We start from the raw sequence: 72,089 nt of genomic DNA, 5'->3' as shown, positions 1-72,089 counted from the left end.
CCTTTTGCCTGCGCAATGCTGCAGCACTCCTGAATGCACAGGTATGCCACGTATTCACTGGAATATGTTGCATCTCCATGCTTCACCCTGCGCTGTTGCACTAACTGCAGGCATGCGCTGGCCCTGGACCCTTGGACCCTGGTGCATGGATGCGTGCGTCATGGGATATTATCTGTGTGCATGAATGGGCACCTTCCTGCCCATGAACAATCAATACAGGCATTATCCACTTGAAATGAGTGCTATAGACTGCAGCACGGATAGAAAGCGGGAGAAGACAAGCCGAAAATACAAAGGGGCAAATTTACAAGCCCCTTACGCCAGATTTGTGCCGCTGTTGCGTCACTTTGTGACTCCAGTGCGTAAAGCCATAGAACAACAAATGTGAGCCCTCATAGACAGAGTAAATCAATTGGAGCATAGGGCTGAGGACACGGAGGGACGCACCGGCAGTGATAACATCCGTGTTGTGTGTCTTCCAGAAGGGTTGGAAGGAGATGGCATGGTGTCTTTCCTAGGAACTTGCTTTCGTAGTGTGGTGTCTCCTGAGGGCCTGTCGGAGTTCTACACTCTGGAGAGCACACAGCAGGTGCCAGCGAGGGCATAGGCTCTGGGGAGGACTCAGCGACCGGTGGTGGCTCCTGCAAAGGGTGTGATATGGGGCCCGTTCATTGTGGACAATATTAGGGTCACCCTTTTTCTGGCCTACACTTTTGCAGTACAAATGAGGCTGGCCTCCTATGTTTAGGTATACAAGAGCATTACAGGACAAAGTACTCCAGTACTCTCTGATGTTCCCGGCACGGGTGCATATCATCCTGGAGGGGAACACTCACTACTTTGACTCTCCTGGAGATTCCTGGAACTGTTTATAGGTGTGCAAGGGTGGAAAGCCGCATGAGTGTGCACTTGCTTGCCCCTGACCGGGTCCTCGCAGCCCCACACACAAATTGAATTGCCAATCCGGAGGTAGAACCCAGAGGAAGCCATCATCATCTAAAACTGAGAAGGAGCAAGTCGAGGCTCTACAAGCTGAGGCTCTGCAAGCAGTGGCATCATTGGCGCCACCCCAACAGTGGAAGAGGAATATTCTTGGTGATCTGACGGCAACAAAACAGACACGTCCCATAGCCATAGCGTGAAGATGCCAGTTGTACCGCATAATACAACAGGTGATATAATTCAAATGAGTATGGTAAGCTAGAATGCTTTGGGTCCCCGGAGGGGTGCTAGACTCAGAATGCCAGTCATTGTTTCTGGACTAATTATCTTGTTTACATGGCTGATGCACTTTGCTTGACGTACGTCTCTTAGGTTAGCCGTGCTCCTATGCCTCTGGGACTCACAGTGGATTTTGGGGATATAGATTTCGTTTGGATGGAAGCTGTTTTGATAGTAACTGTCCTGGGGATGGGCAGTTGGCGGGTTTTGTTAGTTAAGTGTATATTTCTGGCCTGATATGTCACTGGTGAATTTCGTAGTGAAGCGTTGTCTATCAATCAATCATTTGCAAAGCGCACTAATCAACCGTGAGGGTCTCAAGGTGCTGAGGGCTGGCGGGTGCAGCTCCTGCTCAAACATCCAGGTCTTGAGACTTCTCATGAAGGTCAGCAGGTCCTGGGTCTGTCATCGATGGGTGGGGAGGACGTACCATGTCTTGGCTGCGAGGTAGAAAAATGATCTGCGGCCGGTGGTTGTCCTGTGGATGTGTGGACCGGTGGCTAGTGCAAGCTCAGCGGAGCGTTGCTGGCGTTTTGGGGTGTAAAAGGTGAGTTGTTTGATGAGGTATGCTGGACTGGCGTTGTGGAGTGCTTTATGAGCGTGGGTGGTGAGCTTGTCGGTGATCCTCTTGTTGACTTGGAGCCAGTGCAGGTCTCTTAGCTGGCATGTGATGTGGGTGTGGTGGGGGATGTAGAGGATTCCGTTGGGGATCCATCTTTAAATCTTGCAAACCATGCAGAGGGTATTGAAGCAGGAAGAGGAGACAGCGTTGACTTGCTGGGTCATTGAAAGAGATGAGTCCTGCATTAACCCCCGGTTGTATGCATGATTGGTGGGTGTCGTTGCGGCTCCCAGAGCAGCCGGCCGCCAAGAGTCGTCCCAGGCAGAGGGGGTGGGGCCAAGGATGTGGACCTCCATCTTGTTGGAGATTAGCTTCAGTAAACTGTTCCTCATCCAGTCGGTGATGGCCTTCATTCCTTCATGTATGTTGTTTTTGGCAGTGGCGGGGTACTTGGTGAGTGAGATGATTAGCTGGGTGTTGTCAGCGTAGGCGACAATCTTGAGGTTGTGTGGTCAGACAATGTTGGCCAGCTGTGCCATGTAGACGTTGAAGATGGTTAGGCTGAGGGATGATCCTTGGGGTACGCCGCATGTGATCTTGGTGGATTCTGATCAGTACGGGGGAAGGCGTACCCTCTGGGTTCTATCAGTGAGGAAGGAGGAGGTCCAGTTTTGGGGTTTGTCGCGGATCTCTGCGTTGTGGAGGTGTGTACATAGGGTGTGGTGACAGACGGTGTTGAAGGTGGACAAGAGATCCAGGGTGATGAGGACCACGGTTTTTCCGTTGGCCAGCAGGGTCCTAATGTTGTTGGTGGCAGCGATGAGGGTGGTTTTGGTGCTGTGATTGCTGCGGGATCCGTTTTGGGATGGCTCCAGGATGTTGTTCTCCTCAAGGAAGTGGGTCCGTTGTTTGTAGACGGTCTTGAAGAATGACTTTTGCTGGGAGCGGGAGCAGGGAGATGGGCTTTAAAATCTTGAGGTCATTTGGGTCCGCTGTGTGTTTCTTGAGTAAGGCATTGATCTTGTTGTGCTTCCATCTTTCTGTGAAGGTAGCGGTTTTGAAGGAGCTGTTGATGATCTTCGGGAGATGGTGTGCGATGATGCGGTTTGCTTTGTTGAAGATGTGGTGAGGCAGGGTTTGAAGGCTGAGCCAGAGTGGATGGTGTTCATGGTTTAAATGTTGTCGTTGTTGGTGATGTGGGTCCAGGTCAGCAGGATGTTGGTGAGGCAGGGGGGTGAGTCTGCGGTGTTGGTGGCGGGGGTATTCTGGGAGTTAACGCTGTTGTGTATGTCGGCAATCTTGCGGTGAAGTTAGGTGGCTAGGGAGTTGCACATGTTTTGCGAGGGTTGGAATGTCATTGGAGTAGGAGTGTTCCTTCAAGGTGGCGATGAGCTCTTTGCTGTTGTGTGCGTTGTTGTCTTTGCGTTCCTTGATGGAGGTCCTTTAGGTGGATCACATAAGTTGGTGGTGCTTGCAGCTGGCATTCTTGAGTACTGCATGGTTTTTACGATGTCTGTTAGTGTCACCACTTTTTGTCAAGTCTACTGCAAGTCCGCTTGGATTCCTGGAGGTCAGTGGTGAACCAGCTTGCCTTTCTGTCGATGCGTCTGTTGGAGGGTTTTTTGATTGGGGTGAGGGTGTGGACGCAGACATAGAGCCACTGTCTGAGCTTGCGTGCGGCTGTGTTGGTGTAGGTGGTGTCAGTTGGTGGGTCTAGAGCGAAGGTGGTGGTGAGCTGATCTTTGGTGACCTAGTTTCAGCTGCGTTAGTGTATCCGTTGCGGGTGGTGGTGCGTGGTGGGTTTCTGGAAGGTGAAGTGGATGCAGTGGTGGTCGGTCCAGTGGAGTTTGGTGGTGTGGCTGAATGTGATGTGGTTGCTGGTGGAAAAGATGAGTTTGAGTGTGTGTCCGGCAGAGTGTGTGGGAGTCGTGACAAGCTGTTTGAGTATGAGGTTAGCGAGTTTTTTGTTGAGGGCGCTGGAGTTGCTGTCATTGGTGTTCTCGAGGTGGAAGTTGAGGTCTCCTATGAGGATGAAGTCAGTGGAAGCATGGGCGTGTGTGTTGGAGATGGAGTCTCTGTACTGTGGTGATGGTCCGGGGGTCTGTAAACGGAAGTTCCACTGAGGGTGGTGCTTGAGTCAAGCTAGATCGGAAAGTGCAGGTTTGTTTCAGCGCTGGGGGTGTGTTCGGTGCTGGCTGACAATCTGAGGGTATTCCTGTGTATGATGGCAATGCCTCCTCCTGTTCTGTTGGAGTGGTCCCTGCGGGTGATCTGTTAGCTGCCCGGGATCTCTATGGCAATGTTGTTGGCTGAGGAGGGATTCATCCAGGTTTCCATTAGGATTGCGACATCCACGGCGGTTGAGTCGGGTAGGTCCCAGAGTTCGATGGCGTGCTTGTGGACGGGGCCTGGCAGGAGGGTCAGTACGTGCAGGTTTTCAGTGGCTGGTGGAGCTGCAGCCATGGCAGGAGAAGGGTCCATGATTGAGCTTCGGTGTGGCCTGAAAGCAGTTGGTTGAACGCCTGGATTGAGTTCTTGGAGGAAGTTGGCATCATAGTGTCGTCAGGTGGCATGGCTCTTGCGTGGGCCACTGGTTCTGGCACTGTGCGTGGTCCAGGCGTGGACGTGCGTAGATAGGCTTACCTTAGGTGCACATGCTGTGCACATCCGTTGCCAGACCGCGCAGCGGCTGCAATTATGTAGGGGAGGGAGGGCGTGAACGTACATCTGGGACACGGGAGTGGAGGCGGTAACGGTGGGAAATCAGCATGTAAGAAGTGGGAGGACAGGGTGACTTGAGGATAATACACAGAATACAGGCAACAGATTACATGTACAGGCAAAATAACAATAACAATGACAAGGCCCAATGCACCAAAATTAGTAATTAGGCACAGGACACCAAGGACAAAACTGAGATGGCAAGCATCAGGGAAAGTCAGAGATGGCAAGAGTCAGAAGACAAAGACACTACTAGGTGTCACAGAGCGGGCTTGAACCCTGCCTGGGTTGGGCTGGTGGTATCTGTGTCAGAGCAGGACACCATGTAGCTGCTGGCGTGAGAGCGTACCTCAGACTGGGTCAGAGGTCTACTTGCCATGGGTACTGCTAAAGATTTATAACTGTCTTTCATGTGACGTGAGGGGAATGCAATGTATGTGGAGGCGTCATCATGTACATGCCTATTTACCCATTGAGGGGTCCAGCTTGCACTACTTCAGGAGACCCACTTACATGACCATGAGGGTAGGGCATTACAGCTGCGAGGGCGTGCCCAACTTTTTCATACTACTTATTTAGCATTTGCCCGGGGGGTACAGATTTGTGTGCGGGCGTGAGTGCCATTTAATTTCATAAACCAACTCATAGACACTGAAGGCAGATATGTTGTAGATATGGTGTAACTGGATGGGCGGAATGTAGTCCGTGTAAGCATTTATGCACCTAAGTGAGGGCTGCCTGCCTTCTTTTCACATCTGTTCAGGAGGTTGGCGCACTTTCTTACAGGATCAGTGTTGATCAGGGGTGATTTGAATTGTGTTCTAAATGTGGTTCCAGATCCTTCACATCCCCTGCTTCCTGAAGACACCCACTCCCCAAACAGCGAAATCAAAATGTAATAGGCATGTCAGATGGTGGGTGGTGGATACCCGGAGGGCCCAGCACCCTGAGGACTGGTATTATTCCTTTTTACTTGCTTAGCATGAACTCCACGTCCAGCTCGATGCATTTTTGTGCTCTCCTGATGTGCATGCCAGGGTAAAGAGTAGCAAACACCTCAGAAGGAAACTGTCCGATCATGACGACCCTCTTGATATATGTATAGTGGACTCGCGCACAAGCTGGGATACACACTTGGCGCATGCGCCCTGAACCCTTTGGGGATCCAGTGTATCGCAATATAGTGCATGCGGACATAAATCAAAACGTACTAGATGATGAGAGCACAGCGACATCTGCTTTAGTGGAGTGGGATGACTCCTCAAAACAGTTTGTAGAGGTTGCAGCATGTCGTGGAGGGTGGGACCCAAAGTGCTTTTGAAGGTAGTGCAAGAAGCTGATCAACAACTGCATAAATTTTAAGACACCGTCTGTAAGGACCAGATGGAAAGGGTGCGGTCATGGAGGGAAAGGAAGCGGTGGCAGCACAAGTAGAACGATTGCACAGCTTTGAAAATTAAACGTACATCACACACACCTATGCCAAAAGAGAGGAATCTGGTGAACCTTTGGCATGTTTGCCCAGCCCAAATAAGCAAGATTACATGGTTCTGGAGCCCAGGGATCAGCAAGGGGCAGCTTAAATTACTCAACAGGGTATGAATGAGTTTTTGTTATTCAGCCTTATACCAAACCCAAAATTGGCCCTGTCAGAGAACATATTGGCCGGGTGTATGGTAGCAGCTCTGATGTCACTTTTTGGCAGGTATCAGGCATACATACTGGGGTGATACATTGAGCTGCAAGGGGTGCGGGGGGGAATAAAGCATATGGCGAGGAATAAGAGGCCAGGAACCAACAGCCTCCCAATGCAGTTCAAACTCACCTACACTGACCAATTGTCACCTAATTTTCGAGCGATTTATAAGGACGCTAATCGACAGGGCCAGCTCCCGGTCCCAACACAAGACGCAGTAATCGTCACACTCCTTGAAGCTGGGAAACCACCTTGTGTTAAATCTGCATACCGCTCATTGTCCATGCAGAACACTGATTAACAGACCCTGAGCCATATTTGTCCACCCGCCTACTCCCCTATATGTCTACTTTAGTCAATGAGGGTCAGTCCGGGTTCATCCCGATCATGAATCCGGCTATGAATGTTCATCAGCTATTGCAGAGACTCTAAGCAGATTCTTACCGAGAGTCCGAGGCCGCTATTTTTTAATTGGACATTGAAGATGTATTTGGTAGCCTTAAATTGCCCTATTAGTACCATGTGGTCAGCCTGGGAGCAAACTCTGTGAAATGTACGTGCTTGTTATATATACACGCCACTGTACGTTTTCAAACTTGTGGCTTGATATCTGATACTTGTGATATCACCAGGGGCACAAGACAGGGATGCCCCTTTAGTTAGCCTTAGCGGTAGGACATATTGCCACAGGTCTGCATTACCAGTGCTTAAGCATGCAAGGGAAAATCATCGTATTGGCCTGTATGCAGATGATCACTGACGTTTTGGCTAATAAAGGGGAAGCGTTGCAAGGGGCGAAAGAACTGCTCCATGACCTTGGCATGGTGGGTGCCTTTGTGTCGATATTTTGGAATCCTGCTCATTTCCAACAGTAGAGGCGTGGGTGGGTCCGCAGACCACAGCTGGGGTGCCAGTGTAATATGTATACCTGATGTATTTATGAACACAGATTTCTCACGCACAGAGTGAGTTGCTGGGGGAAACATTTGCATTGCAATTACAGGACTGAAGTGTAATTTAGATTTTGTGGGGACGCTTCCATTGTCATTTGCTGGGCGAGTGGCCTTACTTTGAATGTTGGCCCAGCCAGGAATTTGGATTTATTTCGTGACCCTCCCACTATGGCTACCTGCGCAATGTTTGAAACAACTCAAGTCCATGTTTATAGGATTCCTGTGCGGGGTGGGTAGACAGTGTGTGGCCTTGACTGCTCTGATGTATGCACGCTCAGCGGGGGGATGGGCCGTTGCTTTTTTCAACACATATCATCTAGGTTTTAAATGGTTCACGCAGAACATTGGTGATTCTTTGCCGGGCACTGTGGAACAGGGGAAGAGGGTCCTGGCCTTCAAATACTCTCTCAAATTGTACTGTACCTCCATATTTCAACAGGCAGCCTCCCAGGGGAACTCAAGACAGCATTGGCGGGGTTGGATGAGGAGCTTGACAGGGACAAAGATTGATGTCCCATATGCACGTGACATCCCATTATCCATGTGTGAGGTATCAGTTCGCTGTGGGACCAGGGGCGACTGTCTGTTTGGCAGGCAAAGGGTCTGACTGATATCGTGGATCGGTATGAGGATGGCATGCTCCTTCCCTTTGCTGACCTACATGAGCGATCTGGGCTATCAGGGGGCAACTTTTAGTTGCACACAACACTTGCTATGGCTCTTTGTCGACACTGGAAGGAGGGCCTCATGGCAAACAAAACAGGCCTGGGTTGTCAATACATAGTAACAGTGGTGGGAACCTTCAATGCGGTTACATGCCTATACAGCCGCATGGCGCAAGAGATGCTGTCGCCCCTGACAGAACTGAGGCTTGAATGGGAACTAGCCAGGGGTGAGGAGATAATGGATGTGACATGTGACAATATTGTAGGGTGGGCATGGAAGGGCACTAGGGACACACACTTTCAGTTGGTGCACTTTGACATCTTGCATTGAGCTTACCTCACACCGGCAAGACGTCATAAATAATATTTTTCATGCAGGCTCAGTGTCCACGTTGCTGGGGGGAGGGAGCGGAATTCCCCCTCATGTTCTGGGGCTTGCCTACAATTGACTGCATATTGGATTGCAGTATTGACCTTATTTGACATACTTAATGACAGAGACTTGGCGTCGGATATGGGACCTTGCATACTACATTGGTTCCCCAAACACAGCTCAGAATGAGATCACTAGTACATTTATTGATATGGGACTCCTGTTGGCTGAGCACTAAGTCACTTTACATTGAAAATCACAAAGGTGTCCCACCACAAGTATATGTAAGCCAGAATTCATCAAATGTGCTGAATGTGAGTTGGTGGTTTCTTTGCAATAGGCGAGGAGAGTGGGAACTGAGAAGGCGCTAGATGTGTCTAAAGCATGGGACACATTAGTGTTGCTCTTGAAGATTCTGGACAGTGATAGCGATGAGTATCCCGTAGGTAATGCTCCAAGTGGGGAGGACTAGGCACACTCTCCCGGGAACTGCACCAGTGCAAAGTGAACATGGCCTATGAGCAGCGTAACCTCCCAGCCATGGTGAAGTTCCCATTGCATTTTTCTCAATACCCTACTAGCAAGGCTTCAGCACTACAAACTCATACTGTGAAACTTCATAAGAGCTGAGAGTGACATGTCTGAGTGGAGGGATGGGAGGGGAGTAGTTGTGGGGGATTAGATTAGAATTGATCGCAGAGTATATTTGGAACAGATGCTTGTGTATTGCAACACACTATCGGACTTTCCTTTATCTGTGCTACTCATTTTGGATTTCGGGAGGAATGAATTTTGAAAGAGCAGGAAGCTTATCACCCAATGGTTTTAATGTGTTTCCACTGTTCCTTCAGTACTATGTTGGTATGCAGGCAATATTACACGGATGTATGTATTTGGAATTGTTCAATTCAATCGATTTTGTCTTAAAATAATAATGAGTAAAATGATGGATGTTGCTGTGGGTGTTCTCACACGACACGAATGGCACAAGACACAATTTCAAATTTGGTGTGATTCGTAAATATGGAGATGCGTCTGAATGCTACACCACCATAGGGCTGGTGTAGCGTGGCGCAACAAGGGGAAATCTTTCTGTTCTCCTTGTAATTTATCTTTCAATGCATGCTGCATTCTACAGTACACATTTGAAGATGCTAATGCCTGTGATGATCAATTTGGGGCAACATTGTGCCACTTTGCACACATTGACAATCTCACCATGACACAGGCATCTGTTTTTGCACGTGCACAGGGGAGAGCACAGGCATGCTACATGTCATTGTAAATATGTGGCATTCCTGCGCTTTGGTAGTGCGACAGCATGCCACTGCCTAAGGGCTTGCATTGCTGCACTGCAGCACTTCCTTGTGACTCTTACCCATAACGTTTTGCTTTATTGCACACTTTCAAACATTGTGCATTGCACATCTGGGCAAATTACAATGTGTGGGTACAGATGACGTTTAGTCTGTGCAAAGGAGAGTCAGTAGCCTGGCATTGTGGTCCAACACATTTTTTTTGATACACAGTTTTGATGTTGTTGGGCCTGCATTGTCACTCATTATGCTTGACATGCCCCTGAACAGGTACGTTTGTCAAATGGTGCACCAATACATGCTTACGGTGTGCAATTGATATGTGCACTTGTATACACATGGTTGCCCATTGTAATAGGATTATTTTGCTATTTACATGCATTTCTTACTGCACCTTTCAATAGTTAATTTGAGTTAGATGCCATGTGTGCATATGTCGTCAGTGTGACTTGGTGATCAACAAAGTTTTATGTGTGATATTTCCATGCATTCCTAGCTGGTGTCCCTTGGGATTTTAAGTTATGCTGCTATTTGTGTATGCAGCTTTGTACTGTATGTTATATGGTTATGGTGTATATGTTGCAATGCATTTTCACATTGATGTATTGCATCATTTGGACCTAAGGGCATGTAATGTGGCTGTAATGTGGCATAGTGGAAGCTATTGTTGCTGAGTATACTTGTATATACATTAATTTGTGCTTACCTACAAGGAGCCCATTGCCATATTGTCCATTTTCGAAACGTTCATTGATGATGCTGTTTCAGAATATATATGAGTCATGCACACTCCCATGGTATTTGGCAAGTACATTGACAAATTGTCCCCGATGGTCCACAATGGCCTGGACATTGATAGAGTGTGTGTGCTTTCGGCTGCGGTATAAGTGTAACGTAGCTGCAGGTGGTACAAGCTGAACATGCGTGCAGTCCATTGCTCCAAGCACATGGGGGAATCCAGCAATGGCATAGAAGCCTTGCTTAATGTCCATCTTCTGCTGGTGTGTGTTTGGGAAATGGATGTGCTGTGGTGTGAGCCGAATGATGACATCCAAGACCGAAGGGAGGAAGGCGGAGAAAGATGCCTGTGAGACCCCTGCCACTTGTGCAGCTGTTAGTTGGAAGGATCCAGAGGCCAACATGTGTAATACCGCCAGTAGCTTTGTCAGTGGTGGGATGTTGGTGTACCTTTCAGTTGGTGTCTGTATCTGTGGTGTGATCTGCCGCAGCAGGTTCACAATGGACGCTTTCCTGAGGCGATACATTTTGATAACTTGTTCGTCTTAGAGTCCAATGAGGGTGGTCCTTGGACGGAAAATGCGCTCCTTTCTCCTGTGCTGCCTTTGTGGTAATGGTGGAGGGTGAGGTTGTGGGATTTGTTTTGGGGGTGGTTGTCGTCTTCTTTGTACAACTCCCAGCTGCAGGATTAGTAGGTCCATGTTGCTTGCTCTGCTTCAAAACTGCTCTGCTGCACTTTATTTCAAGTTCTGGTGTACTTGCGTCATATCCTGCGCGTGGGTTTATGAGGCGCAGGCTTGCTGGCGTATTTTCCTATTTGCGTGACGCATTACGTAGATGCGTCGATGCGGGGAAATGACATAAATATGCCTGCGTTGTAAATGCGTTGCTTTTTGGTTGGGAACGCCTACCTTGCATATCCTAATACTTACGCGACGCAGCTGATTCTCACGCAGCTCCATTTTGTCGCATCTCCGATTACATGACGTATCTCCATGGATGCGTCACCTTGCAAATTTTGCGTAAAAAAACCCCCACAGATGCGTCACGTAAAGTGACGCATCGGTGGCGCAATGGGCTTGTAAATCTGGCCTTCAATTTTTAAATTGAGAAAACCCTTGGTATATGAAGATGGGTCATATTATACAATGCAGGCACTGAATAATAGTTTTGTCCTGAGAAAGCTAGGCCTTGGAGACCATGGGAAAAGTTGTGTAGTGCGTTAAGAAAGGTAAGCTGGACCTTGCAAGGCTATCAGTTAAATCATTTTGTATCAAAGAGCTTTAGTGTTCATTGATGTTGTCATTGGGGCAATTAACTGGCAGAAAGAGATGATTTGCCTTATTGAAGATAACGGCATGTTTGTAGATTTTTAGCTCCTTGGTGCTTTAAAAAGTAAGCTGTTATGATAGGACACCCAAGGCTGTGGTGCAATGTTATAAAGTAGCTCAGTGTTAGAAATGGGGGTCTCTAGTTGGCAAAGGTAGGTACCTTTGATCAAGTAGGGGGCCTTGCTTCTATTCAGGGTAAGTGGGATACACTTCTGAATATCCCCTGCTCACCCCCTTGGTAGCTTGGCACGAGCAGGCAGGCTTATCCCAGAGGCAGTGTGTAAAGCATTTGTGAACACATACAGTAATACAGTGAAAACACTGCAAATGGACACCACACCAGTTTAGAAAAATAAGTAATCTTTACTAGACTTAGCACAAGACCAAATGACAAAAATCCACAATACTGTAATAAAAATATGACTTACAAATGGCAGAAATAGCTTAGTTCAATGTAGATGGTAAATGCGATACTTTACTCTCAAAGTACCTTGGATGCGTCAGGCAATACAAACAAAAGGTTTGCAGGGAAGGTGATGCATCGCTTCCTTGCTTCGGGGGAGGTGATGCATCGGTTCCTTGCTTCTTTGCAGGGGAAGTGATGTGTCATTTCATTACCGGAGAGGAGGTGATGCGTCGGTTTCTTACTGCGTTCCGGTTACGATGCAACAAGATGGCACCGCGATGCGACGATCCAGTGTGATCGACAAAATGGTGTCTTTGATGCGATGCAACAACGTGGATGCGATGTGTGCATACCCGACGGCCGTGCGGCAAAATTGATGACCTTTGGAGCCGCGACAGGCCCTGTGACAAGCTTCTCCGGTGATGCAACGGCAACCTCTGCGGCGGCAGCACGCTTCTCCGGTGATGTGACACGCTGCCTCTGCAATGCGACAGCGAACAGCTGCGACGGCGACACGCTTCTTCAGCGATGCAATGGCAACTGCTGTGGCTTCGACGCACTTCTTCCTCGTTGCGTCACGCTTCCAACTCCCAGTGACACGCAGTCTTCAGAGGGCCCAAAACAACAGCAGGCACCTCATAGCAGGTAGAATTCCCAGCAAGGAAATTCAGGAGGAGCTGGTGGTGAAGTCTTTGTGTCCCTGAGACTTTAGAGCAGGAGGCAAGCTCAGCTTCAAGCCCTTGGAGATCTTCCTCAAGATAGTAAAAGCTCACACAAAGTTCCTTTTCTCCTTTCCTTAGCAATAAAGTAACCACTGCAGGCCAACCCTAGACAGCAACAGCACTGGGGCAGTAATCTTCCTTCAGCTTCTCTGGTTCTTCTCCTTGGCAAAGGGTTCATCTTTATTCCCAGAAGTGATCTAAAGTTCTGGGGCCTGGGCCCCAATATTTATACTGCAAACTTCTTTGTCCTCTGAAGGCAGAGGGGGCCCGATTCACAGAACTAACTTAAGACAAAATCCTAAACTTACTACCATTTTGGTATTCACAGAAGGCACTTACTCATTTTGGTATTCACAGAAGGCACTTACTCATTTCGGTATTCACAGAAGTTAGGAGTCCTAACTTTAGGACTCCTAAATGCCTTCTGTGAATACCGAAAGTATTAAAATTAGGATTTTTCTCAGGTTAGTAGTAGTATAGTTAGGACTCCTAACTTTAGGACTCCTAAATGCCTTCTGTGAATACGTAAAGTCTTAAAATTTGTATTTTTCTCAGTTTAGTACTAGTAAAGTTAGGAGCCCCAACTTTAGGACTCCTAAACTGAGAAAAATCCTAACTTTAAGACTTTCGGTATTCACAGAAGGCATTTAGGATTCCTAAAGTTAGGACTCCTAACTTCTGTGAATACTGAAGTGAGTAAGTGTCTTCTGTGAATACCAAAATGAGTAAGTGCCTTCTGTGAATACGAAAATGGTAGTAAGTTTAGGATTTTCTCTTAAGTTAGTTCTGTGAATCGGGCCCAGGGTGTCTGTGCCCAGCCAAAACCAGTTCTGTCCTCCCCAGCTTCCGGGCAGGAGGTGGAGACAGCATTGTTTTAAGCCGACCTGGTCCAGGTAGCTGAAAGGAAAATTCCTCCCCCTACTCTCTATTCTATGAGGGCTCAGGTCAGTGAAAGGAAATCTCCTCCCCCTACTCTCTTTTTAATGCAGGTCCTATTCAGCCCAGCCCTGACCCATCAGAATGCTGGGGCCAAGGCCCTCTCCAGCCCCCTGTCACTCACAAACCAGACATGGAATACACAACCCTAGCAGAGGCATGCTGGTTGGTTAACACTCAGCATTCCACATTATGGTAAATTTCAGCCTGTCTGGAATTCTCCGGTTCTGCCTGGGTGCCTAGCTGATGCTCTCAGTAAGCCATTGGAAGATGTGGGTTTTGAGATGATGGGAGACTTAACAAAGACGTAGGTATGTTGTCCAAGGAAACCATGGACCATAAATCTGAGGAACATCTATCAAAATATAATTATCTCTATGTTTTGGCATGGGAGGCATTATTTCTTATCTGGAGAATGATGGGTTGCATTAGCCATACTTGAAGAAGCAATGGATTTTGGGATATTGAGCTGTGAAGAAAATACCTATAGGCCTGACAACAATCGGTGGCCACCAAGCACATGAGCAAGGTGACTCACCTCAGTTACAATATGCATACAGCTCTCGCTCTGGTCAAAAACAAGGAGGCCTGGGCCGGAATGCAGCAGAGGTAACAATAAAAAGAGGGAAAGAGAATACCATAATTAATAGAGTATGCTTTTTGGAAAAGAGAAAGTGGAATACAGTGCACACCCATAAATACCACAATAAAAGGATGCATTTCAAGATGAAGAATCTGAAAAACATTCAGCAGCAAATGATTTTCCAAAAAGATTACAAGCAATGTGATACTGAAACAAATAAATATGAAGCTGAGGTGGTGAAGTGATTTTACAGGTTTCCAAAGCTAGATTTTGTTTTTTAATAAAAAATAAAATTTAAATAATGACCTCCTTACCATAGGCATTTTCTCCCATGGTGTGAGGGTCATTTAAAAGCTTTTACTTTCACTTACTGACACATTCTTTATGATTATAGGTGAAAGTAAAAAGTAGAAATTCAACCATTCACTTTAAATTGGGTAGGCTGTCAAATGGCCGACCCTCTGACAGCCCTGACTCCATCGGGTGGTCCGAGGAGTATGTCAGATCTCAGATGGAGCAGTTTCCATCTATGGGTCCGATTACGATGCTGTAGGAAACGCCTCCGGCCCTCGGTCGGAGCCGTTTCCACAGCATCGTAATCGTCTGTTTAGATTCCTTTCCAACTGACCCATTTGGATGGAGTCGGTCATAGGGAATCCAGACAGGATTTTTGAATGACTTACAATGGGCTTGGAGAGTCCGTCTGCCAATTCGGAAAGCCTCCCGTAATCCCAAGGACTGCTCCTTCCAGGATTACAATGTTAGATTCCAACAGCCTTTCTGTGCCAACCTTTCTGACACAGAAAGGCTGTGGGAAGTCAACTTTGGGGGGCCCCAGCAGAGCCCCCATGAGTGCAAGGCCCCCTGTTGATCCCTGCACCCCATGGCAGGCACCTTGAGTAGTCTGTCACGGGGTGCTGGGATGAACTGCACCTCTTCACTTTACACTGAGAGCATGCATTCCGGTCTGAATGCATGCTCCCATTGTAAAGAATAGGAGTGCAACCGAACAGTGTTCAGTCACATCCTAATTGCTGGGTTGGAATCGCCGACAGGAGGTCGGTCGGTTCCAGTACCCAAACAATACGACATCGTAATCAGGCCCTAAGACGTACTGAAGATGTGCTACTGCCTAACTCTTAATGAGGCTGGCAGACCTTCAGTTTAGTAGAGAGAGTACTCCGTCACCTTTGCAACAGAGAACCCTCTCCACCAAGCTCTAAATCATCCCCAAAATGATTTTTGTCAATTGTGGTTGTATTTAATATTTGTACTATTTGTTACATTAGGTAAAGAATGATCTATTACACAATGTGCGGCCTCCTGTAATGAAATAAATTCCATGGGTTTCTAAAAGAGCCATATACTAACAGGTTTAATGAATTCGAGAATGTTCCCTGGCTTTAATGCAATAAGTATTGGGAGAGTAAAACATGCCTCCCATGACTTGCTGAAGCTTCCAACTATCGTTTCCCAGAGGCGAAATAGCGCTAGTTGCACAGCCTACAAAATATCTAGAAATTAAAGCTGCAATGGACTACATACTAATAAAGTGGGATTGAAATTCAATTATGAAGGTAAAATTAAACTTTGAGAGATCATTCATCTTAATCATTTCTGTCAGTAAAAGGTGGAGTGTAATAAGAAGAAATGTCTGTTGATTTTAGTCCATGTCCTCAGATCCATTTTAATTAGTGCCTTGTATAAATATTTGAACATGTACATTTACTTATAAGGGATATTGAAGCTGAAAGGGCAATGTCACTGCTTTGCAAAATACTATCTTAATTTTAAAGCTGAAGCTCATACAATTGTTGCACAACCACAACCGTGCCGTATCATGGTTCGTTACAGTTTGTTAAATTGCTTTATCAATAGTTCTTGCATGTACTGCTCAACCTAAATTCATCTAAGCATGCAGAAGGAAGCAGTATATCAGTTTTCAACGAGGGAAGTAGCTTCCATTGGTGCAGCGGGTGCAGTGGCACTGGGGCCCAGAAGCCTGGGGTCCACTGGACTCTGATTATTGCTGTCTTTAACAGTTCAAGCAGCAGTTAGGGGGTCAATGTCCTTCATTGCACTGGACCTCATGACACTGGCTATGCCACTGCTTTCAACACTGGCTCATCCCAGTACAACATCCTAAAACAAGTACCCCTGGAGTGCTCTCATGAACAGTATCATGGAATAGGAACTTTGAACATACAGCAGAAGATTATTTAACAAGCATTGTACAAAAAGAATCATTCATCTACCTGTTAATAAAATTAGATATCAACACATCTAACATGCATTCAGATGATTGCTTGGTTCTTGATGGACGATATCAAACATGCTATTATTCAAGCATGCCTAGTACTGTATTCGCCCATTGCAGGTGACTGCCTTATGGTGCATCCACAAATGGCCTTACAAAATGGAAAATGAGTGTCTGACAGGCAAAATGCCAGTTTGCCTGCAGCACCAAAGTTTCTTGCACTGGTCTTGATCTAAAGCAGTACTGGGACTGCAACTCTCCCACTCATTAGGACTACTGTCTCCAGTCCCCAAATTTCCACCTACAAATCACAGATTTTATTTGTTAGTCTAATCAGTTCAATGGAAATAGGATTACAAAACACAAAATGCATTTGGCTATGACTGAAAACAATATCCATAATGACGTGGAGGGAGGTCGTCATCCTATAAAACAGCATACATCTGAAGATGAGCTACAGAATGCGTAATGCTTTGTAAAGCATGGAAAAGGGAGTTTGCTCTTTATATCACATGATACCACAGAAAAAGTGATTGGTCGCTATACCGCCTGCCATGCTCCTCAGGCCCTAGCCGTTCCCACAAATGCCACCTCTATAGTTCCATGCACGTTTTGGATGAAATTCCATCTTCAGTCCATATAATGAGCTATTTAAAGATGCCATTATGGCCAGACTGCACCCTATCACAAAACATTTTGAGGAAACTCCACACTTACTCTCGACTATGTAATTATCAGTGGAGTCCACGCCATACCTTCCAACGTCCTCTCAAAGAATATTATGTGTGGTGAATGAGGCAACAGTGCTGTTTATTGTACTATATTGTCCTCAAGCAAACCTGTGACACCAGACGTCGATCTATATAAATGCATAGTCCAGGCGGCAGCACTGTATGGATCAGATCCCTGGGGCATTGACAACACTAAACAACTAACAATTGGGGAAAACAAGTTTGCTAGGAGACTACTGGGACTGCCCTCATCAACACCACTTATTACAATATTCCATGATTTAAACATGAGCCGTATAGGGCAAATTACAACTCCACGACCGCTGCTTTATTGGATACGTTTGTGGATAACACCAGAATTAGTGGCATATAGAGAAGGTGCATGAGAACTGTTGGCTATTGACACATGTCTCACCTTCCCTTGGTTAAGATTCATAAAGAAATGGCTCATAGAGTTAGGTCTCAGTTCATATTGGACAGAGCCGTATAGTTTAACATCTAGTTGCAAAGATATACTAAAGAGAACCTATGGGCATCACACACTGAATACACTCCACTGTGACCCAAGACTAGGAATGTTAACAACTGAATTCCTTATCATTAAACCAAATCCGAGTCACAAAGAATTTCTTGACAATGTACAACCGCACCTAGCAAGAACTCTGTATCTAAAGTTAAGATATACCATCTTACAGACTAAGAGCCATTCAGCAAATTGGGAGGTTAAGGGAGACCGTTCCTGCACTTTATGTACTACACGTACATTAGGGTCCACAGAAGATACAGCACATATCCTATTCTTCTGCCCGGCATTTGAAACGGCGAGGAGGAAATGGATTCGATCGTTGTGCAATTCATTGTGATTCAGGAAGCATCAAGAGGCACTGAGGGTATTGACAAATAGTACTGCACCACATGTTATATTTGCCCTATCCCGATATTTGTTTATAGTGGGACAAATAAGAAGCAAAGTGGGGCTAAAGCTGTGATGCTGCAAGGACCGATGCACCTATGACTGGGAAAGAATCCTGAACTGTATAAAATAACCAGTCATCTTTCTTCTTTTATTTTATTTTATTTTCAAATTAAACAATTTGAACCAATCACTAAACGTTCCATTATTACCACCCAATGGCTTCTTTTTTTTAAATCTGATAAAAGCTTCATATGGAACATATGAAGCTTTTATCTGATTTTAAAAGAGAAGCCATTGGGGTGGTAATAATGGAACGTTTAGTGATTGGTTTAAATAGTTTAATTTGAAAATTGATGATTGCATATACTGGTTGATGCATTTTAGATTGTATTGTGAATGATTGTATTATTATGAAACTTTAATGGCCTTTGGCCTAAATAAAGTATTTACTACTATTGTACTATATGTTAAACTTGACTGTCACATAGAATCAGTGAAGTTTCCACATTTGGATAGTGATGCTGGAGATCAGTTGCCCATTCCATTTGCCCAGGGTTGGCGGTAAAAAGAAGTTGTGTTGCTCTCCCACTTCCCCACCCTGCAGGAGTGTTGTGTGCAACAATCCAATATTTGACCTTGATATATTTAGAGGTTTGAGGAACATCCCTTAATCTAAAGCAGCGGCTGCTGGGGAAGAGCGTTCCCAGCAGCCCAAATCATTTTTTTGCTGTTGTGAAATAATGATCAGCACGCATGGGTGCTTCTCTCCAATCTGCCCTGGGAGTGGCAGAATGTTCTGCTTGCTTCGCTGAGGGCAGATTGGAGGTATTTACCTCAAATCCGTTCCCTGGGGCATGTGCCAGGTGTTCGTTTTTTACAGGGGAGCACACCCTCTGGCAATGGGATAGTGCTTCCCCCTACCCCAGCCCAAAAAAATCTTTATGCCCACGCAGGGGCACACAGGAGGTATTTACCTCCAGTCTGCCCCTGGGGGCACAAAGACCACTAGATGCCAGGGATTACTTTTTTGAGGAGAGAACAGCCCCACTGGTAAAAGGCTAGTGCCCCCCCACCTTCTGGCAGCAAAACCTTTTTGGCCCCACCCAGGGGCAGATAGGAGATATTTACTTCCAATCTGTTCCCCAGGGGGCAAACACCTAGTAGATGCCAGGGTTACTTTTTAAGGGGCAGAGCACCCCTTGGCAATGAGCGGAGGCAGATAGGAGGGGTTTAACTCCAATGTGCCCCTGGGGGCTTCACCCATTTTGTCCCATGGGGTTAGGAGGGGCAGAAAGCTAGCAGAATACCAGGAACATCTTTTAATAAATAACAAAGTGGGGTCTGGCTCATGCTGACATCAAGTCCTACCCTAATCCCCATGATACTTACGGCTTGATTCAAAAAGGTAAACTTACGCTTTTGTGTAAGTTTACATTTGTTTTGGAATTCATAAAACAGCATTTTAATAGAAAGTTTATGAGTGCAGAGACTTTGTAGTAGGAGCAGAGAACTACGGCAGAGAACTACTCACATAAAAAAGTACAACATGCCTATCTTTTTATGTGAAGAGTTCTCCGCAATTGCGAACTTACTACTACAATGTTGTTTTGTGAATTCTAAAACAAACATAAACTTACACAAAAGTGTAACTTTACCTTTGTGAATAAGGCATTGAGGGGCAGATTATGATATCGGGCGGAAAGCCTCCTCCTGACAGTCCGAATCTCCTCGACCACGTCAGAGCCCTTTAGACTGACTCAGTCGGTTTACATTCTGACCGCCCGATTACGATGTTCACAGTAGGAAGGTAAGCCCTGCAGTCATTCCAAATTAGTTCCGAGTGACTCACAGAGTATTTGTGTTGCTCAAACCTGCATCGTACACCCCTATTGACAGCGTTTCTGCAGTTGGGATTATGATGTCAATTTCAAACACCCTTTCTGTGTCGGCCTGTTGGCACAGAAAGGCTGTCAGAAAGTGAATTTGGGAGCCTCTACCAGGGCCCACTTGCTCCCATGGCCTACAGTTGATGGCCTAGGAGGTACTTAAGGGACCCCCCTGTAAACCTATGGTCCCTGTGACAAGGTGCAGGGTTTTCAGCACACACCCCATTTCCCCATAGGTGCCTGTGTAGTGGTCAGTTGTCGGGCATAACACGAGCTCCCATAGGAAACAATGGTAATCCGACCACGTAATCCTGCAGTCGGAACCACCGACTGCAAGTCGGTCAGTCCCGATTCCGAGTCGGTGTCGAGTGGAGGCTTTCTGCCCTACATTGTAATTGACCCCTTAGTCTTTCTGCTGCCCTGGGATCTAATGCATCATCCATCTGTATGGCAGGAGAGAGGACATTTCAATCGTTTTTGGCATTGTTTTTACATATGGCCAGTGGAGCAGGACTAAATTCCAATTTCATCCAACTTTCTACTTTGGATGGCTGCAGCTTTCGGGCTCGGGTCATCTGTCACCTTGGGAATCATACCAAATCCAGGAATTTCTCAAATCTAGACACTGAGGATGTCCAGGTCGTCCCGTGGATCTCTTGATGTTGTCTTATCCACAATGCCTTGCAAACCCTAAATGTTACCTACAATTGTGCATTTTCCTAGTATTTCTGTGACGTGAACTTTCCGAATGCACAGAGATCCACAAAATTCCTACCACTCAGCATTCCCTGACTTGTCCCAATAAAAACACAACCCCACTTCTTTGACTAGGCCTAGTGTCTAAGACAAGAGCAAATCAAACCAGGGTGAATGTGAGTTCTCACGAGGATGTCTATTTTTCATAAATGCCTGGGTTTGGTAGGTTTCCCTGTGTGCCTCTTAGATCCGCCCCAAATAGTATTGCTATCTTATAATGAAGTCAGGTCATTTTTTGACAGGACATTTTTATGTCTTTACATTATATTTTGGGCCTTCTCCTGTTGTAAACTCTAGGCTCACCCACACAAGTGAGGCACTATTTTTATCGATAGTCATGGGAGAATACTGGGTGGTAGTACATTTGTGGCTCCCCATAGATTTAGAAGTTTGCCTCCCAGAAATACGAGGGAAAATGTGTGTATTTAGCTAATGTTTGAGATTTGCAAGGGCTTTTGAATTAGAAGACCTGGTGAGAGTGACACAAGTCATGGTACCCTGGGCTTCCCTGGTGTCTAGTTTTAAAAAATCTGCAGATTTGGCATTTATTCCTGGGTTCTAGCTGAGCCTGGGTCCAAAATACACAGCTACCCTAATGGGAATAAAAGGGTCAGTTTTAGTGGAAAAAGTTGATATATTAATGATTTGGTTTGGGTCCTTTCCTGACATGGGCACTAAGCCCACCCACACAAGTGAGGTACAATTTCATTTGGAGACATAGGGGGAACACTGGGTGGTAAGAAGTTTGAGGCTTCCTGCAGATTCCAGATATTTACTCCATTGAAGTGGGAGGAAAATGGGCATATTTAGACAAGATTTACAAGAATTTTTGGAAAAAAAGCTGGGGAGCGCCACACAAGTCATGCCACCCTAAACGCTCTCAGGTGTCAAGTTTTAAGAAATGTGCAGGTTTGTTAGCTTTCCCTAGATGCCAAACTCCGCAGCCAACAACACTGCAGAGAAGAGACAGTTTTTGGGTGGAAATATTTCAACAGTCCATGTTCTGGTTTCAGCCATTTCTTGTCAAGAGCACTAGGCCCACCCACACAAGTGAGATTCCATTTTTATCAGGAGATTTAGGGGAATATTGGGTGGTAGGAAATACGTGGATCCCCACAGATTCCAGAACTTGCCCTCAAGGAAATGTGAGGAAAATGTATTTTTTAGACAGAGTTTGAGGGATACAAGGGCTTTTGGTTAAAAAAAAAACCTTGTTAGAACCACACATGTCACACCTCCAGCTCCCTATTTTCCAGAAATGTCAGAGTATGATAGGTTTTCCTGGGTTGCGATTGAGCTAGGGCCCAAAATAAACATAGCTATTGATGTAAAAAACATAGATTCTGCTGGGTAAAATATGACGTCTTCAGGTCGAGTTTTGGGGTGAATATTGTCACAGGAGCGAGGCCCAGTCACACAAGTAAGGTATCGTTTTTATTTAGAGACAGGTGGTAAAAATTGAAGAGTAGAACATTTGTTATTACCAGTTTGATTTCTCCACATTTGTGCCTTCCAAATGTATATGATGGTGCAAGAAAGAAGACATTTTTCAAGTACTGGTACCCATAAATTCAGAGATGAACAAATAACTACTGCTCATAAACTCGGTAACTGGTGCACATTTCAGAAATACATAGGTTTCTCTGATACCCATTTTTTACTGTTTATAGTTTACTACATGAATTGCTCTATACTTGGTACACAATGAAAACCCATTGTACGGTAAAGCTCAGTTGGCTTTGGGTACCTCTGGTTCTTGGAGAACCAACAAACCCTACTTGGCTTTTTGGGACGTAACAGTATATTGATTTTGTAAATCGTCAATCATGACAAGAAGTTACAGATAAATACGTTGTCACAAGTAACTTCTTTTCCAACTCATTCTCAATATTTTTTTCAAAAGTTAGTTTTTGGGGGAAAACATTGAGAAATCTACATAAATGACCTCTTGCTGCATGCAAAATGTTGTCTACTTTTCGGAAATGTATGTTTCTGGGATCGTCCATGAGTTTCACACCTGTTTCCACCACAAACTGGAAATAGATTGAAAGCATATAGAAGAGAACAAATGGGCTACCCTTAGAAAAATCCCTAAACTGTGGCACAAAACAACTCTGGTTGTTCCTGAAAGCTGGTAAGGTGGTGATTTCAGCACAGAAATCTTTTTCCTTGATGCCTTTTTTGGAATAAAACAGGCATTTTCTCGCACAGCACTCTTTCCATTTTTCACCAAATATTTCCAAGTTTAGCTATATGATGGCTATTTTCCTGGTCCCCTCCATGTGAATCCTCAAGCTCTGGGTTACCTTAGAGTCCCCATGTAGTAGGGAAAAAAAGATGCAAATTTGGCATAGATGCCTTATGTGGAAAAAAGTTATGGTGGGATAAGCGCAAGTACACTAAATTGCCAAAAGAGGGCACAGCCCCAGAGTGTAAAAGCCTCAGCAGTTAACCCCTTCGCCGCGGCACGAATTCCGCCGCGGCGCTGGGGGTGTTCGGGGTCAGGGCGGCGTCGCCATGCTCGTGACGGAACCACGCCGTCATGAGTCACGGGCGAGCTGTGCTCATGACGGAGTGGTTCCGTCACGACTCCGCCCACTTGCATTGTTCGCCCGCACAGGCGGGGAATCAGTGCCGCGTGGGCGGAGCGGCCGCCAACGGCCGCAGCATGACGGAACCACTCCGTCATGAGCACACAGCGCCCGTGGCTCATGACGGAGTGGTTCCGTCATGAGCAGGCAAGGGGTTAAGGGGTTAAAGCATAGAAATACATTCACAATGGACAAATATTTCTGTGACATAATTGTGAGGAGGAGGCATCTATGTGTTTAAATTGGGCGGTAACTGAAATGTTAGACGATATACATGATGTTAGCACTGTGACTGCTATCATTTATTAGTGTTTAAAGACAGCCCTTGGGACATGACATTGTAGGAGAAGTGTACCCTCACCTCACTGGATTCATTGGCTTGTCATACAGATCCAGCTACAGTAAATGAATGATTGTGCACCAACTCACTAATCTTTAAAGTCAAAAAGTGTGATGTCAGCAACAATGTACACCAGCTTCTCAATAAAGGTTTTATTATACATGGCGCCTGCATACATATTGCATGGTTTCAGTGCAATACATTTACTGCAGGTATGGAAACTCAATCAGTTTACATGAACACACCTGAACAAGGAATCTGATGCTCACGCCACCTTATTAATCACAAGAAAAAATATTTGCATTGAATATTCATCAGCGATTTTACAGTAATGCCTAAGATTGCCACTGAATGAATTTACATTCAGATTGTAAGCTAGACTTAATAAGCACAATTCATATAACGTGATTCGTATGGAACCTGCTTGAAAATGATCTGTGATGAATGTTTAAAAAACGTATGGCGATCAGCTTTTATCATGTAGGTGTTGAACATTTTAAGTATTGCTATTAGTATGACACATGGGACCTGATTCACAAAGGTAAACTTACACTTTTGAGTAAGTTTACTCCTTTTTGCTATATTTAAAAAAAAAAAATCTGCTGGAGCCACAGCTCCAGTGCGACTTCCACTTCTTTTATTTTTTTTTCATAAAACATGATTTTGCCCTGTTTGCGTCCCTCTGGAGCCCCTCCAAGAGGCCGCAGGAATTGAGGTATTTCTACCCTGTCCCTTTTTCTTTTTTTTAACCTTTTTTATGGGACTCGGCTCAAGCTGAGTCCCAAGATGGCTGCCAGCACTTGGTGGTTTGAAGTGTTGGCAGCCAATCAGATCTCAGCACGAGATCGGTAGGGGTCGCGGATCCTCTGCGTCCCATCATATACAGTTGAAAATTGCTTTTAATAATTTTGCAACTCCTAAATGTATTTAAACCAATTCACAATAAGGTCACTTTCTGGACCAAGAGCTACCTTCCTGCCAAATTTGGTGTAATTCCTTTCAGCTGTTTGGGCTGTAGTCATGTCTAAAGTTCCTGTGGGAAGTAACATAGGGGAAAACACATTTGGGACCCCCCTTTTTCTTGGCCCCCGCTAAACGGATAACAACAAAACTTCAAAGACAAGAGCTGAAGTGAGTGTCAAACTAGTTTTGAAAATTTCTCAAGGATTAATCAAACAACACAGACGTTATTGGCAAATAAAAAAATGCTCTTCATATGGAAATTACATCCTAACTACAACTACCTACTGGCAGTTGCCAGTTAATTGTTATTATCTGGAGGAGAGCTGTACAATGCAACCTACACCACTAGAAGAGTTCAAACATAGGCTCATAATCAAGCCACATCAATCAAGACAATAATATGAAGCCATGCTTAGAAGTATTCCAGCACAAAATCACTGTAGATTAAGCTGGCAGGCAGTGAAAATGTTGACGTTTCGAATCCAACTAGCATGTAGGTGTCTGAATTCCTTATGTGGGTATCTTCCTCAGGACTGAAGTGTGAAAGGGGTGGGGACACCATAAAACATCCCAATACGGGTATTGGATGACGAGTTGGTTGGGCGCGTGGGCTCCAGCAGGTAGAGGATGGAAAAACACATCACTCCAGCAGGGTGAATCTCAGCGGTGTCCCTCCCAAGATTAATTGGCATCCTTAGGGCATACAAAATTCCATAGAGTATCTTGCATGTCAAGAGATGGGCGTCTGCTCATTACGTCTCAGTTCTCCGATGCTGTGTCTCATTTGATGGGAGGGAGACACTGACACATATACTGAGACATCTAGAGACTTACCATTGCAGACACTGACACACCCAGGCATACAGCAATGCAGACACCATCACAGTCATCCAAATACTAATGCATCCAATAAAACACCAAGGCACACACTGACAAATACACTGACATACCCAAGCTCGCATTCATGCATATGCTAACACACCCAGGCACACACTAATGGATGCACTAACACACCCAGGCACACACTGATGCAAACACTGATACACCCAGGCACACACTGATTACTACACTGACACACCCAGAGACTTACAATGTAGACACCGACACACCCAGATATACAGCAATGCAGACATTGACACACCAAGCCAAACACTAATGCACCGATAACACACACAGGCACACACTGATGCACACACTGACACACCCAGGGCCTTACCAATGCAGACATTAACACACCAAGACATACACTGACACATACAGTGACACATCCAGGATGATACTAATGCATATGCCAACACACCTGGGCACACAATAATGCAGACACTGGCATGGCCAGGCATACACCAAAGCAGGCATTGAGACACCCAGCCAAACACTAATGCATCCAATAACACACCCAGGCATACACTCATGAACACACAGATACACCCACTCTCATACTGATACAGTCACTGACACATTAAAAACACAGAGTTAGCTCTTTGAGTAGATGCTGGTTCTAACAAGAACTGTTTTTTTCTAGAAGGTTTTTTTAACAGTTTTAAAATATTTTTCTTCTTTTGATTTAACAAATAAACTGTAGTAACAAGGGTAAGGGCAGAACAATAGCAGTGCCTCTGGATAACGGCTTGCCGCAAATATTGCAAAGCACATATTTTGCTGTTGCCTTCTTTTTCCCAGAAGGTATAGTAAAGTGCACACACACATCACTTTCTTTTCTGTGAGGTGGTGTGTCTTCCTCATCATCCTCAACAGGTTGTGGATGCTCATCTTGGACGGATGATGTTGCTTTAGCTATTGTGTAAAAGCAGAGCACCACTGGTCCTCAATCCTGGTTCTAGAGACTTCACTGGAGAAGTCATTGCTTTTGGATGTGTATTTCCATATGCCAGGGTGGGGCTTAATATCACCAATCAGAAGACAATGTCTGGGTGTGCTTGCAAGTGAATTCCTAAATCTGACACATACATTTTCGTTTATGAAAGTTGCAAAATGGATATCTTTGTTGGAAAACAGATGTAAGGTGGTTTATGTATACTTGTAAATATAGCTGTAAGTGGGTTTGCACCAGACAATGAAGTCCAAGGCACTCTTGTTGTATGAAACATCTTTATTTCAAATGAGCATTTCCCATATGTTAATAGAACATTCAGCTCAGCCAATGTGTTTCATTCTCTCTCGAACTTCCTCAGGGCTTAAGTAAAGCGAGGCGAAAGGTCAACAAAATCATGTAGAAAAGTCCAAAGTCAATGCTCCAGTTTATTGCACTGGATGCCAAAGGGAATTCCCAGGGCTAAGTCATGCCAAGAAGCGAAGATCTGTGTCGAATGTTCAACCAAATCCATCTGAACATTCAACATTTCATACAACAAGAGTGTCTTGGACTTCATTACCTGGCGCACACCCACTTACAGCTGCATTTTCAGGATCCGGGACACAGAGGCATCTGTAATGGCTGGTGCTGGGGTATCAGTGCGCAAGACTTTTGAATTAAGGAAACTTGCGTGGGGTGCAGAACCAAGAGTCTGCTGTTGAAGCTTGGTTCTTTGTATTATACTTATAAATATGTTCACACTGATGTAATCAATGATAGTGGAGGATTGTACATATTTGCAATGATCTATAACATTTTCAGCAAATCCGAGGATTCAGACCTGTGGATTTGTTCCGATCACATGATTGGGATTAAAATTTCTTTAATTACATGAACAAATTCATGTACTTTACATTACCTACATATGCAATATTTTTTATTTCTAAACGTTAAATAAGTATATTTATTTTCAAAAATTCAATTATACTACACTAAGGGGATGATTCCGATCCTGTAGTTTTTTTTTCCCGTCCGACTCGTATCGGTAAATTTTTCCATACAAATCGTACAAGTCCCGTCCGACCCGTGAAGTACGATTCGTATGGGAAAAATACAACGTTTCCCGATCCGATTTGTACAGATCGGCCCGATCCTTACAAATCGGATCGGGAAAAGTTGTACCAGACGGACCCGGACACTTTTCAGTACAAAATGTAAAAATGCAGTCCAACCATACTAGTACGATCCAGACCGGCTTTACGATTTACGATTGGTACGGAAAACGTCCCGTACACGGGGCATGCCATTACCTGCTACGAAGTGAACTTTGTACGACTCGTATCCTGGGAAAAGTTGTTCCCGGGGTGCGAGATGTACAGAGGTACGAGTCATACAGGCATACACCCCCGTGCGTTGTGTATGTATGGTGCGTACCCCAACATCAAGTATGTACTGTGCGTACCCCCAACATTGCATACCCCAACATCGCATACCCCAACATCGCGAACCCCAACATCACATAACCCAACATCGCGTATGTACGGTGCGTACATATGCGATTTTGGGGTATGCGATGTTGGGGTACGAGATGTTGGGGGTACGCACAGTACATACGCGATGTTGGGGTACGCGATGTTGGGGTACGCGATGTTGGGGTACGCGATGTTGGGGGTACGCACTGTACATACACGATGTTGGGGTATGCACAGTACATACGCGATGTTGGGGTATGCACAGTACATACGCGATGTTGGGGTACGCACCGTACATACACAACGCACGGGGGTGTATGCCTGTATGACTCGTACCCCTGGGGACTCTGCTTTTACTGCTGTTTTTGGCTCCCGTAAGAAAAGAGCCGTACGGAGTGCCCTAGGGACGAATCGTACTTGCTGGGCTGGAAACCGCTGCTTAAATACATACAGACATCGCGTCCAATCTGTTCCAGATCAGAATCGTTGGTTTATTTTAGCTGTATGGTCTTTTGTATGATTTGAATGGAAAGAGGCTATCTGTATGAATTGTACTTCCTAGGTTGTAAGAAAAGTTTACCGGGTACGAGTTGTACGGGAAAAACGCTCCATACAATGATTTGTACAGCCTTTTTCCAGGATTGGAATCGGCCCCTTAGTATTAAAAATAAGCCCCACAAAATTGCTATAAAACTAAACATTAGCGGGACATAATACCTTAGAAATAGAATTTGAAAAACTTTTGAAATTCACTGAAAAAAACAAATGTGACAGGGATGTTATAGTTAGGACATAGTAATTGAAAAACCTTAGAAATTCACTGAAAAAGCCAAAGGTTACAGGGACATCATAGTTAGGGCTCAGATTTCATTTGTACAAAGCTAAAGAAATTCAGCAGTTATAGTTACCTGTGCTACTATATAACTTACACCCCCCATTGCATTGCTTATGACCTCACATATTACATCATTCAAGACATGGTCAGAGACATCACTGATGACATTTCAAATGACATCACTGATGACATGCCGTTAGTTATATATATGTGTTAGGAATCCTCTTGAAAATGGCAGCCTTCTCCTTTCTCCTGTACCCCAGCAATGGTACTGCTTGTTAAAATTATAAAACACTGAATCACACAGCCAGAGGAACAAATAATGAACAAGGCTCACTGTGTTAAAAGCAATAGCAAAGGTTTGTCACAATAAGTTGCCTGTCATGAGACAGTCTGTACTTGAACACACGGTAAATGCTTCAAGACTAATAAATGCCTCTTTATGGTTTATTCTTCATCTAAACTTCATCAAGGTTATATGGGCATGCTACACCACACCTACCACCTCTACTTCCAGGGCTATTGTCTAGGATTAGGATATACATTTTAGCTTACCTTCATGCACTGCCTAATTTGTGCTGGTGAAATGTTAGACTATAGGTATGATGTTGACACAGTGTCTGCTGTCATTTATTACTGTTTAAAGACAGCCGTTGTGTCCTGGCATTGTAGGAGTAGAACTGCTCACTTCAATGGGCTGATTGGTTTGTCATTCAGCCTCATGATTAACCCTGGGCGTAGTTTGCGTAGTAGCGCTACGCGCAGCTATGCGAAGTGCACTTCACACTACGCGAGATACGCGTAGCGCTACACAAACTGCGTAGTGCGCTGATCAGGATGATTGCACAGTGCCGGATGCTTGTCCGCACTGTGCAATCATTGAAAACGGCATCACGCACAATGCGAGCTGTTGTTTTCTGCCGCTCGAGTAGATTTTTACTCGAGCGGCAGCTTTCTCAACACGGACTGGTAGCTTTTCATCACGAGCGGTCGCGAGTATACGCGACCACTCGCAATGAGAAACCTGACCTCCCTGCATTGAGAATCTCGCCAGGAGGTTTATTTTCCACGCTTGCGATCACCAACTTGATGTTGCTGATCGCGAATGAGGAAAAAGTCTCGCCGGGATGTCTTTTTGCTCGCTCGCGGTCGCCAACTTGACGTTGAGGACTGCGAGCGGGCAAAAAATGCCAACTACTCTACGCTACACATTTTTGCACTGTGCTACGTGCAATTCGCATAGCACGAAGCAACACAAACTAAGCAAACTACTCGAGCGTGGCGTAGTTGGCCGCCCAGGGTTACTCATGATGCAATGCACATAATGTCTTCCTTCTCTCACCAATTCTTACCTGTCTTCCCTTTGGATAATACACAACCGCACTCTTTCATTCACACCTTCCATCTTCCTGTAAATGGAGACCTCTGAAGCACACCATAACTTGTTGAGCGATGTCTCTGACTTTCTGAATTTTGATGTAGGTCTTAAAAACCTAGAATGAGCCTTGCCATTGCAAGGGGCAGGAAATACATCTCTGCTGTGGCTAATGAGGGTCTAAAATACTGTATTTGCCTTTTTGCCTAGCTTTAATGAACTCACTGAAATGTTCCTCCCGACAAATGTCTGCTCTAACTATGAATTAGCAGTTCTCCACACAATGTCAGTTTCTCTCATTCTCATTCTCTTCATCTGCCCTTATCTGTTCCTGACGCCCAGCTCTCATCCTCACCCAGTCTCGCTTCCATACCGGTTTCCCTTTCTTTTTCCTCCTCCATTTATATTTCTCTTTCTAACACCGGTCCCAGGATGCTTGTTTCCAGTTCAGAGAAGACTTGGCTTGGCAGTTCGGGCTGGACTGATCCCATGAGGCACCGGGTCAGACTGATTTGCATATAGCTGGGTCTGAACTGTGGTGGCGAAGTGAGCTACAGAACGATGATGGAGTCAACCCAGATATGTGACTGGGGGTGAGTGTCTGAAATGTTGGAGTTCCGCAAGCACGCAAATCTGGTATGTCACACTGCTCGTGGTGATTTTTAGTGCTGAGAGCTGGTTCCATCCTGTAAAATCAGTGTGTAGTGCACCACGCTGTTTACAAGAGGGTGCTGCTTCTTGAGTAGCTTTTCTACTTGACTGGCAGCTTTCTCACTGCGAATGGTTGAGACTACCCGCGTTCAGCAAATCTCGCCATGTGCTGTCCCAGTGCCCAAAAATGGCTGTAGGGGACTCCAATTCTCGCTTGCCAAGTTACCGCTGGTGAGCCATCTGGTGGTTGGTGGAGTTTGCTGGAAGTCTGCGTAACACGGAGTGGGCAAAACTCCACGAACTCTGCTGGTGGAGCTGAATATTTCACCCATCCCTAGGTTGTTCCCACTCAGTGAAGACAGTTTGCTAGCTGTGCTTCAGGGTTGGCAACCATGTACCCACCGAAAGAATAGAAGTGCTCAAAATTAATTAATAACCATCAACAGAAATTAAAATGTACATGTACACAATAGAAATTTGTATGGTGACATATAATCTAATGCATGGTTGTTAGGGTGTTTAGTAACCCACGAGCTGCTGTTTCCACCTCTCAGGAAAAAAATTGAGCATGGCTCATTGCAGACACCTAGGTTCATATATGGCAAAAAACTCTGATGTGGCACATAGTCAGTTGACAGTATATGTGGTCAACACCGTCCTTATCAGGTATCACAATTTAGTCTTCAAAGATCAAAACAAAATGTTGATGACCCTACAAGCATGAATATTGTGAGTATTAGAGTGCTTATCCGCAGTACTTCCAGGATATATCACTGTTGTCATAAACCATAGCTTTTAGGGATAGGTGCTGTCACTTTTTCTAGAGAGCAAAATTGATCGGGAAAACATGGCTTACCAAAATGTGATATACACATAACATATAGGTTCGTATAAGGCGCACAAACATGATGTGTGCATAGACCATGAAATGTTGACATAATAAGTGCCATATTTATGTAAAGTACAGGTAATAAAGACTGAAAGTGAAAAATATATTTTTTATTACTAAACACTTAATGGCGCTGCCTACAGAACCCCAAGTCATGACTCACAAGGAATGGCCCACCTGGTTCTACCCAAGATGCCTTTCTTCCAGTGATCCAGATGTCCACTGTGCCTCCATATATAAAGTATTCCAATATTACTCTGCACCCTCCTCAATTTAAATAGAATTAGGGCGCAGATAAGAGTCTCCTGGACTGCACCCACAGCTTCCTTCAGTGAGCGGTCCAGTTCGGTGTGGTGCAGGCTCAGGCAGGGTGATCTTTTGGGGTTCCCACATATTAACCCTGACCAGGGCACCTTCAATAAATTCTGGTGGCATGAACTGTGATGCCACTTACTTTAGAAATGCAAACTATAAGTTTGCTAAGTTAGGGGCATTTTATCAAGACAGGCGAAAAAATTATCGCCGCTTCTGCGGCAGAAAACTGCCGCTAAAACGGCGATAATGGGCTTGATAATATGCTCTATGGAATTCCAATTGAAGCCCATGTTAGATGTCCTTCACATCTTACATGGGCTTCAATTGGAATTCCATAGAGCATATTAGCAAGCACATTATCTCCGTTTTAAACGGCGATCATTTTATCGCCTGTCTTGATAATGTGCCCCTAGGTGACTCCATGCCCCATGTGGGAACTCCTGTGTCTGCTTTATCAAGTCAAAGGCTTGCATTTCAAATGTAAAATACAAGTAATTGTTATCATCCTCATGTTACCTTGTGCCAGGCATGGGGCGCCTCAGGAAAACACATCAAGGTTCAGACTGCGAAATCCTTTGTAGCTATTCTATGGAAATGACTGCCACAGTAGATCTAAAATTTGTAGCATAGATGTACAGAAATGTGTGAGTTTACCTTTGTTAATGATGTCCCAACTGAGCGCAAACTACAATGCAACGAGGACTCACCTCTTAGAGTGTCTAGGGGGCATATTATCAAGACAGGCGATGAAATTATCGCCGCTTTATCGGCAGCAAACTGCTGCTAAAACGGGGATAATGGGCTTGATAATAGGCTCTATGGAATTCCAATTGAAGCCCATGTTAGATGTGAAGGACATCTAACATGAGCTTCAATTGGAATTCCATAGAACATATTATAAAGCCCATTATCGCCATTTTAGCGGCAGTTTTCTGCCGCTAAAGCGGCGATAATTTTATCGCCTGTCTTGATAAATGCCCCTAGGTATTTTAGAGCGAGGATTTCCAAAATGTGGGGGGAGGGTGTGGGGGCAGAAGTGTAAACCCGAGTTTCGTTGAAGTCAATGGCAGGCCCTCATACATACAGGTGAATGTTCGGACACTGTTACCTATGGATGTTAATTTCTGTGTACGTAGCATTTTAAATTAACTCATGGACCTCTTGATAACATTTTAAATATATAAGTATATATTTTGTCACGCATTATTGGATGACGTGTTATATTAGCACACAAAATAAGGGCTTGAGTTGTTAATATGAGTCAAAAAGAGGTAATGGTTGCTAAGAAAGGAGAGCAAAAAAACCAGGTGTTTTCAAGTATTCAGTAGTTCTGTCAGAAAAATAGTATTTTTTATTTTACTGAAGCTTCTACACCTCACAATATTTAAGCATGGGCTGCAGGCATCCTGGTACTCCACTAAATATACTGTAGGATGAAGATGTCTAATATATCCATTGTACACACAAGCTTAACTTATATAACACCCTATAACCACCTTTTCCCACACAGCTGTGAGTAGCAGGCTTTATGACATACCTTTGGATCTCACTGTTGGTAGTTTGGCTGGGCTTAAGGTGTGACATTACCAGAATGGGGTATAGATGAATCAGCAAACACTCTAAATACAGCCAATTGACAAGGAAATTATTGACGGAGTTTAGTATGAAAATAGCAAAAATGTATTACCTAGATCATATAAAAGTATTCCCCTGTATAGCATCTGTTCGATGGTCACCTGCTTAGGACACTTTTCTATAAAGAGCCACCTTGTCATGTAAAGGAGTATTACTTGCCAATAACTCTTCGCTTAAGACTGAAGGAAAATTAGAAGAGAAAGGGTTTAAGGTTTCGACATGATCACGGTCCTCTCGTGATTGTAAATTCGGGGCACCTCTGGTATAGGTAACTGTTTCTCAGGGTACCAAGTGGTCTCGCCCAATATGCTAGAAGTGATGGGCAATGACCCCACAAAAGGGCAGACAGACCACTCTGTTTCTGCTAATCATTGAATATGGAGTTTACACCTGGTAACAAGATGCCTTTAAGTGGCACAAATCCGAGTCTCAAAGCACTTTTCTTCCAGTCCCAATCAACAACAGACCTTGGCTGAAAATAACACAGCCTGGAAGCCTGAGGACCAAAGTGACGTAAACGCAGAACTACCTAGCTTTGTATTGTTTTTTTTATGTTATGTTATGTTAAGAGGTTTTCCAAAACACATAGTTGCCCCGCAATGGGATTTCCCAACTCTAGTCACCAATATGGAGCTATACCATGGATCGTGCGAAAAGCACCACATAATAAAGTCAACAGAAGCCTAAGCTGAAAACAACATTGGGGCAGATCTACAATTACTGGCGTATCCCTGCATATTAGCAGGGATGCGCCAGTTATTTTGCTTGACTCAAGTAACCCCTTGCGCCACCATGGATGTGCTGCATTCCGTGGCGCAAGGATAGACAGATGCGTGACGCATCTGTCGTCGCAAGCGCTACGCAACTTCAGCACTGCTCAGGGGTGCCCTATACCTAATATGCTGCGTCACTCCTTACACCTGCTTCAAGCATGCGTAAGGATTTGAGCAGCGGGGACATAAAAGTGACAGTGAAATCTTGTAGATTTCACTGCGTCACTTTTACGGGGCTTCCTTGCAACGGAACGCCCACCCTGCATACATTATACCTGACGCAGGTATAATGCAGCGCAGGGCTTTACATCGTAACGCATCTCACTAGATGCGTCATGTTGTAAATATGTCGCATAGTGGCGCATTGTTCACGCCACCGCTGCATCACAAAAGTGACGCAACGGCCGCATAAAAGTGTTGCAAGGGGCTTGTAAATCTGCCCCCAAATCTTTAGTTGCTTTTGAAAGCTCAAATGATTCTGGGTTTTCCTTAATTGTGGAGGCAGAGTTCCCATAGGGCCGGAGCCAGCACATGAAAAGAGCATCCTCCCATTCTGGCTCTATGAATACCTGGTATAAGGACCCGATTCGCATCGACCAAGCAAAGGGCTCTAATGGGCAGATAAGGATGTGTCAAAGCAGCCAAACTAGAGGCCCCTTCCTTATTCATAATCCTATGGTCAATGCACAAGGCTTTGAATTGCATCTGCTTCTCAATAGGTAGCCAGTGAACTTTATGATTGAGCCGAGAAACAGCAGAATTTGCAAAGAGAAAAAAATTATCTTGAGGCAGCCTTCAGGGTAATTTGTATCCAATTTATAACAGATATTTTAGCTCCCAAATAGAGACCATTATAGGAGTCCAGATGCAAACTGATAAGTGATTTACAATAATTTGCCTTATATGTGGATGGAAAAATTCGACAGCAGATTTAAGGCTTCTCAGGTGCCAAAGCACAGGACAGGTATGGTCCTGACTTGTATTTCAAAAGAGAGCGAGTCATCAAACCACACACCAAGATTTCTTACAGAAGGTTTAATATTTGGAGTGGGCCCATAACACCTCTGGCCACCAGTAATCACAAGTCTGAGTATGCTTACCCAGCGAGAGGATCTCAGTTTTATTAGCATTCAACTTTAAGCTTTGTCATGCATTCAGCATGCAACAGCAGTCATACAGTTTTGAAATTTGACTATGCTTTCCACGGAATCAGCATTTAGGGAAACAGTGCATTGGATGTCGTCAGCATATACAACCAGTGAGATCCCAAAGGTCATTACCACATCTGCTAATGGCCTGACATATTTGTTAAAGAGAGTGGAACTCTGAGCCAAACCCTGAGGGATGCCATGTTCCATTTCTCTTTGTGAGCAGGAAAAATGGGGAGATATCACTTGTGAAGACCGATCACTTAAAAAAGAGGCAAACCAAGTCAATTTCCTATAGGCGCCTTAGCAGCACCACATGAGAAACCGTGTTGAAGGCAGCACTTAAGACTAAAAGAATAACGGCCATATTTATCAGCCCTGATGCATCACTCTTGTCAGTGACAAGTTGGCAAGTTGAAGTTGGCAAGATGGACGCTGCAGAGTAGGAGCCTTCCGCAGAGCTCCCGGTTTGGGGACTACCACATCGGTAGTTATCCCGGCTTAAACCTTACCATCTGCCCTCCACCCTCCTGCCCTAGCTCTCAGCAGTTCACCTTCACCGGAAATGTAATTGTTTATGCTCTCACTTACCCGCTGGCTCGGCTGACGTGTTTCCCGGCAGAGCCGATTATCTCGTCTCTCTGTTGATCGCAGAATCCGAGTGCTTGAATTTCCGGAGCCGTTGGGACTGACTGCGGATCGGAGCATAGGTCTCCGGCTCCTGATAGAGCACTGCTCATGTGGGTGCCTTCGTCGTTTGATTAGATGTGCTAGAGAAGCTTAATTGCCGCCCCTAATCCGACCGATCTGAAAAATGCAATGATCTAAAATGGCAGATGAAGAACAACGGCATTACCGATGAAACAGCAATGAGCCTGATTGCCATTCCTAGGGGCCGATTCACAGAACTAACTTAAGACAAAATCCTAAACTTACTACTTTTGGTATTCACAGAAGGCATTTAGTAGTAGTAAATTTAGGATTTTGTCTTAAGTTTGACTTAAGACAAACTTAAGACAAACTTAAGACAGACTTAAGACACACTTAAGACACACTTAAGACAAACTTAAGACAAAATCCTAACTTAAGTCTGTCGTAAGTCTGTCTTAAGTCTGTCTTAAGTTTGTCTTAAGTCAAACTTAAGACAAAATCCTAAATTTACTACTACTAAATGCCTTCTGTGAATACCAAAAGTAGTAAGTTTAGGATTTTGTCTTAAGTTAGTTCTGTGAATCGGGCCCATAGTGCCTGTTACCTGAAGATCTAATTGACCTCACTTTTCTTCGCTAAGGTACAATATTCACTGCAGCTAAGCAAAATGATCTTAACAATCCGGCAATCATTAGTTTAAGCGGCCTGACCATAGGAAGGTGACTATATAGGAAGTAAGGGGAGTGCTTCACTTTCTCCTGCGGAACGGCGCAGTGGAATCCTGTAATCTGAGCAAGTATTTCTGATGCTGTGCCCGATATTTATAAGGAGTGAGTTATTGCTAAGCCGATCCCATCAACACGGCGATTCTCATGAGTGCAGAGCCTCACCTTAAGATGGCGCCCATGTTTTGGAACTTGGCGTATTTAATGAGTGATATGATCATCTGAAACTGCTTCATGACTGTCACTGACTATTGCTAATGCGATACCTGTTAATAATAAGGAGCGCTTCATTGTAAGGCCGATTTCATCACCACGGCAACCTTTATGAGAGCATTGCCTGTCCCCAAAATGACGCCAGTGACTCAGATCTTAGCACATTCAATCAGTGATATGGCCGTCTGATAATGCTGTATTATTGATTTTGGGTCAATCATTTTCTATTACTCCTAGCTGGGGGACTCTTTATCAACACTTCCAGTTCCTTATTAGTTTAACCTGCAAAGCGCCGGTGCCGTCTTCAACCCTCATACAGCTCTCATGGAGCTCAGACTTTTAATGTGTTATCGCCTATCAAAGCCATCCACATGGCAGCCACCCAAATATCTGTGGGACTCGTCGGTGCCTGCATGGAGAAAGTCGGAACACCGTATTGTGAGGCAAGGGGCCGCGAGGCCATGCCACTAAATCGTGGACCAGAGTCTGCATACTCTTCGCTCCAAGTGAGCTTTGACCAGCTGAGGAGAGACGAGTGCCGATGAGATGGAGGTTGAGGCGGGCGGCGCTTCCCAGTAACACCGGCACCAGTGCGGCTGATGACATTGCCCCCTGGGCGGAAACCTTATATTTTGTACTGACTGTGGAGTCCGAGCAACATGGCTGATGCCCGGTGGAGCTATTTAGGCAGCTATATAGGAGATCCGCTTGGGTTTCACCCCCTTGGCCATCACCTACCCAGCTGGACATTGGACATAGCTCTTCCTCGTCTCTCTGCTGTGGTTTTTCTTTTCCTTTCCCTCCCTCGCCTCCTCCCTCTGTGATCCTGTGGCTGCCTTCCCCTTCCAGTCCCTTCCAGCCCTGCCTGACTCTATTCTGTTTCTTTTTATTTTCCTACATCCTTGTCTCAATCCCCCCTCCCGCCCTCTTGCTCCAAGTGACTCGTATCTGTCTTATCTTATGTTATGGTAACTGATGTAACTCTGTACTACTGTTCTCATGTAAAGTGCTGTGATACCTCTGGGTCTAGCCAGCGCTATATAAAACTCTTCAAATAAGTAAATTAATTAATTAATAAATAAAGTGACACACCTCAAAAATGAGATTCATTAGGCCATGTCAGGCCACCTTGCTTTGCCCTGAGTGACTTCATACATCTTGAGTAAAACAATGCACCACAAATCGCTCTGTTGCCTTACTAAGCATAAGGGAGACGTTCCATGGGCGTTGTGTGTGTGTTCCCATGAAGCTCCAATAGTGTTTGACACATTCCCAGATTTAGCAGAATTGGTAAACCTGGGAATGCACCAAACAGATACACCTTCCCAGGAGAGGCGTTACGAGGGGAAATATCTTTTTTTGATCCTCGTTACTTCCTCTTTCTTTATGAAAAAGGAATATGCCCATTCCTGCACAAAAACAATCCTACATGCAACACAGGCAGCCTTGCACCATGGTGCAAGGGTGCCTGTGTTGGTGTTGGTGTGGCCAAAATGGCACCAGTGGAGAGGAGAAGGGAGGAATGCACTGTCTGACTATGGTGCATTCCTGCCCTTTTCTTGTCACTCTGTCCCGCACTCTGTTCCCTGTCACGCAGTGCAGCACAGGAAGGTGACTTGCTGTGCTGCACTGCATGACAAATATGATAAATATGCCCAAAGTGCAAGGGAAGTGCCTTCATCTGCAGCTCTGCGTAAGGTCTACGTCTCTATCAGAAGAGTGGAATCTGTGCTATGAGAGGGTCTACAACCGTTCTGCGAGGATTCTAAAATTTGAATCTGCTCTACGAAATTGGTCAGGAGATGTTTTCTCCACTATTTTAGATACAAAAAGGTAGCAGAGAATTAGGACTATTGTTTTCTGGTTGGGCGGCATCAAGAGAGGGTATCTTCAAACGAGGGGTGACCATGGCATGTTTCCATGTCATAGACACAACGGCAGAAGTCAAGAAAAGGTTGGCAAGCTTTAGAAAGGTGGGTGTAATAAACTCTTGAAGTTTTAAAATGTAATCAGGTTTCATCAGGTCGTCAGGGGAACCTGATTTAGCTAGATGCATCAGGGCGGTGAAGGAAGTATTATCAACCAAAGTTAGCTCTTTTAGTTCTGCCCAGTGCAAATGTTCAAGCATCGTACAAGATGGAACAACCTCTTTCAGTCTGTCATTTACTGTAAAGTGTGAATAAATGTCTTCGACCTTATTAACAAAATGGTCTGCAAGTTTGTCACAATGGCTAGTACAAACCTCCATCAGATCAGAATAAGCTGCCGGCTTATTTAAGCTGTTAACAATGAAATAAATATCTCTTGCAGGATAAATGCTGTTTTTAATTTTATCTGTAAAAAAGTGAGCATATGCCTTTTTAATTATTTTATGATAGGAATTGATTGCCCACATATACTGATTTCCAGCTAGGCATCGTAAGTTTTACTCCAAGCTCGTTTGCACTTTGCATTGCTTTTGTTCAGCAATCAATGTATCATTAAACCAGGCAGCCCAGGGCTTCTTTTTCATCAGAGTCAGACAAGCAGGTATAAAAACATCAAAGGTTGAAATGAGTCACGCCTTAGTCCTTGACTCAGTGGACTCCATAGTAGAAACTACTTGGGAAGTTTTAACCTGGATATAACTGCCAACACTTGGCAGATTCAATTTATGTCATGGCGTTCTCATAAGGGAGTTGGCAATGGTAATCGTGGTGGCTCTAGAAATGTTGGTAATCATGGGCACCATATAGTGATCTGACCATGTCACAGGATAGTGGTAGATACTAAAAAGTTGGGTAGTTTTGAAAAAACTGGGTCCAAAAAAAAGTGTGGTTGTGTGTTTTAAACTCACTACTAGTAGAATCCATTGTATGGCTGCCAAGTCATCAATAAAATTGTGAACAGATATCATTGATCTGATCAAAATGTAAATTTAAATCGCCAAAGATATTAAAATTAGGTCTGGGCAGAGTTCGCGGAGTTCCGCTATGCAGTAACTCCACAAAGTGACCAGAAAACTCTGCCACGCTACGTGGAGTTCCGCAAGTGGTGGAGTGCGTTTGGTCATGTTGTTTGTGTTGATTTTCAGCGCTGGTTTTTTGTCCTTCACTGTAAAATCATTTCAAACTTCACCATGCGCAGTGTAAGAGGGCACTGCTTCTTTTCTTGTCTCTCAAGTAGATTTTCTACCCGAGCAGCAGCTTTCTAAATGTGAACGGAAGGTTTCTCAACTTAAGCGGTCGCAACCTTCTGTGACTGCCCGCGATGAGACATATGATGGCCTGCGTTGAGAAATCTTGCCGTGAGGTGGATTTTTCTCGCTCGGGCTCACCAACTTGATGCTGACGATTGCAAGGAATAAACTCTACTCTGCTACGCAGAGCAGAGTTTTTCGGAACTCGGTGTGCTCTGCAGAGCCCAAACTGTGGAAATCTCCGCTAACTCAGCAAACGGAGCAGAGTTCACCATCCAGGCCTAATTAAAATTAGATCATTTAAGTACCAACAGAGCACCATTATCTATTAGTGCGTCTCTAAAATGTCTAAGTGGGCCTGGTGGCCTGTAAACCGTTAGACCCAAAAACGGAAACATTTTGTTGAAATACATTTGAAACAGTGCACTTTTGCATTATTGGATAGAACATGGTACCAGACTGCATCCAATAGTGATGTTATTAATGATAGCAATGCTACCCCTCCCCCCACAGGGTCTGTCACATCTTTTGATTCAGTAGCCCGGAGAAAGCGCCAATGCTGTTTCTGCATACTTTGACTAGTTTAGCAAGTTTCCATAAGAAATAGTACATTTGGTGATTGATCCATGATGAAGTGTAGAATATCAGCGTCGTGTCGTATAATCAAACGGCATTTGATACTAAACATTTTACTGCTAGATGTATTTATATTATCCTCAAGAGACCCGTATACATGACCATCAGCAGATATAGAAGAAAACCCACAGTGGTTGCACCTGACATCTTCTTCATTTTCTTCCACAAGGACCAAGGTATAGGAGCATGTATTGTAAGAAACCTGTCTGACCGATAATAACTGAGACGCAGTATGGACCTTTTGTCCAAGTAGAGGGACAGAGTTCCTGGCTCCAGTTGCCGTACAGGCACGGATGGGCGCAGACAGGCTAGCCTTTATCGCACCAGCGACTAACCTTCTGCACGAGTCCGCTGTGTGTCTGTGCATCTTCTGCAGATCGGCGCATATAAATTCTCCCTACTTCCACGGACAGAATAAACCTACAGTCACACGCACATACACTCATCATACGCTAGGGCCCATCACACTGGAATTCACACTATTACTCTATCCACACTGAATATAAGAGAGAAACCTAAACCAATCTGCATCTAAAACGAGGTCAATGCGACCATAAAGACATTGTCCTGAGTCATGATTTTAAACATAGGAAATACATCTGTAACTCAATAAATGACAAAGAAATAACCACCCGACACTGGAAGTCAAACAAATGGTTGTTTATCTAAATTAGTTCAAAATGAAAGTCAATCAATAGCAAAATCATTATTCTCATAGTTACCTATTCTAGCTAAATGGGTCAGGACAGGTCTTTCAGTAAAGTCTCTCGAGCTGCCGTCCTCAGCATAGGTTCAGGAAGAAGTCCAAACGCAATGACCGCAAAGAACACGATGAATGCAATGAACGCAATGAACACGGACCCTCTCTAGTCTAGCATATTGATAGCAAAAATGACAAAATAAAAGTTACAAACAAACTTTGAATATCCGTTGAGCCGTTGAGCAGAGCGAGCAGGAAAGGATGTTGCAACATTTAGAAAACCTCCGCTCAGGAAAAATCACAAAAATAAAAAACACGGAAGAAGGAAACTCGAGTTTGCAAGTGTTACTTTTATGATTACTCTTCCTCGGTACCATAGCAGAGCCACCGCAGATCTATCATTGTTCATTGTGGCTTAATCCTTCTCCAAGGACAATTGGATTCATGCCCAGAGCTGCTGTCCTCACGGAAACTTTTAATTCAGGCAGAGGCTGTGGTCAGGTGACTTTCAACCATGTTCAGCAAGGCCTCTCGTCAAAATTCAATCACTCGAGTGCAGGCTGTAAATAGCAGCCATCTTTGTTTAGGCCAAAACGGACCAACTTAATTAAAAGAAACACAAAACAACGTTACCACATCATAATGATTAAACAGTGTTAATTCCCACTAATACCCTTATGTGTATGTAATTACCTAGCCGTCTGCAACACAAAGAAGCATTAGTACACGTTATTAAAAAGCGTAAACTCGAAACAAATAGCACTTTTGCGATACTCAATTAAGTAAATTGCACATTATTATTAAGCAACATATATGCATCCCACGTGTAGTTTCTCTCATTAGTAATGTTGATTAATATAGACTTTTAACAAAACAAACTATTATTAAGTGATTACAAATTAGTAATTTTAATCATAACATATAGACAAACTGGAGCTTAAAACTCGATAAATTTTCAACAGAAAACTCTGCTCCAGCAATCCCCCCTTTGGTGATATATTATCACCACAAAAAACAACCCAAAAAAAAAAATGTAGTCCCAATTTTAGGAGAAATTGAAAATGTCTTTTATAACACAACATTAAACACCAGACTCCCTCACATTATCCCTCTTTGACTCCAAGTAAACACTCTCCCTCAATTCTTCTAATTCTATTTCTTGTGGGTCTCTCCTTGACCTCTTTTGTTTCTTTTCAATAGTTTTATTCTTTTTCCCTCCCCTGTTTTTACAACACAAACACCCCAATCTTAGTATCAATAAAGCAACAATTACGCATGTCAATGGAAATAATATTTTACCAATAAAGGTACTACCTATCTTAGGAATAAAAACTCTTAACAGCAACTATCTTATTAGCTATTTTAGTCCAGATACTTTCAGCTTCCAGTGGTACTAATTCCTCATGCAAATCAGTAATCATTTTGATATAGACCTTTAGGTCTTTGCTTTCGTCAGGAATGTAAGTGCAACAATGTTGAACTTTCAGCATTCCACAAACTCCACCCTCCTTGGCCAATAGAATATCAAGGGCAAGTCGATTTTGCATAGACATGGCACGTATGGCAATCATCTCCGTATTTACCAAAAGAAACCCTCCAGCGGTATTTGTCGATAAGCGATCCACCACTGTTGACAGTTTCCGAATCCCATATGCATTTAAAGAAATTCCCACTGCTGGAATTAAAGCTCCAAAAATATCACCCACGATTTCTGACCAAGTTTCTCTCTTAAAACGTGTTAGTAAATTAATATGCTCTACATCTTCTATCCTATCTATATGAAAAATCTTTGGAAAGACCAGGCCCACATAACACGTGCCATACCAATGGTCAGGCAACTTGTAATAAGCCTTGTTCCCACAAACGTAATACACTCCTGGGAAAACTGGATCTTCTCCACCTTTAAAACCAAGCAATTTCTTCTTCTGTGTACTTTATTCCTCAGCCAGTCTCCTGGACTCAGATCATGAGCTTGCTTCTTCTCAAGTGTGGTAGCGTCTTCTCCAACCTGGTGAAACACAGAATGAACTGCGTCAGCCAGGCCTTTACAGTAATCCAAATCATGTCATCAGTTATTGTCATCAACTTGTTGACAGGCACAAATGCATGTCTCATCGCACGTCCCATTAAAATTTCGTGCGGACTCAAACCTGTTGTTCTATCTGGAGTAGACCTAATAGTCATCAGCACTAGAGGCAAGACATCAGGCCATTTCATTCCAGTGGCTAAACACATCTTACCAATTAGGTTTTTTATTGTGCCGTACACGTGTTCAACAACGCCAGAAGCCTCTGGTCTGTATGCACAATGTAGCTTCTGCTGTATGCTCAATGCTTCACAAATTAAACCCATGAGCTCATTGTAGTGGTGTCCACCTCTGTCAGACTCAATTGTCACTGGGAACCCGTACCTAGGAATCAACTCTCTTAACAGTAAGTTTGCAACTGTTATTCCATCATTTCTCCTAGTTGGATAGGCCTCCACCCATCTTGAGAACAAACAGACTACCACTAGAACATACCTCAATCTGTTCACTTGGGGCATTTCAATGAAATCTATTTGCATTCTGGTAAAAGGACCTCCTTCTCTGCCTATTGTTCCTAGACTCACCACTGTCTTTTTCCCAGTATTGAACTGCTGACAAATCAAACATCTCTGACAGATGCTTTCTGCAATTAACCTGAACGTTGCATTGTACCAGGTTTGCTTGAATGACCTAATCATTGCATCCCTCCCCAGATGTCCCTGGCCATGATACATTCTTGCCATTGTCGACAGCATGGAATTGGGCATGACTGGTCTACCATCTCTATAGATCCAAACATGATCTGTCTCTCTTGGGGCACAACCTGCCTTAATCCAATCTCTCATTTCTTCATCTCCTGCCTCATCCTGCAACTGTTTCACTTCATCCCACGTTTCTAGGACATTAGTAAACATCACAGAACAAAAAGACATCTCCCTTTCTCGTGCCCTATTAATTGAATGATTGTTCTTTGCACAATACTGTGCTATGTCATTGGCAAAACGATTACCAAGAGTAACAAAATCATCTCCTTGCCCATGAGCTGCACACTTTACAACTGCTAACTCTTTAGGCAGCTGTATCGCCTCAAGCAACTTTCCAATCACTTCAGCATTCTTTATTGGAGTCCCACTCGACGTCAAGAAACCTCTCTGTAGCCAAAGCTGGCCAAAGTCATGAACAACTCCAAATCCGTACTGACTATCAGTCATCACAGTCACTCTCAAATTCTTCCCAATTTTGCAAGCTTTCGTCAATGCCACCAATTCAGCCACTTGAGCAGATCTTACTCCTTTCAAAGGCGAAGCTTCCATAACTTCTGAAACCTTGCACACTGCATATGCTGCACTTAGCACACCATCATCAGTTCTTAGACATGATCCATCCACAAACAGCACATGATCACTCTCAGGTAATGGCAAATCTCTTATGTCTGGTCTAGGTTTTGTGCAGTAGTCAAGCACATCCAAACAATCATGATCAACATCATCTCCCACATTCACATTCTCAGCATCTGGTAACAACGTTGCTGGATTCACAGTCACACATCTCTCAAGAGTCACATTTGATGCTCCCAGAATGATTTTCTCATATTTAGTCAGTCGGCTATGTGACATGTACTGAGTTCTGCTTCTTGTCAAAAGAATTGCCACATCATGAGGCACGAATACCCTTACAGGATATCCCATTATTATACCCTCACTCTGTTTCAAGCTTCTGCATGTAGCAGCTACTGCTTTCAGACAACCTGGCAAACCCACAGCTACAGGGTCAAGTGTCGATGAGAAGTACGCAATCGGCCTCCTCAATTGTCCATGTTTCTGAATCAACACTGAAAGTGCACAACCATTTCTCTCACTGCAGTACAATTCAAACTCTTTCTCATAGTCTGGCATTCCCAAAGCAGGGGCTTCACACATTCTGCTCTTTAATTCTTCAAATGCTGCCATTTGTTCTCCATCCAATTCCAATGGGTCTCTCACCTCACTTTTAGTCAATTTAATCAGTGGCTTTGCTATCAGGGAGAAATTACTTATCCACTGACGACAATAACCCACCTTCCCCAGAAACATCCTCACTTCTCTCTGGGTCATCGGGGCTCTCATTCCTCTGATAATTTTGATCCTATCATCGGTCACTTTTCTCAGACCCTTCTCAATATTGTGTCCAAGATAATGCACCTCTTTCTTGCAAAATTGCAATTTGGCTGGAGATACCTTTAACCCTTCATCTGCCAGATGATTCAGTAAAGCTATGGTATCTACTTCACAAGCTTCACGTGTCTTCGATGCCACCAGTAGGTCATCGATGTACTGCACTAGTACTGAGCTTTCAGGCATGATCAAACTCTCCAAAGATTTCTTCAATAACTGATTGAATATCGAAGGACTCTCTGTATACCCCTGTGGGATACGACACCATGCTAAAATACGCTGTCCAAACCGAAATGCAAAAATCGGCTGGCTGTCATGATGCAATGGAATTGAAAAGAAAGCATGACACAAATCAATTACCGTATACCACTCAGCATCATGAGGAATCTGATACAAAATCACTGACGGATTTGGCACAATGGGACAACATGCCACCACAATTTTGTTAACTTTTCTCAAATCTTGTACAATCCTGAGTTTCTTCAGCCCCATTATCGGTGAATTACACGGGCTACTCAGTAACTCTCTCAAAACTCCCTGTTGAATCATCTTGTCAATTATAGGAGTAATTCCCTCAATTATCTCTGGTGTCAATCTGTACTGAGGAATATTAGGATAAACAATCCCCTCTTTCACTGAAATCTTCACTGGATCTACATTATTCATCAATCCCACATCTTCTCCAGTAAAATCCCAAACTGCTGTTTTCACTGTGTGTCTCAACTCCTGAGGCAAATCATCTGGGTTAAACACTGCATATGTACCAACAATCTCACTCTCTCTATTGTCTAGAGTCATCCGGTACAAAACATCCTCATCTGGTGTCTCAAAAGCTATTCCATCCGGAGTACAGAAAATTGTACAATTCATCTTGCACAATAGGTCCCTACCTAACAGGTTCACTGGACCAGTGTCACAGACTACAAATCTGTGCATGTCTGAAAATTTCCCTATTCTTACCCTTACTGGTTCGGTAAGACGAGTCTTAATCTGTGTATTGGCTACACCAACCACTTGGATTGCTTCGTCCGAGAGAGGAAGATTTCTAATATCTGCTGACCTGACAGTTGATCTCGTTGCTCCTGTGTCTACCAAAAAAGTAACACTCTCCCCATTTATTTTCCCATCTACAAATGGTCCTGCCTGGTCTATTTCTAGAGTTGCACCAAGTATGCACTCTTCCTCCTCTCTTCGGCACCGTCAATAGTCCCCTTCAGACTCACTCCCCTCATTCTTTAACCAGTACTGCTGTACCGGGTTTGAACGTCTCGGTGTGTTTACCTGCTCATCATTGTAGAATCCCGAGTCCTGGTTATACTTTTGGGACCCTCTATTCTGCGGCAAGGGCGGTTTTGGCTCTTGACTCTGCTGTCTGACAACCTTCTGCTGTTGCTGCTGATGATTACACCCCTCGTTCTGCACCTGTTGATTTAAGGGTTTATTTTCATTACTCACTAATGGTGGATTGGTACACTCGGATCTCCAATGCCCCAATTGTCCACAGTTGTGACAAGGGAACTTTTTCTTTGCCTCCTCTAAATTCCCCTTTCCTTTTCCTGCATATCTGGGTCTATTTCCCGGATTATTCGCCTGTTCCACCAACTGTGCTTCTTGTCTTTCAGCAACCTTCACCTGTGCCCACATTGCTTTCTCTTTCAGCTTTCTCTGCTTTGCCTCAATCTCATCACTGAAGTACTTTGCATGTCTCAAGATTTCATCAATCTTTTTACTCTGCCAATCAACTGTGTGCTCACGTATTCTTTCACTGATTTCAGGTCTCAGGCCATATACAAATCTGGATACAAAATGACTCAAATCCTCGTCACCCAGGTGTTCATCTCCACTAAACTGTTTAAAAGCCAGTATCAGCCTTTCGTAAAAAGCATGAACTGATTCTTTCGCTTCCTGATGTTTTCGATCTATCTTAACCCAGTCTGTCTCTTTCGGGGGTACCTTATTTTTCAGGAACACAATAACCTGATCGTATTTCTTCATTACCTCTGGATCTGGTGCTCCTGTTTTCGGATCTCTTGGATACTCCTTTGCAGGCCAATCTACAACTATTTTACACTCTGCCCACAAGTCTGCTGGAACAATTATATCAAACAGACTATTCAGGTCAATCCACAGCACTTTTGACAATTTCACAAACCTGACCTACCTGCCTATACCACTCGACGGGCTTTTCTCTCAGTCGAGGGAAATCATTCGTAAATGACAAAATATCCTGTCTAGTCCATGGGACATGTACATATCCTCCTTCAGGAATCTCTCTCATAGGATAAACATCCATTGTTTTTTTTTTTCTCTCATGGGAAAAGCTGAGTAAGTCCTGTCCACTGAATCTTCCCTTTTCTTGTATCATCTATCCTTCCACTTTTCCACATCACCCCATTTTCGCAATAAGGCAATCATTTCTTTAATCTGCCCTGTTCTGCCAGCACCATTTAGATTCTCAATAACTTTGTCCGTAAAATCCATCCTGTAAGACTTCTGCAAAGCTTTCACCTTATCCATGTCAACTCCTTGTTCACTCGCTATTGCTCTCAACCTATCATGTGTACTCTTAGCCCTCCAGGTAATGCTTTTACACATAAATAACAACTCTCCATCATGATGGGTTTTCAGTATATCTGTAGGAATTGTTCCTGCAATAAGCTCCTCCAATTCTATGCGCAACCTGGCTACATCAATTGCCTGTGAATCTTTATCCTTCTTTTGAAGAACTTTCAACCAATCATTCAAATCCTCAGCTGTTATTTCAGTAGACTTTTTCACTGTACTCACTTGTTCTGCCATCCTCTGTGGTTCCAAAATCGTTCCTCCCAAACAACCAGTATTCAATCCTGAATTAGGCTGCACATCTAATCCTCCACTACATGTGTCATGTCTCGACTGTCTCAAATTATTTCCTCCCGTTTTCATTCCCAATTCCTCCAAAGAACAAGTACCAACCAAACCATTTCCAACATAGGGAACTGTCAAACCATTTTCACCCATTCTTTGCTTATCAAAAATAGGCACAACCGGACCTATGGTTACAGGCACTGTAACAGCTTCAAGATTTTCGTCAGCTCTCTTATTTTCTCAGTCAGTTCAGATGTGGTTCTGGCTAATTCTCTTGTTTTCTCGTCACTGACTCGATTCTCTCTCTCTCGCTCTCTCTCTCTCTCCCTTTCCATGAAAGAGCTACCACTTTTCAGATCAGGTGTCACAACCTCAGTTTTCACTATCCGCAAAGTATCTCTTATTGGAGTAGCAACTGGCGTGCTCTCTTCTGGTTCTGGTCTATATGGAGGTGGTCTCTTGTAAATCATGTCATCCAAGACCTCATCCTCATAATCATTAACTCCATACCTTCTCACTTCTGCATCAGGCACCTTTTCTGTAGCCTTCCTCCCTTCCGTTTCCTCAACTGTCCTCATAGGATATAATCCCTCTGACATACTAGCATCTCGCCATCTCCTCATTCGATCATGATGAGTTTCACAATCATATTTCCTCCCAAAAAAGTACCTATAATTGCCTCCACTCTTTTCTCGCTTATGCACCTCATCTTTCCATTCCACCAACGCCTCGAACTGTGTCGGCCTTGGTCTAGGCTCTAGACACATCATCTTTTCTCGTAAATTTCTCAACATGGCCAAATTAAATGAACCATGTTCCAGGAACGCTAAAACACCATCCTCCTTAGTGTACTTAGCCCAGTTATCTAACCATATACAGGTATGATACCCATATTTCGCAACCATGAAGGATGCAGGAGTTCTCGTTGGAGGTAGCAATTCACCTTCTCTAGTTATTATGTTTTTATCCTTGTCGAACCACCTTTTAATTTTACCACACAAGGATTTCTTCTTCTTTTCCTCCGGTTGGTAATACATTTTAATGTTTACCAATATTCTCTAGTCCCTTCCGCAACTGTACGATCTTTTGTCCAATAACAGCGCGACTCACACCAACGCACCAAACCTGGAGCGTCTACGTCACCCTGTACTCCTTCCAATCCCTGCGCGGCTCACACTAACGCACCAATCCCAGCGCGAGCACTGTTCCGATCCACTACCCAATCAGAGCGCGGTCTGTATGACGCCAGCAGTCGCTGCAGTCGCTTCTGCTCTGTCTCCTGTCACTCGTCTACCCCTCCTTTACAAAGCCTTCTCAGTAGACTTCGTTTCAGATTCTTCAAAATCTATTAGTTACAACATATAAACATCTCCATTGTCTGCTTCGCTAACCACAGAATAGTAAAGAAAATCTTTTCTCACAAGAATCCCGCTTTCCTCTAGAACAGCGCTTACCTCTGCTCTACCACGGAATAATTACTTTCGTTGACACAGTAGCACATCTCTCTACTCTGCCCTTCTAACATGCATCCATTAACTGTTTCCTCTAGGACTGCTCCAAAGAGTCTTACAATCAACTAAATGCTCATACATTCACGCACTTTCACACCAGAAAATGTAGCACATGCACACAGAATCCTGCCTTTCCCGAGAACAGCGAACAGTCTGTCCCACTACAGAATTATAACACACGTTAACCAAGCAGCGCTTACCTCTGCCCAGTCCTTCAGACAAGCTCAGAGAGTACCTATTACTTCTCCAGCAGAAAGCTTTAACGGCAAACCTTACGGATCCCTGGGACTTAAGACCAGAGTTTCACAGATAACCTTTCGCTACCATACACACTCCTTTTATACTGAAAATATGTCCCTAATAGTAACACACGACGATGTCACTAATTCCAAACCCAGACAATGTGACGCGCAACTTCAATTGTCACACGTTTTTCCTGCATACGTACAGGTAATTCCAACAATTCCGTCTTTCCCGAGAGCAGCACTCACTTCCCTCTGCCCTACTACAGAACCGTCACCAGCTCCCAAGTTCCAGAAGCACTACATAAAACTCAACACGACGACTTTAACATATAGCATTAGTACATATACCAACATCAATCAATAAATCAATGAATCAGAAGCCTATGTACAAGCAATCTAATCAGATCAAGACAATAATCAAACCATCATACTGCTACCAGGAAACTGCTGCAGATCGGCGCATATAAATTCTCCCTACTTCCACGGACACAATAAACCTACAGTCACACGCACATACACTCATCATACGCTAGGGCCCATCACACTGGAATTCACACTATTACTCTATCCACACTGAATATAAGAGAGAAACCTAAACCAATCTGCATCTAAAACGAGGTAAATGCGACCATAAAGACATTGTCCTGAGTCATGATTTTAAACATAGGAAATACATCTGTAACTCAATAAATGACAAAGAAATAACCACCCGACACTGGAAGTCAAACAAATGGTTGTTTATCTAAATTAGTTCAAAATGAAAGTCAATCAATAGCAAAATCATTATTCTCATAGTTACCTATTCTAGCTAAATGGGTCAGGACAGGTCTTTCAGTAAAGTCTCTCGAGCTGCCGTCCTCAGCATAGGTTCAGGAAGAAGTCCAAACGCAATGACCGCAAAGAACACGATGAATGCAATGAACGCAATGAACACGGACCCTCTCTAATCCAGCATATTTATAGCAAAAATGACAAAATAAAAGTTACAAACAAACTTTGAATATCCGTTGAGCCGTTGAGCAGAGCGAGCAGGAAAGGATGTTGCAACATTTAGAAAACCTCCGCTCAGGAAAAATCACAAAAATAAAAAACACGGAAGAAGGAAACTCGAGTTTGCAAGTGTTACTTTTATGATTACTCTTCCTCGGTACCATAGCAGAGCCACCGCAGATCTATCATTGTTCATTGTGGCTTAATCCTTCTCCAAGGACAATTGGATTCATGCCCAGAGCTGCTGACCTCACGGAAACTTTTAATTCAGGCAGAGGCTGTGGTCAGGTGACTTTCAACCATGTTCAGCAAGGCCTCTCGTCAAAATTCAATCACTCGAGTGCAGGCTGTAAATAGCAGCCATCTTTGTTTAGGCCAAAACGGACCAACTTAATTAAAAGAAACACAAAACAACGTTACCACATCATAATGATTAAACAGTGTTAATTCCCACTAATACCCTTATGTGTATGTAATTACCTAGCCGTCTGCAACACAAAGAAGCATTAGTACACGTTATTAAAAAGCGTAAACTCGAAACAAATAGCACTTTTGCGATACTCAATTAAGTAAATTGCACATTATTATTAAGCAACATATATGCATCCCACGTGTAGTTTCTCTCATTAGTAATGTTGATTAATATAGACTTTTAACAAAACAAACTATTATTAAGTGATTACAAATTAGTAATTTTAATCATAACATATAGACAAACTGGAGCTTAAAACTCGATAAATTTTCAACAGAAAACTCTGCTCCAGCACATCAGCCCCTTTTTAAGGTCGATAGGGTGCATTAGAAGGCAGCAAATGGTGGCCACTAAACTGCTGACTATCAGTGCTTAATTTGAGCGGGAGCTTTCCGGTGCTGAGCACCGGCACTTAATTGGTTTCCGGTGCTCAGCACCGGCACCTAATTGTCAACACTACAGTTAAGGCAGTCTGACACAAGGTGGCGCTGCTCATGTAATTTAGAGATGAGCAGTATACCAGTTGTTTAGGAAAACAATATACATTAAAAAATTACTAATGCCTACCTCCCCAACAATTCCTTTAGCTTTGGGGACCTGGAATAATCGGAACTGTCGCATTTGCAAGGGAGAGAGATGGTTAGTAGTTGTTTTGGCAGTGATGACAGGGGCGATGGGTGGTACAAGCTGCAGTGGCCTCTTGGTCAGAGTCCTGGCACTTAATATTTTACAAATTAAGCACAGCTATCCCTGTCAAACGGCCTAACCAAAATGGCTGACGGGGAGTGTGATAAAATTGGGAACCCCACTCTACGATTGGCACCTCCAGCCGAGCCCCACCTTCCCCAACAAGTCAAATTCAACTACAGTACAGCGGTAACAAGTAAAAGATAAACATAACAATAAATTCAGTTGGGTGCAAATTTCATAAAGTGCAATATAGCAATGATCTGAAGCGGGGTTTACCGCATCAGTTTTACCTTCAGTACAGAGATAGGAAGGAGGTAAAATTGGGGTGGTTTTTTAAGTAATATATTACATCTGTTGACACTCTAAGGTGGTCTAGCCATGTTCTGTACGTTATGAATAATTATTTTAGTCTCTGACTTTCCTCCGCTATGCTATAAATCACCGACGGATAGACCTGAAAAAGTGGGGTTCATAAATATGTAGCTAATATCCAGTGCAAACTATGCAAGCATTCGAATCTGCATTCTGGCATTAGTGTTTCTTGATTGAACGTGTGCTGTAGACTTCAAATCACCACTTATTGTTCCCACTTCAGCTGGTGTTCTTCATAGTAATGTGAAAGACACATATCAAATGCTAAATCTCATTTTGTTAATAAAAGAGCGCGAACGTATCAGCGCGTTGTTTTGCCTGTAGAGACACAGATCTGTATTTGTCAAGCCTATTGCTAAAAACTAAGCCTTTCATACCATGCACACATACCACACCTCTGCACTCGCTTTTTTCCATGTGAAATCTTAGCAAATCTGCGGTGTTTCCGTCATTTGAACGGCTAATTAGATCACCAGAATCAAGTTCTGACTGACCAAGGCGATGCTTAGATGACGTTTTCATGCTTGTTAAATGATAACACAAAGGTAAGAAGTGAAGAGGGTGGCAACACTACTTGGCTGCCTGTGGTTGAGTCTGTAAGAGATAAGTCATAGGCAATTTTATTGTTAGACACTAGGCATGTTTTTAATTTAATGTTCTTAGTGCACGTTCATGGATCAGAACAAAAGTCCCTTCTTGCTATGTTGCAACGCATAATATCAGGGCACAAGTCCTAAAAAAAGAAGTGGGGGGCTAACCAGGTTAGGCAGTATGCAAGCGAAATCATGACGCGGGCCATCACAGCGCATGAAGTCACAAGGTGTGACATTGCACGTGACATCACAGGAAGTGACCTCACTGGAAGTGACAACACAAGAAGTGACATCAAATATTAAGACCTCACACATATGTTTATCAGGTATATCATGAGTACATTTAAGTGCATTATGAGATATAACAAATGAGATTTGGTGTTGGGGTTGTGCCAAACAAGTGGCACAATCCCGGCGCAAAAGATTGGCCTCAACCCATACATTTATTTTTTTGAACCCTGCCACAAAGAAATTGGCAACAAGGGGAAGCATGGAAGTAGATCTGCTATGCTTAATTAGTTGCAAAGTCTACATTTCAAAATATTTGGTTGGGCTAAAGCATCTGCTGTGCAGGTGCCCAGTAAATCTCAGGGCTTAGTAATAATAGTGAGATAACTCTGGTAATTAATGCACTTGCTGGAGAGATCTGTGCTTTGTAAAGTCCCAAATTTGAATCAAAGTAGCAGAGAAGGTAAATGTGTCTCCTGCAAAGCACACCATCTAACAGGCAGATGACAGATTTGTATTTTATGTAGATAGTAAAGTAGGTTACTGCTTTTAACAAAGAGATCCCTTTGTTACCTGCAGTTCATACATTGTAATCCTTCTAAAAGACCACAGTGAGGTAAAAAGGACATGTGACTCCTACACCTTGTAACCCTCATTGGCTCATGTAACTTATCTTGTACATTGATTTACACATGTACATGATTTATTGTCAATGTATAATGTGTATGTTACATAGAGAGCTCTGACACCCAGCATTGGGTTGCATAGCACTATAAAATAAATAAAATAGTGCTATTGAATTTGTTATTTGTGTAAATACTGCGACAGACCAACAAACCTGACATTCTAACAGTGCATGCATCTATTATATACAGGGACTGAACAAAGTCAAAAGATGCCTCTCGTAAGTACTTGTGGAGAGATAACAAGCTGTGTGTCTTCGTTTCCCCTCAGTGGCATGTACATTGAAGTGTAAGGTTCCAGGCCGCCTCCAGTCAGGATATTCAAACTAAAGGAGCACTGGTGGCCCCTTAACTTCGGCCCAGATGCAGGTGAAAAAAAAACTCACTGCCTGCACTTTGATGCTGGGAATCGAAAGTAGACAACGTGCAGGCGCTGCTGAACGTGTCCCGGTGTCTGAAAATTGGACTGGGACAAGTTCAGCATATTTCTGTGGACCAAATTCTTGGTAGGGGAGAAGACATCCACCCTGTGAAAAGAGTGGGTGCACGCAGTGTACCTGCATGTACCACCGACTTGTTCCCTGCATAATATACGAATAGGAATTCTGAACATCCAGTTAAATCAAAAAAGCAACTACGGGCCCAAACCATTGCAAATTAAAATCGTTCCATTACCCAATTATCTTATTGTCAGTGGTATAATGAAACTTGAGGGAGCCCCCCTGCAAAGATCATGGAGGGCCCCCCATGCTCGTACACCGGCTGGAGGTCTGTGACCAGCTGCCCGTGCACAGTGCAAGAGAGGGTCCTCTGCAGCTTGGGGGTCCCTCCACACCATGGGGCTGCTGGGGCTTTTGTTACGCCACTGCTTGTTGTCACTATGCTTCTATTACAGGATGGGTGCTTGGGAGGAGTGGATGCCGCCAAAGTCTTACTCATGACTTTCGGAAAGGTAGTGGAGTTTTATTGATGTGGCAGCAGATAGCTTGGTGGAGCGATGCCAGAGTGGGAGTAAAGGCTGCGTCAGGGATGATATGTTTGCCAACACATCAAAGAATGAGGGATCGCAAGTGTAGTTCATGCTGGGAAGCTGAGACCGAGGTGCATGGCAATGGTATCAGCGAAGGGAATGTATTTATGTTTATGGTATTTCTATAGTGCAAATTTAGCTAAAAGGCAGTGGACTGCTGTACATGGCAAAAAACAGGCATAACGATGAGTAACAGGAGAGGAAGCTGGGTTGTGGATGTTTAATGCATTGTGATGTAGTGTTCTACAAAGAGGTGAGTCTTCAACTCTTTCCTAAATTGAGGAAGCGTTGGGGTGATCCTGATGGATACAGGGATGTTGCTCCAGATCCTGGTTGCTTAGATTGAAATAGCCTGTTGCTTGATTTTTTAATTCTTTCACTTCTTAATCAGAAGTCTGATGTGTCTTGGCGGCAGGCGTGCACAGATGAGGGAGTGAAGAGCAAGGGCGAAGATAAAGGGACAGAGAAAGAGGATGAAGAAAAAGAGGGAGAGATAACAATGAATGTAAAACAGAAGCATTGACTGAGCCTGACAGATCTGGAGTTAAGAGTGAACGATCAAAGAAATGCCATATATGAGGATTATATTTACCATTGTGGGTACATATGATAGCGGACACAGAGCAAAACATTGAAAAGGAGAGTTTGCTAATGGTTTCGGAGATCATCGAGTGCCATAAAGGGTGTGAAAGCAGAGGCTCAGCGGTTGTAATGAGGCTGAGGGTGGCAGTCATCAGAGAGAAATGGACATTGGGATTTGTTATTCATGCAAGTTTTTAATGTGAGCGCTATCAAGAATGACACTTTGGATTACGTAAGTACAAAGACAAGAGACACAAAGCAAAGATCAATTTTCGGATTGCAAGAGTGAGGTATAGTGAGGAGTTCTACATGGGAATGGGGGGTTGAAGATTATGTAGGTGGAACTGATTAGGGACCTCTTGTTACAATGGATTTCAATGAAGTGCCATGTGCCCAATACATTTACAGCGAATGGCCTTCCAATTCAATGTCAGCCCTTTCCGGAGCATTTCATCCAGTTTGGGGTGGGGAGTTCCAACAGCGCAGTTTCAGCTAGGTGGCGCATGGTGATCATTCAAAGTGGGCTTCAGTACAAGGGTATTCTGTAAGTTGAGTTACTTGTGCAGGAAGTGTGGTGTTGTCTTACTCACCATGTTTCTTACCACTTTGGGGGACTGCAAAGACAGCAAAGTGGAGGAAGGTGGTTTCAAGGAAACATTTTGCTTTTGGAATACTGGTTGTTTTTTCCCGCATAGGAACTTTGTGGGGATTCTTGGTATGTGGTTTATGCAAGGGTTTTTTATTTCGTGCCTCAGGATCATAGAGAGAGGCACTGGGAGTCCAATTTCGAGTCTGTGCCAGGTACTAGGACATAAACTGAGAAAGGAAATTGTGGAATGGAGGGTTTTTGTCCTGTTTGACCATTGGCTGTGTTGTAACTGTTTAATTGTGTTGACGTTAGGGCTAAAAACCATCAAAATTAGGCTTCTTCTTCATTTGCCAGGGAGACAACCTAATTTCAGTGATGGGGATATAAAGAACTCTTATAATTCGCTCTTGCCAACATAGTGGTCAGGTCATAGAATGCTAAGTGTAGCTCCCAATCCAAAATGAAGTAGTACCTTTTCCTGTGATGTCAGTTCCTGTTTCAAACATATCTAAGGAAGCTCTTCCAAAAGAATGGTGATTTGCAAAGCATTTGTTTCCTATGATCTTCAACCATTGCTTTAATCTTTGTCCCTGATATTTGCTCGCGCCTTTCGTCTGCTACAGGATTCAACCTCGGTATACAGTAGGTATTTTCTCGTTCATGACGAGTTTGGCACTTATTTCTTCATTTTGTAACTTCATCATCAAACAAGATTTATAAGATTATCATGGCGGTATATACCCGTTTATGGGTTTTCCTCCTAACTGTGACCCTCTAAGGGAGACAGTTGATGCTTTTAACATATAGAATTCTGTGCAGAGTGGCAAAGTGTTGTTATAGACATTTGTTGTATAAAAAATTGTAAAAAATTCATTACAATAAAATATTTACCAAATAGTACATCAATTATTAAAGCATCACACTCAAAGATTCTAAAAATGTTTATGCTTCATCACATTGCAATATGACGGCGCTGTTTAGCATCTGAAAATGTGGTCAGTTTCCCAATGAAATGATGTTGTTTGCTGAAAAACAGTAAGCAATTGCTTCCCGAATAGATGTATAGTTAGAAGTGATAAAAGCAACCTTCAAATATTTTTCCCTTAGATTGAGTACAGCAGGACATAAACAAATAATGTGTTGAATTGATAATTCCTTCTAACCACATAGATGACAGCACATGGAGGGTAACCAATCCGATTCCTTGAACCCTCAAATGGACAAAGAGAATAAGCATGAGATGGAACCATAAATACTTTAGAGTGTAGTGAGTGCACATGTGAGTGTGAATGTTGAGCCACTGGCCTTGCTTGCTCTCAAGAACTTTGGGGGGACAGGAGCTTCTCACCAGAAGCATGTGTTAGCTCTTACAACGACTTACCTGTTCCTTCTCCCAGACACAGCGGTGGACCTCCGTGATGGCTTCTTGTAGACCTGCGACATCTGCAAGAAAAAGATCCATGAACAGTAAGACAAAAAAACCTCTTCAAGATAAAGGAAAGGAGATAGCACCTAGAGAAGTCACCCTAAAGAACAACTCGGTTAAAGTTTCCAAAATATGCCCTGAAAGAGTAAGAGAACATTGTGACTGCGTGCAAATGGTATTTGGCATAATGCGCATTAGCAACACTAAAGAGATGTCTGTTGTAACACAGTTAAGACATTCATATGGTGTTAAAGACATTTAGGAATCTGATTAATCGAACCTTAGATGTGCCAAGAAATTCCAAGGAAGACCTGATTGCGAAGCAAGAACGTAAAGTTGGTAACAGAGTTGAGTTTATTTATTAATTTAAGTACAGAAACTACATGGTCTATGCTTATTTTTTGAAAGGAAACACATAGACAGAAGCCATTCAGAAATAAGCTGTAAATGATAACAGGTAAAAACAGAGATGATAGAACCTAGTACACCTCTCTTTGGGTACACCTAAAATACATCATCTAATTTCCAAGTGCCCAGTCCTTGACAAGTACAATATGAAGTCGGTGTTTTGCCTTTTCCCTGTGCACCCAGTGTTTTTTTCCTGTGAAAAAAGCAGTTTGAGGGATGTTTGGATAAGGAGGAAGCTCTACTGATTGGATGTTCCATATATTGTTCACTATTTGAAAAAACAGCCTTTGTGCTGGATTTTGATGTAGCTACCAGTTGTGGGCAGTTGATGCTTGTCTCAATGATGTCTTGTTGCATGTAAGGGTCAAGAGGGTTGAAAGGCAGTGCTGGAGCATTTTCCAGACTTGATGGCAGACACGTTTTAAGGCATGGACAAAGTGGGCTCTGGCCCAGAGCCCCAACCTTTCAAGGGGGCCCCGATAGAGCCAGCTCTGTTCTGCAGACTCTCTTGCCCGGATGACCTTGAATAATTCTTAAACAGATTGTTGTAAATAGCATTTCCTTCAATGTATTTTTCATGTGGTTAATAAGTGAGAGTCTATTACATACATTTTACAGATGTTGTGTTTATGTTTCATGCAACATCCCTAAAAAAGTTTATTTTAGATCCAAACAGGATCTCACATAAGAGAAATGGGATGGTGTCACTTGAATTATTTGTAGTATTTTGACACACATATCACTTTACTGGAATATTAGATGTAAACACATTTAGAACTTGGACCAGTGTGCATGTGCACTGTCAGTGACTTGACCAAAGAGGTCACGAAAGAGCTGAAACTGGAACAGAAATTCAAAGCTGATCCAAACAGGGGCCCCAAAATACGTTTGACCAAGGGCCCCCAAATTCCTTAAGCTGTCACTGGTTGATGGTGAGTGTGTTAGAGGTGGTTTTGGTGCAGTACGATTCAGAAAGACAAGCCACACAGTTGGAGTCGATTTTTGCTGGAAAGTGGTCATTTGTTTTGCTTGAAGGAGATGATTCTACCCAAAATGTAGCACTGAGGAAAGTATGAGTTTCAAGAAAGTTGTACAAGAAACATGCACGCTTTACATGTAGGATAATGGGTGTAACGAACACCTTTTCTCCGTGTTTAGGTTTCTGAATGGTGAGTCAGTGCACCCACCTGATAAGCTTAAATTGCAATGGCGAGGGCACCCTCAGGAGTATGGGACACGTTTTTAAGACATCCCAACTGTGTTACAATGCAGTTGTTAGGTGATGAGACTGAATAGTGGGTGGAGATATTTTCAGGTGAGGCATGTGCATGTGGTTTTGATTTACCTTTCCCGCCGAAAATGTGTATCTTAAGGATGAAAAATAGTGCATTTTGTGATTGTTTCCCCCTTGGTGGTAGTGGTGGTCCAACAGGGGTATATTTTTAGACATTAACTTCTTCCATGCTCATGACGTCTCCCGGCCATCATGAGTCACGATGGCCGTGTGCGGACGACGGCCGAGAGACGTCATGACCACGCCCGCGTTTGGTATGTCAGCACTGTGGTAGCGCTGCGGCGGAATTTGCGCCGTAGCAAAGAGGTTAAGATCAGCTTTTATGTTGACAAAAAGACAGTGATGTCATTGGTGAATCAGCAGTCATCGAGGCTTGGGTGGACATTACTGCCATGGAGGGTATTTTTGCGGATTGTTTGACTTAAATGATTACTTTTGGAGATGTCATATCCCAGTCTGGCAGATTTTGTGTCTCAATTAAAATGGCAGAGATTCTGTTTGCTGGTAAGAGCAGACATGGCCAAGGCAGTGCCAAGCCTGCAGCTCTCGTAGTTAGGAGGGCAAGTGTTTTCGCATTAAAGGAGGGATTTTTGGCAACCTCTATGAAACTGGCATATGAACAGGCCTCCAGAGAATTTTTAGCAAATGTGGCTTAGAGGCAAAGGTAAGGGGTTATCGATGCCATATAGAAAAGGGATGGAGTAACAAAATATATGATAAGTTTGATGGATACAGGTTTGCAACCAGGTTCCATTACAGGTAAGATAGCCATGGTGGCTTTACACGTAAGTGATTTAGGGGTTATGGAACTTCGATAGGGGAAATGTAGCACAGACACATAGACTGAGCAGGTGACTTGATTGGGGAATTGCTGGGGGAACGATTGCTAGAAACTGTTTTTAAAAGTTCTATTAATTGCACCTACAATTGCTGCCAACTGCACCCTCTTTTAAAAAAACGATTTTAGCCTTTCTGCACGTATCTGCATTTTTGCGTGTGATTGCTCATACTTCTTGCCTTCGGAAGTCTCTCACGCTGATTGGTTGGCTCTCAGACAATCAGCGTGCAGTCCGGGCGGAGCCTGTTGAGCTCCCGTGGCTTTAAATTCACATCGCTGCGAGGAAGCGTGGCAAGACTGAGCAGTAACTTGATTGGTGAATTGCTGGGGGAACGATTGCTAGAAACTGTTTTTAAAAGTTCTATTAATTGCACCTAAAATTGCTGCCAACTGCACCCTCTTTTTAAAAACCTATTTTTAGCAGCCGCGGCCCGTGGAGGGAGTTCCGTGGGGCGGAAAGGCGGGGCGGGGGAGGGGCAGGGTGGGGGGTTCTAAAAACCGGAATATGGATAATTGTAGGTAAGTAAACAATAAAATAAATTAAACAAATTTTGTTGCGTGCCCTGCATCACAAAATACGATGCAGCGCGCGCTACGAAATTCGTTTTATTTATTTCATTGTTTACTTACCTGTAATTATCCATATTCCGGTTTTTAGAACCCCCCACCCTGCCCCTCCCCCGCCCCGCCTTTCCGCCCCACGGAACTCCCTCCACGGGCCGCGGCTGATTTTTAGCCTTTCTGCACGTATCTGCATTTTTGCGTGTGATTGCTCATACTTCCTGCCTTCGGAAGTCTCACATGCTAATTGGTTGGCTCTCAGCCAACCAGCGCGCAGCCCTATTCAAAATCATACTGAGGGCAAAATTCACCTTCTCTGGCCTCCTTACCTATCAGCTCCCTGGCCCATCAAAAACCTTTAGAGAAGCCTTGATAAACACTGTCACAGTACTAGCTCTCCATACTGCCAATTTTAATATGATAGGCGATCTGAACCTTCACCTACAGTTGCAAGAATCCTCGGAGATTCTCAGCTTTTTAGGGGACTTGGCAGCCTGCCAACGGACTCAACTGGCCCCCAGTGCTACGCACAGAGCGGGACATCTCCTTGACCCTATTTCTTCTAACCTGGAGTCACTGGAAGTTCTAGCACCGCTTCCTATTATCTGGACAGATCATTTTCTCATCCTAATGCGGCTAACGATAGCTGGCCCCAAGCCCGAGCCAAACCAGTATCCCTCACTAAAACGGCGCTGGCATAAACTTAACCAAGCAGACCTCCTTACAGCCTTGAGCACAAAGCCATTGGTAAGATCCAACAACATGGAAGAGGCTGACGCGCTCCTCCAAATGTGGACAACCCAAGCCTTAGACAGCTGCATCCTCCTTAAACTCACTCATTCTAAAAGCACCCGGGTCAACGCCTGGTTCAGTGAAGACCTAACCCTTGCTAGGAAGAACTGCAAAATCCTGGAAAGATCTTGGAGGCGCTCATATGACCCCCAGTCTAAAGTACAATATAGAATGGCTATTAAATCCTATCATAAGCTGGTGCACAAAACTAGGGCAGCTCATTACTCTAGCTTGATCACCACAAGCACCAACCGCAGTATAACTGTATTCTCTCTTCTGAAGGATTTGGTCTCCTCTCCATCGGAATTAGGTAATATTATATCCTGCAACCAACACTGCGAAGAGCTGGCGATCTTCTTCATGAAGAAGGTCAAAGACATCTACCAAAAGTTCGACCATGGCACATCCCCCGTTCTATTGGGAGGAATACAAACACCAGCCCTGAGACCGTCCTTCTCATATCATTTCCCACTATCCTCCTGAATGACTTAGAGAGATTAGTGGTTAAAATCAAATCAGGATCTCCAGACGACCCCCTAAAACCAGACGCTTTCAGGAAAATCCAACAAGGTATACTACCTGAGTGTCTGGAGCTACTTAATCTATCCCTCTCCTCAGAGGTGATGCCAAAATCGCGGAAGCATGCAAAAGTGGTTCCTTTACTCAAAAAACCAACGCTAGACACCTCCAAACCAGAAAACTATCGCCCGATCTCACTGCTTCCTTTCCTCTCCAAAATCCTGGAAGCACACGTGAACTCAACGTTGACTCACTTCCTGGAAACCAATCACATACTCGATAGCTCACAGAACGGTTTCCGACCGCGGTACAGTATCGAGTCGGCATTGTTGGCTGTTGTAGAACAACTCAAATCCGCGCTAGATGCCGGCAGTACATCAGCGCTGGTGCTGTTGGATCTAAGCGCGGCATTTGACACGGTCTCCCATGAAATCCTGCTCCACCATCTGGAGGAGATAGGAATTGGAAATAAAACCTTATCGTTGTTCTCCTCCTTCTTGGCCGACCGGACTTTCCAAGTGACATCCCCCGCTTTCTCCTCCCATGTCCACCCACTCTGCTGCAGGGTTCCTCAAGGCCCTGCACTGAGCCCTATTCTCTTCAATATATATATGAGCCCTTTGGCACGGATGGCCAAAGCACGAGGAATCTCCCTGGTGTCATACGCTGACTACACCCAACTGTTGATTGCCCTGTCCAATAATCCCAGCCAAGATAAAATAAAATTTAAAGAAGATATCTCTGCTATTGCAGAATGGATGACATCTAACTTTCTGCAATTGAACTCCGCCAAATATGAGATTCTTCTGGTTGGCATATAATCCCATCTCTGGACTAATGAATGGTGGCCCCTGGCACTTGACGACCCCCCTGCCCCTAAACCCGCAGTGAAAAATGTGGGTTTCATACTTGACAATTTAGGACTACTGCGCGGCCTCAGACCGATTCTGGGTCTTTTTGATGCCCAAACATGCCAGTTGATTATTCAAGCCTCGATCCTGGCTCGCTTGGACTACTGCAATATGCTTCTTATCGGCTCCAATAAATCCGATCTTAACCAACTACAGCGGGTCCAGAACGCTGCAGCACGCTCCATCTTTGCCCTCCCCAAGTACAGCCATGCCTCAAATCTCCTCCACCGCCTACATTGGCTGCCCCTCGAACAGCGTGTTTACTTCAAGGCGCTCTGTATCACACACAAGATACTGACAGGAATCGGCCCAGACATTCTAGGCGATCTGTGCACCCTTTACACCCCACCGCGAGCATTGCGCTCAGCGAATTTGTGTCTTGCACGTATCCCTCGCATATGCAGGACTAGATCCGGCGGCCGCTCCTTTAGACGTCTGGCCCCCACCCTATGGAATTCTCTTACCCTACACATTCACAGTAACCCTGACCATCAGGCCTTCAGACGTGTTGTAAAGACCTGGCTCTTCTCTCAGGTCTAACCCTTAGGTCTGGTCCCCTGCTTAGTCTTGCTCCAGCGCTGGGACGCCTCTTTGCCGAGGCAGCCATGCGCTTTACAAGTATTTTAATCTAATCTAATCTAACATAGAGTGAATCACTAGTAAGAAGGATGGAAAGACGAGAATTAGGAGGGTAGTAATAATAGAGAATCAGAAGTGTATGATGGGCACTTTGGGACCGATAGACAAAATCCTAACTTTGCGACTTTCGGTATTCACAAAGTGCATTTAGGAGTAGTACTGCCAATTTCGTTTTTCACTGCAGAGATTGCTCATAACATCTTATGAGCATTACTGCTAGGAACAAGATAGGAAAAGAAAGTTTGATATGCCTAAACTCAGAATGTTAAGATGCATGTTTTAGTGAGGGTGATTTTTACATTCTGGGTTTGAACATACCACTTTTAGAAAGTAGGTATTTTCTTGCCTAACCATCAGGTGTGCCTCTGCTAGGATGTGTATTGCCTGTCTGGCTTTGGAGTGACAGGGGCTGGGGATGCGCATTCTGTTCAGACAGTCACTTGGGGTGTTGAGGTGTCTCCTGCCTTTCTAGGGTGAGTCAGGGCAGGGCTGAATAGACCTGGGATGCATTCAGAGTAGGGGGAGATTTCTTTCACACCTAAATGGGCCTGGCCTGTCAGGGACAATGCTGTCTCCACCCCCTGCCAGGGAGCTGCACCAGAGAGGACAGAAATGATTTTTGCTGGGCAAAAACCTTCACAGAGAACAAAGGATTTTACTGTATAAAAAGTGGGGCTCAGACCCCAGATGTTTAGATCACTTATGGAAAATCAAGAGGAACCTTTGCCAAGGAGAAGAGCTGTAGAACTGAACTGAGGAGGAATACTGCTCCTGTGCTGTTTGCTGTCTGGGGTTGGCTTGCAGTGGCTACTTTCTGCCAAAGAAAGGGAACAGGACTTTTCTGTGTACTGTGTCCCCTGCTTGAGGAAGATCTCAAAGGGCTTAAAGAAGAGCTTCCCTCCTGTACTGAAGTCTCAGGGACACATAGAATTAACCCCCAGCTCTGGGCCTCTGGAGGTTATTTTGGCTGTTGGGAGCTGGAAAAGCAATGCATCGACGAGAAGCACAACGCAACCGTACCTGTTTCAGACGCATCGCTGAATAAACCACACACACCGCCTGCCCGTGGCTCGAGAAATAAATGCATGCCGCTTCGAGTACACCGGTCTCAGTAGTCCGAGATCACCGCAACGATTCTGATGCAAGCCCTGATGTGCGGCTGCAAACACCCATGCATCATCCCGAATCATTGCAACGCATCAAGGAGCCAGGTCTTTCGCATCATTGGGGGACAGAGTAAGAAACCGGCTCATCACCTCCCCACGCAGTAAGAAACCAAAGCATCACCTCCTCTCCGGTAAGGAACCGATGCATCACCTCCCCTGCACAGCAGTAAGGAACCAACACATCACCTCCCCCAGAGCAAGGAACCAACGCATCACCTTCCATGAGTGTAAGGAACAAATGCCTCACCTTTCCTGCAACCCTTTTTGTTTGTGTGCGCGACGCATCCAAGATACTTTGTGTGAAAAGTGTTGCATCTGCCGTTTGCTTTGAACTGAACTATTTCCACCATTTGTAAGTCATATTTTTATGACTGTTTTGAGGATTTGTGTCGTTTTGGTCTTGTTTATTTTAGATAAAGTTTATTTGTTTTTCTTAACTGGTGTGGTGTCCATTTGTAGTGTTTTCAGTGTAATACTGTATGTGTTCACAAATGCTTACACACTGCCTCTGAGATAAGCCTGTCTGCTCGTACCAACCTACCAAGGGGGTGAGCAGGGGTTATTTTAGAAGTGTATCCCTGTTACCCTGACTAGGAAGAAGGGACCTAACTTGGACAAAAGTACCTACCTCTGCCAATAAATTTCTATGGATTTATAATGCTATTTCCAAACTAAAACATCCCTGTAACCTTTATTTTTTCAAAATCATTTCTAGTTTTGTTTTTTAACATAAAGTAATTCTTAATTACCATACTTTAATCCACCAGCCATGGCACATGGCCTTTGGTCGTGTGCAGTCGGGGTTGGCCGCAGGACCAGTGGCCAACACCCCATATGCAGCCAACTCCATGCCTATCACAGCCTTTGGCCTTGCACAGCGGTGGATTGCCACCCCCCAAAGGCAGCCAACCCGGGAGGGGGCATGCAGTCCTGCCCCTGTGCTGATTTTGGCCCTAAGGACCCTATCACCTGAGGCCAGGAACAATTTGTGGGGGGGCATTTGTTCACCTCCCTGGGCCAACTTTGGCCCTGGGGTCCCCATTACCCAGGGTCCATCACTGGATTTCTGGGGAGGGGGAATGCAGCCCTCTCCTGGCCTGATTTCAGCCTTGTGGACCCCCTCCCGGGGTCTGACCATATTGTAATTTAGGGAGGGGCACATGGGCCCCCAAGCCCATTGTACCCCTTGGACCCAATCCTCCAAGGCTCTCCACCTTTTTAAATGGGGAGGGGGGCACACAGCCTCCCTCCCCTGCTGATATCGGTCCTGGGGGCCTCAGGGCCCATCTAATTACTCAAGGGGGAGGGATGTTGCATGTCCCCACTCCTTGGGTCGATTTCAGAACAGGAGACCTCATCCCTTGGGCCCTGGCCAATAAAAGATAGGTGCCCTGATGTCCACACAGGGCACCCACCATATCCTTGTTGGGGGCCGAAGGGAAGCCCCAGGGCCCCTGTGGGTCCAGCCGACTCCCCGCATCGAGCAGTAGCCAACATTGCTCCCGCCCTCAGGCAGCAGCTAAAAATTCTGCTCCCCAAGGGTGGGAGCAATATTCAGATCTTCTTCCCTGACCAATTTTCTTTGAAATTGCTCCCGCCAAGCGAGAGCAAAAAGGGGTTTCCCTGCCCGTGCCACTGCCGGCAGGGAAACTGCTATGTTCCAAAACTTTGCAAACACAATTGGCTGGGCAAGTGGTTAGGGACGGAAAGTTGTCCCAATATGTTGTTGTTTAATTTAATACGTGCTGTTTGGGCTAGGCACAACGCTATTGAGCACGCAACGTGAAAATTTGAAGTTAAAACTTTTTGGGGATAAACTCATTATAAGTAAATAGAAAGGTGTGCAACCCGCACAAATATGATGTTCATGAAAGATATGCCCGACCGGGTTAGCACCCATGAAGACCAGAGTAACAAAAGGAACACTTTGAAATCATGTGGTCATCCTCATGGAAGGCGGAACAACTACGTTCACAAAGCAAGTTTATTTTATGGTGTCAGAAGAGTGTGGAAAATTGTAGCAATGAACATTGGACAGAGCACATGTTTCCTAAACCGTTAGCGGTTTTAAAATGTTTACAGTTGCACAATACAATTTCATGAGCTCGTTTAATGATCTACAACTAGGCAATGAGAATAAAAAAAAGCATTATGGGTGTTGTAGTGTCTCAGGGTAGTTTGGGAGTTTGAAAGTGACACAGGTGAGCATTACGTGGAGATTAGGGGTGGGCTGCTTGAGAGGAGGGGCAAAACTCGAATTTAAAAGCCAGGAGGTCGAAAGGGAAAGGAAAGATTTTTCCTGGGATGGCATGAGGAGGACGTTTTCTAGTTAGCAGGTCCGAGATGAGGATGTGAAAGGCAGAGGAGATTATGGGAGACGCCGAGATAAGGGGAAAGGGAATGGAAGTTTTATGTAGAAGGTGGGATGGACGGATGTCGGTTGGAGTTTTTGGATGGGTAGCAGGGAAGGGAAGCAAGATGTGGAAAGGGATGGGTAAGAAGAGAGGGTTTTGTTTAAATGATGGGGAAAGAAGAGAGGAGAACATCGAGGGTTGAAGCAGTCTGGGTTAGAGGGTAGTAATTATTCACCGAGTGAAAGGAAGATTCAGGTGTTAACGTTAGAGTGAGCTGTTTGGCAGAGAAACTAGGGGGTGATTCTGTTTAGTATTGTAAACAATGCATTTAAAAGGAATGAGTTGGTGAGATTAAGAAGAGAGGGTTTTTTTTAAACGTGGGGTTTTTCAAACATGAGCTTTGTTTACACATGTGATTTCAGTGTGTATATTGGTGGATGGAACACTAAAGTATGTTTAATTGTGATTTACAGTTTTCCCTGATGAAGGGCCCAAGATGCCCGAAATGCATTGGACTTCAATAAACTGCTATTGATGAATTTGGGTTCAGTCATGTTTTTGAAGAGAGGCTCGGATGGTTCAGCAAGAACATTAGAAATTTGGGAAATGGCATTTCCTTGCATGTGAATGTGAATTATCGCAAGCGAAAATGTAGATTATAAATGGAGTGAAAAATTGCATGTAAAAGTCTGAAAACAAGATAATGGTGAAAAAAACTTTGCAAACGTAATTGGCTGTACAAGTGGTTAGGGACGGAAAGTTGTCCCAATATGTTGTTGTTTAGTTTAATACGTGCTGTCTGGGCTAGGCACGACGCCATTGAGCACGCAACGTGAAAATTTGAAGTTAAAACTTTTGGGGGATAAACTCATTATAAGTAAATAGAAAGGTGTGCAACCTGCACTAATATGATGTTTATGTTCCAAGGGTAGGCACCCCGGGACATAGCTGGCACAGTCCCTGAGTGATGGGATCTCAAGGGCCATTAATGAGTGAGGGAGGGGGACCATTTGGGCTTCCTCCCCATTACTAATCCAGCCTGACCCCAGGGAATGGGAGATCAGTCCGGGGTCCAGGGAGGGGGCTGTGTGCCCCCCTCCCTGTTTTTCAATCTTGGCCAGGCCCTGGGGGATGAGGTCTCTCGGCCAAAATCGACCCAGAAGGGGGACTGCATGCCCTCCTCACTATTTATAATCAGACTGGGCCCTGGGGCATTTTGCCTGGGGACAGGGGCCACATACACCCTCCTCCCTCATAATAATGTTATGTAACCACGCTTGGTTTTTAAATAACATTTTCTGTGGATCCTCCATGACTTTTCAGCACATAAACAAAATGGTCCCCTGGTGGTGTCCTTGTTGGACTCCACTGCCAGGCCTAGGGGTCTGAGTATACCTACCCTGCCCCTTTGTTTTTTTTAAATGTTTTTCTTGGGTTTCAGGCTGAGACCCAAGTCCCATGATGGCTGCCAATGCTGGTTGAAGTGGTGGCAGCCAATCAGATCTCACCGTGAGATCTGTTGGGTCCACGGAGGATTTGTGTCCCTAGACATAAATCTTTTTTCTTTAAGAACTCCAAAACTACTAAATAGATTTACACCAATTACAAAAAAATCTTTCTGGACCAAGATCTCCCTTTCTGCCGAATTCAGATCAGCTGTTCGGGCTGTAGTCATGTCTAAAATCTATATGGGAAACTGAATGGGGAAAATGCATTTTGGGACCCCGGTTTTTCTCAGACACCGCTAGAAAAATCACCCCAACGCTTTCTAGACAGCAGCTGAAGTAGGTGGCCAACTAGTTTTAAAAAATTTGTGAAGATTTGTCAAATGGTGCCAAGGTTATTAGCAAAAACAAAAAACGCTTTTCCTATGAAAACTAGGTCCTAACTATAAGAGATCACGTATGTGTGTGTAATTCTGTAATGTTTTGCTCTAGGTGTGCAGGCTTTTTCCAACCTCCTGTAGTGATGTACTGAGGACTGCAGTCATCATGAGTTTGGTGTGCGTTAGGAGTTGGTAACCATCACTGGCGAATTTCAAGGGTTTTTTAGGGCTTGTGTTCACTGAACCATCACTACCTTTAACTGTGTTTTTGTCAGTGCATTTATGTGTTTTTTATGATTCCCTATATTAACTGTCAATGTACCATTGTGGAAACTAGCTGCAATCTGCAATCGCTGTTAGCATCAGCTGAAGCCATTTTGTTTTTGGCAGCCATTTTAGTTAGCCATGTGCTCACCATGTGCTTTCTCTCTCTTCACTATTGCCTGCCCTTGTATTCTGCTTGTGTCATCAGTTAGTTAACTCATTCAGCACTGAGCCAAAGCACTGCACATGCTCAGAAAGACCTGCAGCTGCCAAAATGCATCTGTCTTAGTGTATAACTGTCAGGCTGTTTTTACTGATGTAAGGAGAAATGTCTCCCCTCCCAATTTTTGTATACCCATATTAGTCAATAACTATTCTTGTATGTGCCAGTACCTCCCCGTGGTCTCGTGCTGACTATGCAACAAATGTATATTTAAGGTCCCTGGTTTCTGTACTCCTTGGACTGCCTCCTACAGTGGCCTGAGGGTACTGTATTGACGCATTCTCCCTCATGTGAGGTTAATAAATTATTGTTTTGATATTCCAGCTTCCGTGCCAATCTCCTCTTTGTTGTGTTAAGGACCGATGCATCAGTGAACCCCTAAAAGGTTTTTTTCTACATCCATGTGGAAGGCCTTTGCCTGTGACAACAGAAATCTTTCTGTAGAGCTTAGCCTTTAGTTTTGCCCTCCACCCGCCCCATGTGTGGACAACTTTTGCTGCCCTGATCCCTTGGTCATGACCGCTGTGCTGGGTAAAACTCCTGGCCTCTGGCCAGGCACTGTCGTCAACTTCTGTAGACCCTCCGGTTACGTTTGTGTAACCTAAATTGTATCCCGCTTAGCAAACCTGAAGTGTATGATGAGAGAAAAAGATCTCTCCAATTACTTAAAACTGTCCTCAAACCTCAGTTCAAGGACAGTTCAAGGTCTCCAGATATTTGAACTTGGGGGCTCAAAAAATCCTCATACCAGTGTTCCAGGACAGAGAACTCAGTATTCACAAACCCAGTCACAAGATGGGGGTTGATGGAAAAATACCCCACCTCCTGTGGCTTTTCTTTCAGGCACATGCATCAACCTTTTTTGCAAGGGCAAATGGTACGATTCGCAAAAATCGGCCGTTTGCGCCCACAAAAAGGGCTTTTGTGATGCATCAAACTGTAAGGCACTCGCAATTTAAGAAATCGCAAGTTATTGTGATTTCTTAAATTTCTATTGCATTTAAGGAATCGCAATTTGCGATTCCTTAAATGCAATGCAATAACCACTTCTAAATAGCGATTTCGCTATTTGGGGCCGCAAATTACCGAGCAATTGAACTGGTTGGTAATTTGCAAAAACTTTGAAATATGCACTAAAGTGCATTTTTCAAAGCTTCATGTTGCAGACACACATTCCTTGGGGGCATGTGTGTGTGCAACATGGGTGCACATCACAATTCCAGGGGTGCAACAGGGTGTCCTTTTGACACCCTTGCACCCTTGAAATTGCATGCGCAAATTGCGCATGCAATTTCCAATTCATTCCTATGGGAAGCCATTCCTTAATTGCGACTCGCAATTTGCGAGTCGCAATTAAGGAATGTTTAGGAATCGCTATTTTTATAGCGATTCCTACAAGCATAGGCTTTTGCGAGTCCTCAATTGCGATTCCTTAATAATCTCAATTAAGGACTCACAAAATCATACCTTGATGCATGTGGCCCTTTATTTTGGAATTGGGTCCTTGAAATAGCCTCATGCCTTGAATCTGTCAGATTCATGATTCCAGTGCTGCATTCATAGGACTTCAGTGCTGCTCTGTCAGCCCCCTGCTCACCCACTGTAGTCTGAGGGGGCTAAAAAGCCACTCCCGGGAAAGGGGAATTGGGAATGACACAAATAAGGAGTTGGCACACTTCCTTGCGCCTGAAACCGATGTGTCTAATGCGTTGGGGTACTGCAGAGACTAAACCAACAACATTTACTATATTGTATCCGAGGCTGAACTAACTCATACTAGTAAAGTGCTGTGTATAAAATACCTTTTAGAGTTGGACAACACTGCAGCTAAGTGTGCTCATGAATATAAATGGGTCACCTGTAACATGTAACATGTAACTCCTGTGTAGTGCAATGATGTATGTATGCAGAACTTGATCCCTCAACTACTTTGAATATAATTAATTCAGTTTACAGTATGGTCAAAAAACGAAATCAAGTATACGGTATAAAGTCTCTTGAAGTAATGGGAGATTGGCACTCCACAGACAAAAGTGTAGCTTTGGTTCAAAAGAATAATGTCTTGAAACATTACCACCTTTGAAGAAATTTCCAAGTCCATAAAGTGGCACTCCAACTGCAGTCACTTACACTGAAGAAATTCAGCAGATACAATGAAGGAAATTTTCCAGAGTTAATCTTAGCAC

The sequence above is a fragment of the Triturus cristatus genome, chromosome 5_1, assembly GCF_964204655.1.
Source record: "Triturus cristatus chromosome 5_1, aTriCri1.1, whole genome shotgun sequence".
Classification (NCBI taxonomy): Eukaryota; Metazoa; Chordata; class Amphibia; order Caudata; family Salamandridae; genus Triturus; species Triturus cristatus.
This window is presented reverse-complemented; position numbering follows the sequence as displayed.